The sequence below is a fragment of the Plecotus auritus genome, assembly GCF_963455305.1.
Source record: "Plecotus auritus genome assembly, chromosome: 15".
In the NCBI taxonomy this organism is placed as follows: domain Eukaryota; kingdom Metazoa; phylum Chordata; class Mammalia; order Chiroptera; family Vespertilionidae; genus Plecotus; species Plecotus auritus.
Genome location: NC_137781.1, coordinates 1,720,457 through 1,773,328, shown reverse-complemented (window position 1 = coordinate 1,773,328; position 52,872 = coordinate 1,720,457). Strand labels below are relative to the sequence as shown.

Here is a 52,872-nt window from a genome sequence, read left to right as displayed (position 1 = left end):
TGGGGGCAGCATAAAGGACTTGTGTGCATGCAAATGAGCATAATCCATGGATACAGACACGGGGGGGGGGGGGCAGGGGAGAGGTCAACGAGGGAAAAAGGAGATATATGTAATACTTTCAATAATAAAGAATTTAAATTAAAAAAAAAAAACAACAAACAAACACAGCCCTAACCGGTTTGGCTCAGTGGACAGAGCGTCGGCCTGCAGACTGAAGGGTCCCGGGTTCGATTCCGGTCAAGGGCATGTACCTGGGTTGCAGGCACATCCTCAGTAGGGGGCGTGCAGGAGGCAGCTGATCAATGTTTCTCTCTCATCGATGTTTCTGACTTTCTATCCCTCTCTCTTCCTCTCTGTAAAAAATCAATAAAATATATTTAAAAAACAAACAAACAAAGAAACATCCATGATGAGAGAGAACCATGCATCGGCTGCCTCTTGCACACCCCCCACTGGGGATGGAGCCCGCCACCCGGCATGTGCCCTGACCGGGAATCAAACCTGGACCTCCTGGTTCGTAGGTTGATGCTCAACCACGGAGCCACGCCGGCCAGGAAGGGGTGAGGATTTTATGACTCACCTTCTCACGGCTGAGGGGAGAAGAGACCCTGGGGTGGGGCGCCCCCAAGTCTCCCGTGAATTAATGAAGACCGACAGAGGGCTTTCCGACCCTTTCACAGGTGAGGAAGCCGGGACCAGAGAGGGCAAGTCATTTGCCCGATATCACACAGCACGTCGGTGGGCCGTGTGGACGAGAGGGGCCACGTGCTGACCTGACCGCTCCGGGGAGGCCTGCGTGGCGGCCTTGCAAACTCAGAGACCTAAGGTCACCCCACAGGACGGTCTGAAATTAAACTTGAACGAGAAGCAGGGATGGTGGGGGGTCACCTCCTAGGCCGGCATCTTCCCTGACAAGGTCAGCCTTTACCTTCACGGAGCCTGGCTGTCTTTTGGCATCTAGGATAACACACCCTAGAAATGTCTGGGTACCTTGTAACTCCCCTTTTTCCGGACCCCTCGGGGCACAGCCTGATGTGCTGGGGGCCAGGACAGAGACCACAGATCCCCTCCTTGTCCTGTGAATTGTCCCTGCACCCACCTGAGTGTGTGTCCATCATTTTACCTTTTATCCAATCCCAGGGGTTTCCCGCTTTGCTTGCTCCCGCCTCTCTAGTCCATCCCCAATGGATTTCTTTTCTTTTTTCTTTTTAAAAATATATATTTATTGCCAAAACCGGTTTGGCTCAGTGGATAGAGCGTCGGCCTGCGGACTGAAGGGTCCCGGGTTCGATTCCGGTCGAGGGCATGTACCTTGGTTGCGGGCACGTCCCCAGTGGGGGGTGTGCAGAAGGCAGCTGATCGATGTTTCTCTCTCATCGATGTTTCTAGCTCTCTATCCCTCTCCCTTCCTCTCTGTAAGAAATCAATAAAATATATTTAAAAAAAAAATATATATATATATATATATTTATTGATCTCAGAGAGGAAGAAAGAGGGAAGAGGGAAAGAGAAATAGAAACATCAACGATGAGAGAGAATCATTGATTGGCTGCCTCCTGCACGCTCCCCACGGGGGATCGAGCTCGCAACCAGGGCATGTGCCCTTGACCGGAATCGAACCTGGGACCCTTCCGTCTGCAGGCCGACGCTCTATCCACTGAGCCACACTGGCCAGGGCCATCCCCAATGGATTTCCTGTCACCCACCGCCGTCCCTCCTTCGATGGCAATGTGTAAACACAGATGGAACCCCCATTCTCCGGAGCACCATCCCCATCCGTTGAGGTTCTGCTTCCCGGCGATTGTGGGCAGTTTGGCTCCAATAAACTCACAGAAACTCTTTACGGGTTTCAATGGTTTTTTTTTTACGTTCACAGCCAGGACACCCAGACCGCCTGACGGATGCTCGGTAACTCCCATCAGACGAGAAGAATAGCCCTAGGCCCCAGGGCCCGATGGAGGGACGGGCTGATTTCGTACAGTTTCTTATCAGATCAGCAGCTCAAGTTCCTCTTCTCTGACAACGGGCCGGCCGGAGAACCCCACCGTTGCCGATTCTGTCTTGGGAGTGGGTCTGGCTGTGCTGACAGATGGAGGGCAGCAGGGGTGGAAGCTCTGGGGTGCCCGGGTTCTGGGAGGAGAGAGGAAAGAGCCCCCTGGCCGGTGTGGCTCAGTGGATAGAGCGTCGGCCTGCGGACTGAAGGGTCCCAGGTTGGATTCCGGTCGGGGCACATGCCTGGGATGGGGGCTCGATCCCCAGTAGGGGGTGTGCAGGAGGCGGCCGATCCATGATTCTCTCTCGTCATGGATGTCACTATCTCTCTCTCTCCATCTTCCTTCCTCTCTGAAATCTATTTAAAAAAAAAGAATCAAACTTATTAAAAAAAAAAAGAGGGGGGCCTGTAAGAGATCAACCGAAGGACTTGTACGCATGCATTTAAGCATAACCAATGGCTACAAGACACTGCGGGGGGGGCAGGTAAAGGCATGTACTGGGGGGTAGGGGAGGCCGGGGGGAGGTCAATGGGGAAAAAAAAAAGGAGAAAAAAGGAGACATATGTACTACTATTTGTAATACTTCAAACCATTTTAAAAATTTTTTAAAAATCTGCAAAAAGAGAGAGAGAGAGAGAGGAAAGAGACCGGCCAGTGTGGCCCAGTGGTTGAGCGTTGACCTATGAGCCAGGAGGTCACTGGGGATCAAGCCCACCACCTGGGCATGTAGCCCTGACCGGGAATCAAACCTGTGACCTGTGACCTCTTGGTTCCTGGGCTGATCCCTTAACCACTGAGCTACACGCAGCTGAGCTGGGTACGTGCTGGATCCCCGCCCCCGCCCCCACCCCCACCCCCCGCCGCCCCACCGCCCCGCCAGGGAAGTAGATCAACTCAAGGTGAAGCACGGGGGACCTGCAGCAGGAAGGGAGTCACCCCAGGCACTGGTTCTGTGCAGGGAGACGCAGAGGAGTGATCACCAGGGTCAAAGGTGAGGGTTTCCCACAGAGGAATCCTCAGATGGGCCCCCACTGGCCACTAAAGGAGGGTGGCCTGGGGGTGAGGACAGTCACAGTCACAGAGGTGAAGGGGAGGCCGCCCGCCCCGGGGCACAAGGTACTGAGGCTCTCCAGCCGCAGCCGTGACCCTGAAGGCATGTGGGGGCAGGGAGGTCCCCATGAGGCTGGGGAAGCCGAACCACTGGGGAGAAATGGCCCCCAGGGCTCAAAAACACGTGTCCCTGACGAGGGACCCACGTCCCTGGGGACATGCAGTGGGTGCTGTTGGAATTCCCGCTGTAGCCCTTGGACCGGCTCCACAAGATAGAAACTCAAGGTGAGTTATACAGAGGCAGCCTCGGGCCTGGCCAGGGTGTCTCAGAGGTGGAGCGGTGACCGATGAACCAGGAGGTCACGGTTCGATTCCCGGTCAAGGGCACAGGCCCGGGTCGTGGGCTCGATCCCCAGGGTGGGGCGTGCAGGAGGCAGCCGATCCATGATTCTACACCAGGGGTGGGCCTACTTTTTGACTTGAGGGCCACCATGGGTTCTTACACTGGACCGGAGGGCCGGAACAAAAGCATGGATGGAGTGTTTGTGTGAACTGATATAAATTCAAAGTAAACATCATTACATAAAGGGTACGGTCTTTTTTTATTATTATTTCAATAGTTTTATTCATTTCAAACATTTTAACACCAGCGGTGATGCCCATGTGCAGTGGTGCATGTTAACACAAATGCCCTGTAGCACGCGTTTTTACAGGCGCGAGGGGGAGAAGCAAACGCAGCACAAAATGCATTTGTTTTGCCGCTAACACATGCGGTTAGTGGCCACGGGAGCGTTACTGATACCGCATCCGTATCAGCAAAAAAATGCAGCCGCAGCACGGCTCGTGTGACATGTCCTCTGTGTGTCTTTTTCCCTGCTGCGCGCGTCCGCAGTGGGGAAAAAAACTGCAGTGGATACAAGCCCTAAAAGCTGAAAGTCTTTGTTGTTTTATGAACAAGCCATTGTGATGTACAGAACGTGGGAACAGGGAAAAATTGTGTTTGAGTAGAGCTCTTCATCTTACCTCAGAAAGGCTCTGGTACTGTGCTCTCCAGGGCCGTGTCTCCCTACATCACCACGATAACGTGTCTCCGCATTCCCAGGGTGATGTCGGGGGACGCGTCCGCGGGCATTACAAGGAGCCTCTGGAAGATGGAGAGGTTGTTCCTTCTACTGAATGGGGATATAAATCCGCCCGCTCAGAAGAAGGAGCTGCGGCCGTGTTTCCCCACGTTGCCATGTTAACGCTGCTGCTGGTGAAGGAGCGGAGGGGAGAGCAAGAGAACCCTCCGCTCTTTCGGCTCCGCGGGCCGGATAGAACAGCCGAATGGGCTGGATCCGGCCCGCGGGCCGTAGTTTGCCCACGGCTGTTCTACACTAATAAAAAAGAGAAAGATGCAAATTGACCGTACCTTCATGACGCCCGCCAGCCAATCAGGAGTGAGTATGCAAATTAACCTCATCCCCTCCGTGGAGACTGACAGCAGGGTGCAAAGAGGCCTGCTTGGCCATCGCCATGGTGACCTGGGAGCAGAGAAGCCTGGCCTGCAGACAGCTCCCAGCACGACCTGCTTGGCGGTCGCCGCCGTGTGGAGCCGGCAGGCCCCGCGGAGAGCACAGAACCTCGGGGAGCGGGCCTAAGCCGTCAGCAGGACATCCCCTGAGGGCTCCCAGGTTGGAGAGGGTGCAGGTCAGGCTGAGGGACACCCCTCCACCATGCACAAATTTCGTGCACCGGGTCTCTAGTATCCTTAATAAGTGAGGATTATCCACTGGTTGACCCGTTCCATCAATAGCTGGGGAGGAACTGGATATTCACACAGGGGTGAACTGACACAGGTTACTTCCCAGATATAAGAAGAGCAAGCTGGCCGAAACTGGTTTGGCTCAGTGGATAGAGCGTCGGCCTGCAGACTGAAGGGTCCCGGGTTCGATTCCGGTCAAGGGCATGTACCTTGGTTGCGGGCATATCCCCAGTGGGAGGTGTGCCGGAGGCAGCTGATCGATGTTTCTAGCTCTCTATCCCTCTCCCTTCCTCTCTGTGAAAAATCAATAAAATATGTTTAAAAAAAAAAAAAAAGAAGAGCAAGCTGCCCTAGCCAGTTTAGCTCAGTGGATAGAGCGTTGGCCAGCAGACCCAAGGGTCCCGGGTTCTATTCCAGTTGGGGGCACATGCCTGGGTTGTGGGCTCGGTCCAATGTGCAGGAGGCAGCCAATCAATAATTCTCTCTCATCATTGATGATCTCTCACCAGCAGGCAGGTGAGCGGTTAGGAGCCAGAGGTCCCGGATTGCGAGAGGGATGTCTGACTGCCCGTTTAGGCCCCATCCCGCAGGGCCTAAACCGGCAGTCAGACATCCCCCGAGGGGTCCCGGATTAGAGAGGGTGCAGGCCGGGCTGAGGGACAGCCCCCACCCCCCATGCACTAATTTCATGCACTGGGCCTCTAGTAATAAGAAGAAGGAGGAGGAGGAGAGGCAGGAAAGCTCCATAGCAGGTGGCGCTGGGAGCTGTCCCTCATCACGTGGGTGAATCACCAAGGACCCTTTTATCTCAGGTTATCATGATCTTCCTGGACAGATGGGCAAGGTGACTGGATGAGACCCAAGACACACAGCTGGTACGTGATAGAAAGGTGACTATCCTCTCCTTCTCCCCTGGAAACCTGCCCACCCTTCAACCCACCCCCCCCTCCTCTGGCCTCTGGGCCTGTCACTCACTCTGTGTCATTGTAAGCCTAATTTTATTTTTTTAAAAATATTTTTATTGATATCAGAGAGGAAGGGAGAGGGAGACATAGAAACATCTATAAGGGGAGCGAATCATGGGTCGGTTGCCTCCTGTACGCCCCCTACTGGGGATCGAGCCTGCAACCCCGGGCATGTGCCCTGACCCGGAATCGAACCGTGACCTCCTGGTTCACAGGCCGATGCTCAACCACTGAGCCACACTGGCCAGGCCCCAAAGTCTGTTTTTATAACTGAGTTACTCAGAACAGTATCCAGTCCAGGATTGCCTACTGAGTCTGGTTCGTATGGCCCGCTGCCTCTTTTAATCTAGCAAAAGTCATTTCTAAAAAAATAATACTGCCCTAACCGGTGTGGCTCAGTGGATAGAGCATCGGCCTGCGGACTGAAGGGTCCCGGGTTCGATTCCGGTCAAGGGCATGGACCTTGGTTGCGGGCACATCCCCAGTGGGAGGTGTGCAGGAGGCAGCTGATGGATGTTTCTCTCTCATTGATGTTTCTAGCTCTCTATCCCTCTCCCTTCTTCTCTGTAAAAAATCAATAATAATAAAAAAATGTTTCACTTCCTGATTTTGTGCGATTGCTTCCAGGTGGCAGCCTTTCTCTGTTCCCTCATCCCTCTTTTATTTCCGGCGAAACTTGTTTTTGGAAAGAATAAATAATTACCACGGGCCTCCTGTCCCTCAGAGAACACCACCGAAGACGTACTGTCTTGCTGATGATGAGTAGACCACTAGCAAAACTCAGATAAAAATCTTTAAATATATTTTTATTGGTTTCAGAGAGGAAGGGAGAGGGAGAGAGAGAGAGAAACATCCATGAGGAGGGAGAATCATGGATCGGCTGCCTCCCGCACGCCCCCCACTGGGGATCGAGCCCGCAACCCTGGCATGTGCCCTTGACCGGAAATCGAACCCGGGACCCTTCAGTCTGCAGGCCGACTCTCTATCCACTGAACCACACCGGCCAGGGCATCAGATAAAAATCTTTAAAAACATATTTTCATTGATTTCAGAGAGGAAAGAAGAGGGACAGAGAAATAGAAATATCCAAGTCCACACCCCAGGCATGTGCCCTGACGGGCGATCGAACGGTGACCTCCTGGTTCATAGGTCCTCACTCAACCACTGAGCCACGCTGGCCAGGTTCTGATTAACTTTTCTTTTAGGGTGATGGCAGCCGGGTCCCCCCATTATACACGTCGATTGCTCCCCACCCCCTTTTTAAAAAATATTTTTATTGATTTTTTACAGAGAGGAAGGGAGTGGGAGAGAGAGTTAGAAACATCCATCAGCTGCCTCCTGCACACCTCCCACTGGGGATGTGCCTTGACCGGAATCGAACCCGGGACCCTTCAGTTTGCTCTATCCATTGAGCCACACCAGTTAGGACAACAGCAAATCTTAAAAAAAAAAAAAAGTCTTTTTTCCTAATCATCCCTGTTTTTTTGTTTTCTTTGCCCCCCCAACCCCCCCTCATGCATAGTAGAGCCCTCCCCCATTCACTGGGACTCTTTGTGGGGGGATTGGGCACCAAAGATGGTATTGGAGGAAATGAGAATAAAGCTGGAATTTTTCGGGGTCCTGGGGAGAGACTGTCCCCCCCACCCCGCCCCGCCCCAGGTGCTAGCTAGCCGTCTGCAGGATCCACGTCTTTCCTTTCCGTTTTGTGGGTGACCCTGGATGTCCCAGCCTGCTTTTCGCTTTTTAATCAATCACCTTCGATTGTGGGGAGAACCCGGGGTGGCTGAGTGGAACCCCCGTGGGGCCCTCGGGCAACCCCAGGAACCTCAAAACCACACGGGCAGGGGCGCCAGCGGTGCAGCAGGCTCCGGACTCGGGGGGTTCTGTGGACCGAGGACGGACTTTCCTGCTCGTGCAGCGGGCTCGGTGGGTCGGGGACCCGGGATCCCCTTCCCCTACATCCCCCGCCCCGCTCCCTCCGCCCCCCGATTGCGTCCTGGGGTCCGGGACCACCTGCACCCACAGCTCGCTTTCGGAGCGCTGGGGGGCCGCTGGGGGGGTTGACGAAAGAGTGTTTGTGCGCGCAAAATGGGGCATAAGGGGGGGTGGGGGAGGGTAGTGGGGGAATAAGGACACACAGGTAACACCTCAATCCATCAATAAATGAAAAAATAAATTAAATTAAATATGAAAAATAAATAAATAAACGGGACATAAGGGGGATGTAGAGGGTAATGGGGGAATAAGGACACACAGGTAACACCTCAATCCATCAATAAATTAAATAAAATATGAAAAATAAATAAATAAACGGGGCATAAGGGGGGTGGGGGAGGGTAATGGGGGAATAAGGACACACAGGTAACACCTCAATCCATCAATAAATTAAATAAAATATGAAAAATAAATAAATAAACGGGGCATAAGGGGGGGTGGGGGAGGGTAATGGGGGAATAAGGACACACAGGTAACACCTCAATCCATCAATAAATGAAAAAAATAAATTAAATTAAATATGAAAAATAAATAAATAAACGGGACATAAGGGGGATGGGGAGGGTAATGGGGGAATAAGGACACATATGTAACACCTCAATCCATCAATAAATTAAATAAAATATGAAAAATAGATAAATAAACGGGGCATAAGGGGGGATGGGGAGGGTAATGGGGGAATAAGGACACATAGGTAACACCTCAATCCATCAATAAATTAAATAAAATATGAAAAAAAAAATAAACAAACGGGGCATAAGACGGAGAAGTCAAAAAAGTAAAAAAAACAAACAACTTGATCCCCCAAAATGATGAAAACAACAACCAGAAAACAACAGAACATCTACAACAAAGAAAAACGAAGACCGAAGAGAGTGAGGCTCAGAGGAAGCGAGCCGCGATCCTTTGAAGAGACCCGGAGGGAGGCGCGCTGCCACCTGCCCGGCTAGCTCAGTCGGTAGAGCATGGGACTCTTAATCCCAGGGTCGTGGGTTCGAGCCCCACGTTGGGCGGTTGGAATTTTTTTTTTTTCTTTCTCTTTTTGTGTGTTTTTTTTTTTCCTTCCCCAGTTCGATCTCAGACCTCATCCGGGGCTTCTTCTTTTCCAACCATTGAAGACATAAAAAAAAACTAGGAAGACGGAAGCGACTGGTGGACAGGGAACCCAGGAAACGAGAGAGCAGCTCACGTTAGAAATACGCAAAGGGTAAAACAAATAAATAAGTAAAAACATAAAAAATAAATACATAGAAATACGCAAAGGTTACAACAAACAAACTAATTAATTAATTAAATAGAAAGGAATACGCTGTTTAAATAAATAAATACGTAAAAAATAAATACATAGAAATACGCAAAGATTTAAATAAATAAATATATAAAAAATAAATACATAGAAATACGCAAAGGGTAAAACAAATAAATAAGTAAATACATAAAAAATAAATACATAGAAATACGCAAAGGTTACAACAAACAAACTAATTAATTAAATAGAAAGGAATACGCAAAGGTTTAAATAAATAAATACGTGAAAAATAAATACATAGAAATACGCAAAGGTTTAAACAAACAAATAAATAAATAAATAAATAGAAATACCCAAAGGTTAAAACGAACAAACAAATTAATTAACTAGAAAGAAATATGCAAAGGTTTAAATAAATAAATACAAAAAAATAAATAAATAGAAATACGTAAAGGTTAAAACAAACTAATTAATTACATAGAAAGGAATACACAGAGGTTTAAATAAATACATAAATACATACATAAAAAATAAATAAATAGAAATGCGCAAAGGTTAAAACAAACAAACTAATTAACTAATTAAATAGAAAGAAATACTCAAAGGTTTAAATAAATACATAAATACATAAAAAAATAAATAGAAATACGCAAAGGTTAAAACAAACAAACTAATTAATTAATCACATAGAGAGAAATACGCAAAGGTTATCTGGTGTAGAAAAATATTGGTTACCAAAAAAAATTAAAAACGAACAAGGGAAATATTGGTTAGAGAGTGGCCTATTGAAGCCAGAGGTCAGAAGGCAGGCCCATTTCTGAAATTGTGGGGTTTGCAAATACTGCTGAGGTCATTTTCTGTCCCAACGTGTGAAATGTGATGTTTTTGAAGCTGAAGGCCATGCGATGTTCAAGGTTCCTTTGGAGACAGATCAGCTATGCCTCACGGGTGTACTATGCAGATTAAGTTCCTATCTGTAAATTCCTTTATTTTTTTAACTTTGTGTATAAATTCCTTTCCATGCCTGTGGGAAGGGCTAGTGAGTATTCCGGGCTGTTTTTAAACGTCTGGACGATTGGTTTTAGTCATTCGCTAATGAGGTCGCTCCTGTGAACAGACCCTTGGGAGTTTTTTTATTTATTTTGTTTTCCCTGAATGAGTTATCCAATCGGAAAAGTTCTCCTTCGGCCATTTTAGTCTCCAAACAGACCTCCAAGCAAATAATGAGATTTTCCTAACTTAACTCAATTTCTTAGGGCAACCCTTTGCTTTTATCTGCAAATTCTCTGTCTTAAATATTTCCTTTTTTAAAAATATACACTGAGTGGCCAGATGATGATGATCTCTGAACGCGTAATAATCTGGCCACTCAGTGTATATCCTATATCAGTGGTCAGCAAACTGCGGCTCGCGAGCCACATGAGGCTCATGAGCCGCGGTTTGCTGCTCTGTTGACTAATGAGTTTGCCGACCACTGTCCTATATCATAAAAGGCTAATATGCAAATGGTCCCCTCGACCAGGAGTTCGACCAGCAGGCAGGCCGGCCAACCACCCATGTCCCCTCCCCCTGGCCAGGCTGGCCGGACCCCACCCATGCACAAATTCATACACCGGGCCTCATATATATATATATATATATATATATATATATATATATATATATATGTGTGTGTGTATATATATATATACATATATATATACATGTTTATTTATTTATTTATTAGTTCAGAGATGATAATAATCTGGCCACTCAGTGTATATTTTATTGATTTTTTACAGAGAGGAAGGGAAAGGGATAGAGAGTTAGAAACATCGATGAGAGAGGAATGTCATGGATCGGCTGCCTCCTGCACGCCCCACAGTGGGGATCAAGCCTGCAACCCAGGCCTGTGCCCTGACCGGGAATGGAACCCGTGGCAATCAAACCGGTTGGTTCCTGGGGTGACAACCTCTAAGCCACACTGGCTGGGATTACATGTTTTCCATCATTCCCAGCAATTCTCGGACATCCCCCACCATGACCACATATGATTATTATCACTTCCTGACACCATTTCAGGCTTTGGAAGTAACACACGGAAATTTTCAGCATCAGAAATGAAGCTCTCACCCTAACCGGTGTGGCTCAGTGGATAGAGCGTTGGCCTGTGGACTGAAGGGTCCTGGGTTCGATTCCGGTCAAGGGCATGTACCTGGGTTGTGGGCACATCCCCGGTAGGAGGGTGCAGGAGGCAGCTGATGGATGTTTCTCTCCCATCGATGTTCCTAACTCTTTCTCCCTCTCCCTTCCTCTCTGTAAAAAAATCAATAAACTGCCGAAACCGGTTTGGCTCAGTGGATAGAGCGTCGGCCTGTGGACTGAAGGGTCCCGGGTTCGATTCCGGTCAAGGGCATGTGCCTTGGTTGTGGGCACATCCCCAGTGGGAGGTGTGCAGGAGGCAGCTGATCAATGTTTCTCTCCCATCGATGTTTCTAGCTCTCTATCCCTCTCCCTTCCTCTCTGTAAAGTATCAATAAAATATATTAAAAAAAATCAATAAACTATATTTAAAAAATATATATATATATATGTATATACTTTTATTGATTTCGGAGAGGAAGGGAGAGGGAGAGAGAGATCGAAACATCCATGAGGAGAGAGAATCACGGATTGGCTGCCCCCTGCACGCCCCCCACCGGGGACGGAGCCCGCCACCCGGGCCTGTGGCCTGACCGGGAATGGAACGTGACCTCCTGGTTCCTAGGTCGAGGCTCAGCCCCTGAGTCACCCAGGCTGGGCTGTGACCTTATTTGGAAGTAAGGTTGTTGGAGACGGAATCCGTTAGGATGTCTGGTCGTGCCAGCGTAGAATGGGCTCTTCATCCAGCGTGACTGGTGTCTCCACGGAAAGGGGAAAATCGGGGACACACACACACATGCGCAGGAGAACTCCCCGTGAAGACAAAGGCAGGGATGGGGTAGTTTACAAGCCAGGAAACTTCTAGAAGCTGTGGGGTGGACGGGGGAGGGGGCGGGGACGGCGGGGGGATGGGAGACGGGGGAGGCATGGAACAGATTCTTCCCCAAGGCCCTCCGGACAACAAATGTGCTGTGTAAGCCAGTTTACGGTATTCTGTCATGTAACCCCAGGACACAGATAGCATCAGCGTTCTCCTGGGAGGCGATTTTCCATTTTTATGTTTTTATTTTTATTTTTTAAATATATTTTATGGATTTTTAAAATATATATATATTTTATTGATATTTTACAGAGAAGAAGGGAGAGGGATAGAGAGCTAGAAACATCGATGAGAGAGAAACATCGATCAGCTGCCTCCTGCACACCTCCCACTGGGGATGTGCCCGCAACCAAGGTCCATGCCCTTGACCGGAACCGAACCCGGGACCCTTCAGTCCGCAGGCCGACGCTCTATCCACTGAGCCAAACCGGTTTCGGCTTTATGTTTTTATTTTTATTTTAAAAATATATTTTATTGGTTTTTAAAAAATATATATATTTTATTGATATTTTACAGAGAGGAAGAGAGAGGGAGAGAGAGTTAGAAACATCGAGCAGCCGAAACCGGTTTGGCTCAGTGGATAGAGTGTCGGCCTGCGGACTCAAGGGTCCTGGGTTCGATTCCGGTCAAGGCATGTACCTTGGTTGCGGGCACATCCCCAGTGGGGGTTTGCAGGAGGCAGCTGATAGATGTTTCTCTCTCATCGATGTTTCTAGCTCTCTATCCCTCTCCCTTCCTCTCTGTAAAATATCAATAAAAATGTATTAAAAAAAAAAAAAAAAAAAGAAACATTCATCAGCTGCCTCCTGCACACCCCCGACTGGGGATGTGCCCCCAACCAAGGTCCATGCCCTTGACCAGAATCGAACCCGGGACCCCTCAGCCCGCAGGCCGACGCTCTATCCACGGAGCCACACCGGTTAGGGCTCATTGGAATGTTTTCATACCTCACACTTGGCAATTGTTCTCTTCATTTCGTCTCAAAAGCCTTAGGGAATGCCATGGTTTGTTTTGATATTTGGGGGAGTGGGCAGATAAGGGACGAAGGTGGGAAAGGGATTTTTTTTCAGCCCTGGCTGGTTTGACTCAGTGGATAGAGCATCGTCGGCCTGGGGACTGAAGGGTCCCGGGTTCGATGCCTGTCAGGGGCACAGGCCCAGGTTGCGGGCTCAGATCCCCAGCATGGAGCGTGCAGGAGGCAGCCGCTCCATGATTTTTTCTCATCATTGGTGTTTATTTCTCTCTCTCCCTCGTCCTTCCTCTTTGAAATCAATAAAAACATTAAAAAAAAAAAAAGAAAGAAAGAAAAGCAGGGAGCCCTGGCCCGTTTGGCTCAGTGGATAGAGCATCAGCCTGCGGACGGAAGGGTCCCGGGTTCGATTCTGGTCAAGGGCACGTACCTTGGTTGCGGGCACATCCCCAGTGGGGGGAGTGAAGGAGGCAGCTGATGGATGTTTCTCTCTCATCGATGTTTCTAGCTCTCTATCCCTCTCCCTTCCTCTCTGTAAAAAACCAATAAAATATATATTTTTTAAAAAGGCAGGGAGACAAGCATAAGGCCTGGAAAATGTTGGGAGCCCTTTGTGGAAATACTTTGGGGCTTGTCAAAGCAAGAAGTGTTCAACCCTGTAGCGAATTTTTTATGGGTTTATCTGAGTCAACCTGAGGACCATTGCCGGGAAGCAAAATCTCAATTTCGGGCTGAGAAAAGGCTCCGGAGCATGGCAGTCTTCCACCTTATTTTGTTTTATCGTTATTGCTAGAGGCCCAGCGCACGACATTCATGCACTGGGGGGTGGAGGGCGGTCCCTCAGCCTGGCCTGCACCCTCTCGCGGGCCCCAGGGAGCGGGCCTAAACTGGCAGGCGGACATCCCCCAGGGGACCTTAGCGCTGCTGCCTGGAGGCAGGCCAGCCGTGAGCCCGGCTTCTGGCTGAGCGGCGCTCCCCCTGGGGGAGCACACTGACCACCAGGGGTCAGCTCCTGCGGTGAGCGTCTGCCCCCTGGTGGTCCGCGAGTGTCATAGCGACTGGTCGTTTTGGGGTTCAGTTGATTTGCATATAAGGGTTTTATTATATAGGGGAGGATTTTAAATATATATATATATGTGTGTGTGTGTATATTTTTTAAATATATCTATTGATTTCAGAGAGGAAGGGAGAGGGAAAGAGAGATAGAAACATCAATGATGAGAGAGAACCACTGATCGGCTGCCTCCTGCACATCCCTAATGGGGATCAAGCATGTGCCTTTGACCGGAATCGAACCCGGGACCTTTCAGTCTGCAGGCTGATGCTCTATCCACTGAGCCACACCAGCCAGGGCAAAATATATATATATTTTTTATTGATTTCAGAGAGGAAGGGAGAGGGAGAGAAACATCCATGATGAGAGAGAATCATTGATGTCTCCTGCACGCCCCCCACTGGGGATCGAGCCCACAACCCAGGCGTGTGCCCTTGACCGGAATCGAACCCTGGACCCTTCAATCTGCAGGCCGATGTTCTATCCACTGAGCCACAGCAGCCATGGCAAAATATATATATATTTTTTTATTGATTTCAGAGAGGAAGGGAGAGGGAGAGAAACATCCATGATGAGAGAGAATCATTGATGTCTCCTGCACGCCCCCCACTGGGGATCGAGCCCACAACCCAGGCGTGTGCCCTTGACCGGAATCGAGCCCTGGACCTTTCAGTCCGCAGGCCGATGCTCTATCCACTGAGCCACACTAGCCAGAGCTGCACCTTATTTTATACATCACTAGAGGCCCGGTACGTGAATTTTCGTGCACTGCGGGCGGTGGGGGGGGATCCCTCAGCCTGGCCTGCCCCCTCTCACAGTCCAGAAGCCCTCAGGGGATGTTCTACTGTGGGCAGTGGGCCTAAGCTGCAGTCTGTCCTCCCTCTGCGGGAGGCGATGGGCCGCTTAGGGGAAGGCGCTGCCCCCATCACCCCACTGCTGCTGCCACTGCTTGGCCACCACAGCGGCCGGCCCTCCTCGGCCCTCGCAGCCACTGCGGCTTTGTCTGGAAGGATATCCGGAAGACGTCCGGTCTATCTGATCCAATTAGCATATTACCCTTTTATTAGTATAGACCAGTGGTCGGCAAACTCATTAGTCAACAGAGCCAAATATCAACAGGACAATGATTGAAATTTCTTTGGCGAGCCACATTTTTTTTTTTAAATATATTTTATTGATTTTTTACAGAGAGGAAGGGAGAGGGAGAGAGAGTTAGAAACATCGATGAGAGAGAAACATCGATCAGCTGCCTCCTGCACACCCCCCACTGGGGATGTGCCCGCAACCAAGGTACATGCCCTTGACCGGAATCGAACCTGGGACCCTTCAGTCCACAGGCCGACGCTCTATCCACTGAGCCACACCGGCTAGGGCACGAGCCACATTTTTTAAACTTAATCTTCTTCTAATACCATTTCTTCAAAATAGACTCACCAGGCTGTGGTGTTTTGTGGAAGAGCCACACTCAAGGGGCCAAAGAGCCGCATGTGGCTCGCGAGCCGCAGTTTGCAGACCACTGGTATAGATAGAGGCCCGTGGCAGGATATTCGGGCAAGAATAGGCCTTCCTTCCCCTGGCTGCCGGTACCGCCTTCGCTCTGGCCGGAGCCGCCTTTCCGCTCCCGCCCGGAGCTGTTTATCTGCCTTCCTATGCTGCTCAGAGGCTTGGAGCCCCGAAGCAGCCAGGTATGCTAACTAACCTGCCATATTTGTTGGGCTAATTTGCATACTCACTCCTGATTGGCTGGTGGGTGTTGTGAAGGTACGGTCCATTTGCATGTTTCTCTTTTCTTAGTGTAGATAATCAAGGGAGGAGGTGTAATGGAAACCACTGATTAGGAATGCCAGGCGGGAGAAAGCAAAACAGGGAAATCTCTGCGATTAGATAACAGGTCAGACCAAATAGGACCCATACTCCTTAGTGTTAACACCTGACAATCCACATGATGACCACATGGAGGGGTTTACGGTCTCTGCTCTGGGGCAGTGATTGGGCCCTGAGTGGGTCCGGGAAAAGGAAATGACCCTCACCTTTCAAACTGTAAAGAGGAAGATCGCTAGGCTCCCTGCAGGTAAAGATTGGCCTTTGGCAGGGGAGATACCAGCCGGGAAGGACTAGCCACCGTGACTGGTTTTGGTTAGAAAGTTTTTTTGTTTTTTTAAAATATATTTTATTGATTTTTTACAGAGAGGAAGGAAGAGGGATAGATAGTCAGAAACATTGATGGGAGAGAAACATCGATCAGCTGCCTCTTGCACACCTCCTACTGGGGATGTGCCTGCAACCAAGGTCCATGCCCTTGACCGGAATCGAACCCGGGACCCTTCAGTCTGCAGGCTGACGCTCTATCCACTGAGCCAAACCGGTTTTGGCTTTTTTGTGTTTTTTGTAAATTTATTTATTAAGGTGTTACATATGTGTTCTTATTCCCCCATTAACCCTCCCCCCCCACCCCCGCTCATGCCCTCACCTCCCTGGTGTCTGTGTCCATTGATTAGGCTCATAGGCATGCATACAAGTCCTTTGGTTGATCTCTCCCCCTGACCCCCACCCTCCCCTCCCTTCCCTCTGAGGTTGGATGGTCTGATCGATGTTTCCCTGTCTCTGATCTGTTTCTGTTCATCAGTTTATGTTGTTCATTATATTCCATAAATGAGTGAGACCATGTGATATTTATCTTTCTCCGCCTGGCTTATTTCACTTAGCATAATGCTCTCCAGGTCCATCCATGCTGTTGCAAATGGTGAGAACTCCTTCTTTTTTACCGCAGCGTAGTATTCCGTTGTGTAGATGGACCACAGTTTTCTTTTTTTTTTTTTTTAATATATTTTATTGATTTTTTTTACAGAGAGGAAGGGAGAAGGATCGAGCGTTAGAAACATTGATGAGAGAGAAACATCGACCAGCTGCCTCTTGCACACCTCCTACTGGGGATGTGCCGGCAACCAAGGTACATGCCCTTGACTGGAATCGAACCCGGGACCCTTGAGTCCACAGGCTGAGGCTCTATCCACTGAGCCACACCGCTTAGGGCTGGACCACAGTTTTCTAATCCACTCATCTGCTGATGGGCACTCAGGCTGTTTCCAAATCTTAGCTATGGTGAACTGTGCTGCTATGAACATAGGGGTGCATATATCCTTTCTGACTATCTGTCTTTCTGCATCTAGGATAACACACCCTTGAAATGTCTGGGTAACCTGTAACTCCCCTTTTTCCGGACCCCTCGGGGCACAGCCACATGTGCTGGGCGCCAGGACCGAGACCACAGATCCCCTCATTGTCATGTGAATTGTCCCTGCACCCACCCAAGTGTGTGTCCATCATTTTACTTTTTATCCAATCCCAGAGGGTCCTTCCCCCACTCCCCCCTGCCCCCCCCTTTGCTTTTTATCCCACCTCCTTAATCTATCACCAGTGGATTTCATGGAACCCACCTACGTCCCTCCTTTGATGGCAATATATAAATACAGATGGAAATGACCATTCTCCGGAGCATCATCTCAATCCTTTGAGGTTCTGCTTCCTGGCATATGTCGACAGTTTGGCTCCAATAAACGCACAAAAAATTCTTTGCAGGTTTCCCTGTTTTTTTCTTTTCTTTTTTTTTTTTTTTTTACGTTCACATGCCTTCCTGTGCAATCCTCACGGTGCACCGATTTTGCAGCTGAGCCAACTGGGGACTTTTGACATGCATGTGGCATGTTCTGTGCACATCCCTAGAAATTGGTGACGAAGGCTGCCGGAGCAGGGTGGGCTCCAAGGCCAAGCTCGCGCCTGCAGTCCCGCGGGACCCGCTCGAACCCCTGGGATCCGCAGGCCACGTGGACCAGCAGGGAGCCTGGATCGATGATGGTGGATCCCGTCCAGGCCTCGGGGGGCCCTCGCGCTGCGCACGCCCTTTCCTCGCAAGCACTACGTCCTGGGGGCCCGCGGCCTGCACACACGGGGCCTTTCCCGCTCTTTATCGCCCCACGAACCTCCTCCCTCCCGCACCCCCAACACCGCCCAGAATCAGGGGATGGGGTGGGGGAGATTGGGGGCATGGAAGGCGGATGAGGAGTGGCCTCGGAACTACAGTTCCCGGCATGCCTCGCGCGGCGCGGCGCAGAGCGCGTGCGCGCGCCGGGGGCGGGGCGGTTGGCAACGCGGCTGCGCACTCGCGGCTTCTGTGAGGTGTTTGGGCGCCGGCAAATCGCGCCCGGGATGTAGAGCGGGCGCTGCCCTCGGCGTCTGACGCGCAGCTGGGTGGGGTGGCGAGTGGGGGGCGGTAGTCGGGGTGGTGGGAGCAGGAGGAGGAGGAGGCGGCGGCGGCGAATCCCTATAAATGGCGCCGAAGCAGGACCCGAAGCCTAAATTCCAGGAGGGTGAGTGTGGGCCCCGGGCGAGGCGGCTAACGGCGCGGGGCCGGCGGCGCTTTGTGCGGAGGCGCATTGCGACGCGGGGCCGGGCGCGGCCCGGGGAGGGCGCTTTGTGGGGAGCGGGGGCGGCCGAGGGCCCGGGGGGCGCGGGCGCGGCGGGCCTCTCCCGGCGGCTGTTGTGGGTGAGGCGGCGGCGGCGGCGCGGCCGAGGGAGCGGGCGGTGGGAGGGCCGGGCGCCATGGCGGCGCTGAGGCGGGAGGCGGCGGGGAGGGGCGCGGGCGGGCGGCCGGGCGAGCGGACAACGGCCGGGGGCTCGGGGCGGCGACGTGGGTGGGTGAGGGGCGGGGGAGGGAGGAAGATGCGGGGCCCTGCGGGGCGGGCGGGGCGCGCGGGCGGGAGAGCGGCGCCGCGAAATGGCCGCCGCAAGATGGCGGCCGGCGCCTCCCGCGCCCCCTCCCCGCCGGGCGGGCGGGCAGGCGGGCGCCGCTTTGTGCTGCCCGCGGGGCCCCGCTCCCCGCCCGGGGCGGCCGCTCGGGAGGAGGAGGGAGGAAGCCTTCCTGCCGCCCTTTTCAGATAACGGGGCGGGCGGGCTCCTGGGCGGTGACGTCTGAGGAGCAGTGACTGGGAAGCCCAGTGCGTTCATTGTATTTTTAAAAAATAGGTTTTTAATGAATTCCTTAGAGAAAGCGGAAGGGGGTGGGGAGAGAATCCTGGGTGGGCCGCCTCCTGCACGCCCCCTACTGGGGGCCGAGCCCGCTACCCGGGCTTGTGCCCTGAGCGGGACTCGAACCGGCGACCCGCGGGTTCCCGGATGAACGCCGAGCCACGGAGCCACACCGGCCGGGCCCAGGGGGTGTGTGCTTATTCATTGGCTTTTTTTATTTTATTTATTTTTATTTTTATTATTAAGGTATTATATGTGTACATATCTTACCATCGCCCCCCCCCATACTCTCACCCCCCAATGTTTTGCATCCGTTGGTTATTCTTATATGCATGCATATAAGTCCTTCGGTTGATCTCTCATTGGCTTTTTTTTAAACTTTTAAAAGATATATATATTTATTTGTTGATTTCTGAGAGGAAGGGAGAGGGAGAGGGAGAGAGAAACATCCATGATGAGAGAGAATCCTGGATCGGCTGCCTCCTGCACGCCCCCTGCTGGGGGCCGAGCTTGCTTCCCTGGGCATGTGCCCTGAGCTGGACTCGAACCCGGGACCCGTTGGTTCCTAGATTAACGCTCAACCACACCGTCCGGGCCCAGGGAGTGTGTTTATTCATTGGCTTTTTTTTTTTTTTTTTTTTTTGGTAACTTTAAAATAAACCTTTTTTTTTTTACTGATTTCAGAGAGGGAGGGAGAGGGAGAGAGAAACATCCATGATGAGAGAGAATCCTGGATGGGCTGCCTCCTGCACGCCCCCCACTGGGGACCGAGCCCGCTACCCAGGCCTGTGCCCGGGCCGGAATCGAGCCCGGACCTTTCAGTCTGCAGGCCGATGCTCTAGCCACTGAGCCACACCGGCCAGGGCTATTCATTGGCTTTGGATGGACAGGGCTTTGGGCGGAGGGTGCAACCTGGCCGCCCCCCGTCCCCCCTCGCAGGGCAAGACAGCGCCTTGATTTCACAGTGAAGGACGGAGTGTTAGAGGGGAGGCCTGGTCGTGGGCTAAAATGGCAGGAAAACGCTTTAAAATTCTCTTGGTTGCTGGGTATGTGGGTGCTTGCTTCCTGTCGAGGTCCAGAGGGGGGCGGAATGTGTTCCTAGTGGGGATTTTCAGACTTGAATGTGCTTTAGGATTGCTTATAGGGTCGTATATCCCAAACCCAAGTATGCTGTAAAACTAACATTTAACAAGTTTTTAAGGGAAATTGAAAAATGCATGTTTTTGCCCTAGCTGGTTTGGCTCAGTGGATAGAGCGTCGGCCTGTGGACTGAAGGGTCCCGGGTTCGATTCCGGCCGGGGGCAGGTGCCCGGGTTGCAGGCTCGATTCCCAGTGGGGGGCGTGCAGGAGGCAGCCTATCAATGATTCTCATCATTGATGTTTCTATCTCTCCCTCTCCCTCCCTCTCCCTCCCTCTCTGAAATCAATAAATATATATTTTAAAAAGTACATGTTTTTATTTTTTAGAGAGAGGGGAAGGGAAAGGGATAGATAGAAGCACAAATGAGGAGAAACATCTTGGAGCGGCTGCCTCCTGCGCGCCCCCTACTGGCGATCGGCCCGCGACCCGGGCCTGTGCCCCGACCGGGAATCCAACCGGTGGCCTCCTGGGTGGATGCTCCACCGCTGAGCTGCACCTGCCGGGTTAAGGGCCATTTAAAAAGGAAAAAACCTCTATTGACAGGAAGGGAGAGGGATAGTTAGAAACATTGATGCGAGAGAAACAGCGATCGTCTGGCTGCCTCCTGCACGCCCCCTCCTGGGGATCGAGCCCACAACCCGGCATGTGCCCTGACCGGAATCGAACCCGGGACCCTTCAGTCCCTTGGCCGACGCTCTACCCACTGAGCCAGACTGGCCAGTTGTTTGTTTTTTCTTTTGTGTTTGTTTTTATGGTTGGCTCCCTCCTGTGGATTTATTTGTCTTACTGGGTGTTTTAGAGCAGGGCTTTAATAACCTGAGTCAGGGGATATAATTCAGAAGATTCGAAAACGGGCTGGAAAAATATTACCTAACTGAAATTCATTTTAATATTTCAACTAGGAATGTGGCACCTCCCACTCCCCAGAAGATAACAACAACCCAGTAGTATTAAGTAGTATTAGCGGTATGTTTTCACATTCTTAGTATTACTTTTTTATATATATATATTATTGATTTTTTACAGAGAAGAAGGGAGAGGGATAGAGAGTGAGAAACATTGATCAGCTGCCTCCTGCACGCCCCCTACTGGGGATGTGCTGGCAACCAAGGTGCATGCCCTTGACTGGAATCGAACCTGGGACGTTTCAGTCCGCAGGCCGATGCTCTATCCACTGAACCACACCGGTCAGGGCTCACATTCTTAGTATTAAAGCTGTTGAAGATATGTCTCCTCATGACTTCAGAATGTTCTATATCAACTGAGTTAATGTCATAAATAACACGCTGTTTTGCTAACTATGTCAATGTAGGTGGTTTCCTTGGTAATACTGTGCGCTTATGTGTTTATGAAACATTCTAGGAAAAGGCTCGTGGGCTTCATCAGACTGTCAAGGGCGGGGGACAAAAGTCCCTCCTGTGGGAGGGAAGGCGCCGGAGGCATGGTCTCCCCGAGAAAGTGCTTAAATTCTAAACTAGAGGGAAGGGGGGGTGAGGGCGTGGATAACGACAAAGGAGAATCCCTGTGCGGCTGGAGTGTTTTATTTTTTAAATCCTCACCCAAAGAGGGAGGATATTTTGTCCATTGGTTTTTTTGGGGTGGGGGGGGGAGGGAGGGGGGAGAGTCACACACACATCAATGTGAGAGAAACACTGGTTGCCTTCCGAGGCACCCCACCAGGGGCTGGGATGAATCTGCAACCCAGGTATTGCCCTTGACCTGGACTTGAACCCCAGACCCTCCCCTGTGCAGGCCTGTGCGTTAACCACTGAGCCACCACAGGGAGGCCACAGTGGTGAGTTAGAGGAAAGTGGGGACCAAGGTGCCTTTAAGCAAGGCTTTGAAAGCTCCCGAGTCCGTCCTTACCATCACTTCCAGGTGTTTTCGACTCGTGTCAAAGCTGAGTTGCCTAAGTATCTTTAAGAAATTACAATTGTTTATGTGGCAAGTTCAGAGAATACCTTGTGAGGAAAAGGAGTATTCTAACAGTTGTAATAAAACGCTGCCGAAGAGGACACATATGTAATACCTTAATCAGTAAAGAAATTAAAAAAAAAAAGAAAGAAAAAGTAGTGCATATATACACAACAGAACTGTATTCGGTCATAAAAAAAAGAGAAAATCCTGCCATTTGCAACAACATATGGACCTTGAGGGCATTATACTAAATGAAATAAGTCAGTCAAAGAAAGACAAATACCATATATCTCATTTCTATTTAATGGAATCTTGTGAAATTAAAAAAACAAATGAAACTCATATGTACAGAAGATAGATTGTAAATAAGTCTTGGGGATGAAATATATGTCATGGTGACTATAGGTAATAATTCTGTATATTTGAAAATTGCTGAAAGAGTAGATCTTAAAAGTTCTCATTACAATAAAAACATTTCTAACAAAAAAAAAATAAAACACTGCCGAAGATTGACGTTATGTAATGCTGCAAATACGAATGGTCAGAAATAGTGTTTTTGTAATTCCCTACAATTGGAAGTGTTTTCCTCATTTCCTCGTGGCACCGCGCATGTTACATGAGCAGTGTTTAAGCACGTATTTAGCACGGACCTGGTCTTGGTGTAAAGGAAACTGGGCCCATCTTCGGGGGGCGGGCTGCTTGCCCGGCCAGGACTTGGGACATGGCTGGCGCTGGCCTGGGAGTGCCGTTCCCAGACGGAGCAGGGGCTGGCAGTCTGTTAACGTGCGTTGGCGAGCATTGGGCCGGATGGCCGCTGTAGTTAGATGCTAGAAAGGATTTCGAGTGGAGAACGGTTTTTGAAATCATACCTGATACAGGGTTGGCTCTTTCTCCAGTTAACAGGCTTTCCCTCCACTTCCACGAAAGGGCGGCATTTGTTACCCTGGGTCTCAGCCAGCTTCCGTTTATTTTCAACAAATTATTAGGGCCCTGCAGCTGGAATGGGGGTCAGAGGGCGTTAGCTTCAGTGGAGCTGTCTTGGGCAGCAGTAGCCGAAAGGATGGGGGGGTGAGGCCATTTTAGGGTGCCTTTAAAGTTTCCCTGGAGAGAGATTGAGAGGTCAGATCTTTGGTGCTGCTGCTGCTGCTGCTGATGATGATCAGCCCTGTGCCCTGGGCTCCGGGCCCACAGTGCTCGGCGACGGCTCTCGCCCGGGTCTCCCGGTGCCTGCTCCATGGCTCCATAACATCTTCCAAGATGGATCTGACCGGGGAGGGGGGCGGCGTTCTGGTTCATGCTCAGCAGCCCGGAAGGCCGCCTACTCTGTGCTCTGCTTCGCTGTCCTGACTTCTCACGGGGTTTGGTTTGGGCGCATTCAGCGTCCGGCTGCTGGAGGCTCCTGTGACCTCTGCCCATCCAGTCTCCACGGGAAGCTCCGAGGGCCCCCAGCCCCAGGCAGTGTCCTCAGAGGGCCCCTCGCAGGAGTCACGTAGCGAAAGTTAATCGGTAAAGCTACTGAGTCTCCTTGGAGAGGTTCTAGTACGTTCTCTGGTGAGCCTTCAGGTCACTCATTTCACACGTTGCTCCGGGAGATCTGGTCAGAGTTGGGAATCCTGTGCAGAATCAGGTCCACGTTTCATCACGGGACATGTAGGCATTCCGTGGTCTGTAACTTGCACGTCTACCTTTACATGCTTACCCTATGCTTTAGTGACGGCGCATTGCACTGAAAGAGGAATGTCCCTTGTACATGGGTCCCTCCACTTGGACCTTTGCCTTGACCTTGACAGCAGCTCCTCCGTCCCTCTCACTGTTTATGCAGAGAGTTAACATGAAACCCGGGGATTGTGTAAACCATCCACTTACCTACCCCTGCTCCCCATCAGCTGGACAGGCTTACACAGGCGGGTGCATGGGAGACGCCGGGTGACATGTCCCGGTTCCCCATCAGCCGGACAGGCTTACACAGGCGGGTGCATGGGAGACGCCGGGTGACATGTCCCGGTTCCCCATCAGCCGGACAGGCTTACACAGGCGGGTGCATGGGAGACGCTGGGTGACATGTCCCGGTTCCCCATCAGCTGGACAGGCTTACACAGGCGGGTGCATGGGAGACGCCGGGTGACATGTCCCGGCTCCCCATCAGCCGGACAGGCTTAACACAGGCAGGTGCATGGAGGACGCCGGGTGACATATCCCGGCTCCCCGTCAGCCTGACAGGTTTACACAGGCAGGTGCATGGGAGACGCCGGGTGACATATCCCGGCTCCCCATCAGCCGGACAGGCTTAACACAGGTGGGTGCATGGGAGACGCCGGGTGACATGTCCCGGCTCCCCATCAGCCGGACAGGCTTACACAGGCAGGTGCATGGAGGACACGGGGTGACATGTCCCGGTTCCCCATCAGCTGGACAGGCTTACACAGGCAGGTGCATGGGAGACGCCGGGTGACATGTCCCGGCTCCCCGTCAGCCGGACAGGCTTACACAGGCAGGTGCATGGGAGACGCCGGGTGACATGTCCCGGCTCCCCGTCAGCCGGACAGGCTTACACAGGCAGGTGCATGGGAGACGCCGGGTGACATGTCCCGGCTCCCCGTCAGCCGGACAGGCTTACACAGGCAGGTGCATGGGAGACGCCGGGTGACATGTCCCGGCTCCCCGTCAGCCGGACAGGCTTACACAGGCAGGTGCATGGAGGACACGGGGTGACATATCCCGGTTCCCCATCAGCCGGACAGGCTTACACAGCAGGTGCATGGAGGACGCCAGGTGAATGTGTTGAAAATGAATAGTCTAGTTTGCTGTGATATTTCAGGTTGAAGGTTTTTAAGTTGTAAGCTTTAAAAACTTTTAAAAGCAGCAGTAATATGTTTAAATGGGAAACGGCTATAGCCTCTTCAGAATTGAGCGGGTGGGCTATTTTAATTCAATTTTAGGCCTATAAGAGCTGAGTGTGTGGGACGACTTTTGTCTCCGGTGGGTCTGTTGAAACCACGTGGAGAAAACGTTTCTACTACAATAACGTGATGTGGCGCTGCCGGAGCCGCCTGCCTGAGCGACCCGCCTGGCGACAGCCCCTTCTGCCTCCTCCAGTCCCTACCGTGTTCCTCAGTCTTACGGCAGGTGCACACAGCGCGTGAGCTCCCGAAGTTGGAATTCTCCTGTGTTTGGGTTCATGGAAGCAGCCCAGTGTCCAGAACACACTGAAGTCGTGAACATGAGCCCCTTTAGAAACAACCCCCAGCCGTTTCTGATGCACATGACATTTTAATGTGTAGATTGTTTTACTGATTCTAATTAATAAAAGGTCCGGAGGCGGCGCTATGGGTAGGGCACGTGGTTCCACACTTGGGATCCGCCTTCGACGTTGAAAACAGAGCCAGCCTCCGGCAGGTAGATGCAGGTTTTACTGGCCTGCAGGTGACAGGCGGGTGGGCATTCTGATACGTGTGCTCGCTGTGACAGCAGAGCTGAGGAGTGTTGATGTAGGACTGACGGTTTGTGCAGGCAGCTACAGTACGAAATACTGAGGTTTGGTCTGAAGTGGAGATCCATGCGCAGCCGCTCCCACTTCCCTGGGTTGTGAGGAGATCCCCAAGTTGGAATGTGAGGGCTCGGGTGTGACTCTGCGCGTGAGAGGAATGGCCGCTAACCCCTGCTCTTGCGCTTTGCAGGTGAGCGAGTGCTGTGCTTCCACGGGCCCCTTCTCTATGAAGCAAAGGTAGGAAGCCTGTTGCTGGGGCGGGCCGGGACCTGCTGGGAGGCTGTGGCGTGCTCCCTCTGTGCCCGGGTGCCCTGCTTGCTTAGTGGGCCAGGTGAGCAGAGCTGGCCGGCCCCCTCACCCCGGGGGTGGAAGGAGCGTTTGCGGAGGGAAGACTGGTCAGTGATGGGGAGACCAGGAGCATTTGTGATTCATGGCTGGTGAGGAAGCGCAAGATCAGTTTTATTTTATTTTTTTATTATTATTTATTTTATTTTTTTTTTATTAAGGTATTATATGTGTACATATCTTACCATTGCCCCCCCCACCCAGTTTTATTTTTTTTAATATATTTTTTTGATTTTTGATTTTTTATGGAGAGGAAGAGAGAGGGATAGAGTTAGAAACATCGATGAGAGAGGAACATCGATCAGCTGCCTCCTGCACACCTCCTACTGGGGATGTGCCCGCAACCAAGGTCCATGCCCTTGACGGGAATCGAACCTGGGACCCTTCCGTCCGCAGGCCGATGCTCTATCCACTGAGCCACACCAGTTAAGGCTCAATTTTCTTTTTAAATCCTCATCTGAGGACATTTTTCCATTGATTTTTTTTTTTTAGAAAGAGTGGGAAGGAGGGGGAGAGAGGAAAACGTCGATGTGAGAGAGACACATCAATTGGTTGCCTCCCACATGAACCCGACCAGGGCCAGGGATCAAGCCTGCAACCTAGGTACGTGCCCTTGACCAGAACTGAACCTGGGACCCTTCAGTCTGCGAGCAGGTGGTCTACCCACTGAGCCAAATGGTCTAGGGTCCAAGGTCAAATTTATTTTTATTTTATTATTATATTTTTCCCCCAAGGTCAATTTTATATGCAATATGCTAAGTATACACTGAGCTAATTAAATTATGTTAAAGCTAACATTAGAAATGAGTATATTTAGCTTTTATTTCTTGTTTTGTATGGGAAAGTTTGAATCCTGAGGGGCTCCCTTTCCTCCACCTGTGTGTGCTGAGATGGTAAAAAACTGATTTTACATTTAGCCAAAGGTGAATGGGAAAATGCATTCCAAAGTCAAATATTTCTAGTGCTTTCTGTTAACTTCTTTAGGACAAATATTAGGATGTGACTATTTCTAACAGTTGTGTTTTTGTGTTTTTTTTTTTAAGAAAATGAATCACGGTATACAAAACAGCAAGCTATATATGTTTAATACTTTTATTGATTATTTTTGAGAGAGAGGAAAGGAGAAGGGATAGAGAGAAGCATCGATCAGGTGCTGCCTCCTGCACGCCCCCTGCTGGGGATGGAGCCCACAACCCCAGCTTGTGCTCCAACCACCTGAGCCACATCGGTCATGGCATGGAACAGTTCCATGTTTTAGTTTCTCTTTGTGAAGAGTTTTACCTTAAAACCAGGCCCAGTGGTGGAGTGTCAGTCTATGAACCAGGGGGTCATGGTTTGATGCCTGGTCATGGCACATGCCTGCGTTGTGGGCTCAACCCCTGGGGAAGGGCAAGCAGGAGGTAGCCGATCCATGGGTCTCTCTCATCACTGATGTTTCTCTCTCTCCTCTCCCTTCTCTCTGAAATCAATTAAAAAATGTAAACAATAAACCTAGATACTTATCACTTGTCGTAGTTAACAACCCCCGTGTCCATTCTAATTTGTTTGTCTGCTTTTAAGAACAGAGAACATTTTTAATCCATCACTTTGCTAATTGCTGATGTTCTGCACCCAAACATTTTATAGCCTTTTCATAAGCTAGGGAAAGATACGTTGTAAATGTTTTTCTGTAGCTCAATTTGTTTTTGAAATTATAGTTTCTGACTACTTAGACTTTGAGAAAGGAGAGACTAACACTCACGAGCTGTTCGTGGGGAGCTTGTCCAGCCCTTATGTTCAGGGTTAGGGGCCCCCTCATGCTTGTGGCTCTTTGCTTTGTTAGACTGACTAGAGCAACTGGTGACATTTCGGCAATTTTAGAATTCTTACTGCTTACAAAAGCTTTCATAATGCTCTTTTAGAGAGTCACATTTTGGGGGTTCATTTTGGACACCTAAGAGTTTAAGTGTAGAAAGAACCTTGGAAAGATTGGATACTTTAAAATCATTTCTTCTTTCTTCTTTAATATCTCTAAGTGACATTTTTTCTTTTTTATTTCAGTGTGTAAAGGTTGCCATAAAGGACAAACAAGTGAAATACTTTATACATTACAGCGGTTGGAATAAAAAGTGAGTATTAGGTCTTTAAAAACAATCTTCTATAATTTTTAAAGTAATGTGTATCATAGACTGGCACAAACATGCTTCTTAATTGTACGTGACACATTTGGCAGCAAGGTGAGCCATTGAGTGTGATGGAACTGGAGTAGAGATTAGGGTGAGCCATTGGGTGTGATGGAACTGGAGTAGAGATTAGGGTGAGCCATGGAGTGTGATGGAACTGGAGTAGGGATCAGGGTGAGCCATTGGGTGTGATGGAACTGGAGTAGAGATTAGGGTGAGCCATTGGGTGTGATGGAAATGCAGTAGAGATTAGGGTGAGCCATTGAGTGTGATGGAAATGCAGTAGAGATTAGGGTGAGCCATTGGGTGTGATGGAACTGGAGTAGGGATCAGGGTGAGCCATTGGGTGTGATGGAACTGGAGTAGAGATTAGGGTGAGCCATTGGGTGTGATGGAACTGGAGTAGAGATTAGGGTGAGCCATGGAGTGTGATGGAACTGGAGTAGGGATCAGGGTGAGCCATTGGGTGTGATGGAACTGGAGTAGAGATTAGGGTGAGCCATTGAGTGTGATGGAACTGGAGTAGAGATTAGGGTGAGCCATTGGGTGTGATGGAAATGCAGTAGAGATTAGGGTGAGCCATTGGGTGTGATGGAAATGCAGTAGAGATTAGGGTGAGCCATTGGGTGTGATGGAAATGCAGTAGAGATTAGGGTGAGCCATTGAGTGTGATGGAAATGCAGTAGAGATTAGGGTGAGCCATTGGGTGTGATGGAAATGCAGTAGAGATTAGGGTGAGCCATTGGGTGTGATGGAAATGCAGTAGAGATTAGGGTGAGCCTTTGGGTGTGATGGAACTGGAGTAGAGATTAGGGTGAGCCATTGGGTGTGATGGAACTGGAGTAGGGATCAGGGTGAGCCATTGGGTGTGATGGAACTGGAGTAGGGATCAGGGTGAGCCATTGGGTGTGATGGAACTGGAGTACAGATCAGGGTGCAGCCATTTCATTTTAAATTTTTGGAGTAATTCTTGTGTTCTAGTGTAATGTCTGATCGTCATTGGTCAGCCAGCTAACCGCTCTGGGCTTTGGTACACTTTATTTTACGTTTATTTAATTTCTCCCCGTCACCGTTTACCCACTCTGCCCGCTTCCTCCTAACCGCCTGCCATCACCACACTGTTGTCCATGAGTCTCTTTTCTTAATCCCCCCACCCTACAATCCTCCCCTTCCCTACAACCCTCCCCTCCCCCACAACCCGCCTCTCGTTTTGGAATATATTAGGGTAGTTTTTTATATATATATATATATATATATATATAAAATTTTTTTTTGCCCTTAGCACAAAGTCTGTCTGTCATGTCCAGCAGTTACAGTCAAAGTGAGGTGGGTTTTTCTACCTAGAAAAGGGAAAGGGATAGGGATTGTCTGATCTGACAGAATGTGATTTCATGTATTTCAGTTTTACCACATGGTTTACTGCAGACACAGGCATTCCATTACAGAACATAACTCTCCACCTTGAAAAGTTAGTGTGTTGTTTTTTTAAAAGATTTTTTTTTAATTGATTTCAGAGGAAGGAAGACGGGGGGAGAGAAACATCAGTGATGAGAGAGAATCATGGATCAGCTGCCTCCTGCACGCCCCCTGCTGGGGATCGAGCCATCAGCCTGGGAATGTGCCCTTGACTGGAATCGAACCCGGGACCATTTGGTCCGCAGGCCGAGGCTCTATCCACTGAGCCACACCGGCCAGGGCAGGAGCGTTGGTCTGTGCTGGGAGTGGACAGTGCGTAGATTGGACACCTAGAACGCCAGCTGGTGTCCCTCTCAGTGACAGCCCTTGCACCCTGGGGCCCACAGACACCACGTGTGATGATTTCCTCCTTGGGGTGCTTGTGGTTCTACCGGGAGAGGCTTTCAGTGACTCGTTAGTGACGGCGTTTTATCTGCAAACGGGGCGCTGCCAGGAGGGCGCTTCTCTAGCAGCTGCTCATGCTCCACGTGCCTGAGCTGTGCTGGTCCCCGTTCTCCCCGTGGCCTTGCCCCCCGATTGGTCGGCGCTCTGGCTGGGGAGGGAGCCTCGCTCTGTGAGGATGCCCGACTGTGGTCTTGTCCCCACAGCGCCCTCTCAGCGGACCAGCCCAGGGAGTTAGAGCATGAGAAACGCTTTCCACAAATGCTTTTCGCTGAAAAGAGGAAACTCAACAAAACTCACACAGACCCCGAACCTTCCTCCCGCTAGTGCACTGGTAGAAAGGTGGCACTGGGGCGGCACGCTCCGACCCCCTAGGAGGGCCCCCCCCCACAACGGTACTCGGAGTACTTCTAGCAGCGACAGCAACTCAGTGCACTCATTCGCTGGCAGCATAGCTTCTGAGCTTAACTCCTTCAAGTGCGGTAGATGTTTTACATAAAACTGTGTGGATGTGTACAGCTTAGAGAATGGGTTTTAAGTGGTGTTTGTAGTTTAAGAAATTGTGAAAATACCAAATTCTTAGTTTCTCATTTCACAGCTTCAAAATATATTAAGAACACTTTTTCCTTTGTCATGTTATAGTCTAGTTTTCAGCTAATTTTATATCAAATATTAAGTGGTTCTTTGAAATAGGAGAAAAAATGGCAATAAGTATTAGAGATCTTTATTAATACCTTTGTAGATATACTGAGGAATCTTAATGTATCAAGGTGTGCTTTGTGGTTGATTGGGTATGCAGGTAAATTAGGTGTAATTTTGAAAAGGCTCATCCTTAGTATTTAGGCAAGCCCATCGGAGGGGGTGGTTACTCAGTGCCCGCGTGTGGGGACTCGGTGCTGTGTGCGCAGGGCCAGCCTCACGGGCTCTGTGGGCTCCTTCCGAGCGGCCTTCAGAAAACCCCTTAATTCTCGTGCACGTAATCTACACAGAGTTTCTGAGTATTTGCCCCTTAGCTACCACCTCAATAATTAGCCATCTATGTTCCTCAGAGCAAAACATGTCTTCCCATTTCCCTGTGGTTCAGCGAGGGTGTTCAGCTCCTGGCAGACAAAGAAACTCAGAGTTGATTGCGTTCTTTAGATCAAGGTGCCTTTTTTTTTTTTTTTTTTTTAATTAAAAAAACTGGTTAACGTTAGGTAGGGGAGAGAGAGAGAAACTCTGTTGTGTGGTTCCCCTTACTGATGATGCCCTGGTTGACTCTTGCATGTGCCCTGACCAGGGATCGAGCCCGTCCCGTGGGGAATCGGGGCGGCTCTCAGGCCCAAGGTGCTCATGGCGATGCATTTTTATGTCAGGGGGAGGGGTTTGCAAGGTTGTGAACGAACTTGGTGGTAAGTAAAAGTCGGCCAGGTCCCTTGAATTGAGAGAATTAGAACAGCTGTAAGGAGATGTAAATAAGATCCTCATTTCCCAGGTGGTTTGTGGGTATCTTACTGTTAAGCTCAGCTCCAAATTGGAATTTCCTTAAACCTCAGTCCGTTCATACCGGTTCCTAAGAGCACGGTGGGTGAGATCCCCCTGAGTGTCCAAAGCCTCGCGGGGCTGTTGGCACCGACCGTTAACTGTGCCTGAAGCTTAGGCGTCAGCTCGTTGTGCGCTGGTTACTGAGACTCTGTGCTGTGCTTCTGCATCAGAGGTGCTGGGCGGCCCAGGCGCTCTGAACACGCGTGGAAGACACGTGAGGATATTGTAGCCCCTTTTCCTGTTCCTGAAGGAGCTCCCTCAGTACACCACCCCCTCCTGACCGCTAGGTAAATGCATGCTTTAACGTTTTTTCTAGGAATCGTGGAGGGTGGTTGTAGTCATTCTCCTTTGGCTGTCTTCCCTCAGAGGTCAGAGGGGGCAGCCATTGGCTGAGAGGCTCAAGGACACGCCTACCGGTGTCCCGAAGGAGCTCCCTCGGAGGAGGAAAGAGGCCCCGGCAGGGCTGGCGGCCCCTGGGGAGGCGCTGCTCCCTTTTCCGCGGACAGAACTCCGGGCCCGCGCGGCCCGTGGTTGAGTGTCAGCTGTGAGCCGGGAGGTCACCGCGCTGTTCCCAACGGGCCAGACATCATGTCTTGTTTTTTAAACCATTATTACCTGAGGATATGTTTTTCATAGATTCTAGAGAGAGAGGAAGGGGGTGGGGAGGGGAAGAGAGAGAGACAGACAGACAGACTGACATCTGTTTGTTGCCTCACGCACACACCCAGACCAGGGATCAACCCGTGACCCTTTGGTGCATGGAGTGATGCTCTAACCGCTGAGCACACCCGCCAGGGCAGAAACCCTATTTTAAAGGAGCTTTTTTATTTTTTTAAATATTGATTTTTTACAGAGAGGAAGGGAGAGGGATAGAGAGTTAGAAACATCGATGAGGGAGAAACATCAATCAGCTGCCTCCTGCACACCCCCCACTGGGGATGTGCCTGCAACTAAGGTCCATGCCCTTGACCGGAATCGAACCCGGGACCCTTCAGTCCGCAGGCCGACGCTCTATCCACTGAGCCACACCAGTCAGGGCAGGGAGCTTTTTTCCAGCGGCCAGCGCGCCTTCGCAGCAGCTGTTTCAGCGGAGTGGGCGGGCTGCCTTTAGAAAGCCCTCTTTTCAGTCCCACGTGGAAGCCAGTACATTCCTTTGTGAGCGAAGGTTCGAGGGTGCGGTCCGACAAGCCCTGTGTGTGTGGGATGCTTTCGGTCACCCCTTGGCCGGCCGATCCAGTGGCCATGAGCGTGTCTGTCTCCCGGCGGGCATGTTGCTCACACTCCTCGGGGGAGCGTTCCTTGTGTGTGAAGCTCTCAGTGTCGCACCTGCTGTGGCGCGGGCACGGTTGTCCTCGCTGGGAGGCGGCGGGGCGAAGGCACAGGGCCCTGACTGCGCTGGGACAGCCAGGAGCCGCTTTAGAGGCGGCGGGTGGTCTCCTGGCGGCGTTTTAAATTACAGTTGGTGAGGCACCTCATTCGGTGAGGCACCTGCTAGGGACACGCCGCCTGCTTCCTGAGGTTGCTCTGGGCGGGGCTTCCTAATTGGGCTGTGGGGCCCAGGCGCGCTCAACACACTGTTACATGCTAGGCTCCGGGACATGCCAGGCTCCGGTACATGCCAGGCTCTTGTTACATGCCAGACTCTGGTACATGCCAGGCTCCAGTACATGCCAGACCCCGTTACATGCCAGGCTCCGTTACATGCCAGGCTCTGGCACAAGCCAGACTCCATTACATGCCAGGCTCTTGTTACGTGCCAGGCTCCGTTACGTGCCAGGCTCTGGTACATGCCAGGCTCCGGTACATGCCAGGCTCCGGTACATGCCAGGCTCGTATGCTGATTTGAAAAGGGACTGAATGATTTGCTTTGCACTCTGGCAGTTAGAGTTGGAATGTTGCTTTGAGAATAGGAAGCTTACTTCCTGCACAGAAGGGAGACTTCCGCTTGAGTCCTGTTCCTCCCGAGTCTTGCCTCGGGGATTTCTAAAGGGGAGCTGGACAGAGTCTGTGTGGAGGTGAAGATGCTTGAGTGACGTGACTTTTCTCTTTGCAGTTGGGATGAGTGGGTCCCGGAGAGCAGAGTGCTCAAATACGTGGACACCAACCTGCAGAAGCAGCGCGAACTGCAAAAGGCCAATCAGTAAGTTGGGGGCAGCACGAGAACAGGGCGACACGGCTGTAGGTTAGCGTTGGGAATGCAGTGAACAGAACAGGGGACACGGCTGTAGGTTAGCGTTGGGAATGCAGTGAACAGAACAGGGGACACGGCTGTAGGTTAGCGTTGGGAATGCAGTGAACAGAACAGGGGACACGGCTGTAGGTTAGCGTTGGGAATGCAGTGAACAGAACAGGGGACACGGCTGTAGGTTAGCGTTGGGAATGCAGTGAACAGAACAGGGGACACGGCTGTAGGTTAGCGTTGGGAATGGAGTGAACAGAACGGGACACAGCTGTAGGTTAGCGTTGGGAATGGAGTGAACAGAATGGGACACAGCTGTAGGTTAGCGTTGGGAATGCAGTGAACGGAGACACGGCTGTAGGTTAGCGTTGGGAATGCAGTGAATGGAACGGGGACACGGCTGTAGGTTAGCGTTGGGAATGCAGTGAACAGAATGGGACACGGCTGTAGGTTAGCGTTGGGAATGGAGTGAACAGAATGGGACACGGCTGTAGGTTAGCGTTGGGAATGGAGTGAACAGAATGGGACACGGCTGTAGGTTAGCGTTGGGAATGGAGTGAACAGAACAGGGGACACAGCTGTAGGTTAGCGTTGGGAATGCAGTGAACAGAACGGGACACGGCTGTAGGTTAGCGTTGGGAATGCAGTGAACAGAACGGGACACGGCTGTAGGTTAGCGTTGGGAATGGAGTGAACAGAACAGGGGACACAGCTGTAGGTTAGCGTTGGGAATGCAGTGAACAGAACGGGACACGGCTGTAGGTTAGCGTTGGGAAATGCAGTGAACAGAATGGGACACAGCTGTAGGTTAGCGTTGGGAATGCAGTGAATGGAACGGGGACACGGCTGTAGGTTAGCGTTGGGAATGGAGTGAACAGAATAGGGAGACACGGCTGTAGGTTAGCGTTGGGAATGCAGTGAACGGAGACACCGCGCTGGCGGCCTGGCCTAGGGAATACGGTGGCTCCTGGAGCTTGTCCGTCGCTGTGGGACGGCTGTGGCCTCCCGCGGTCAGAGACCTCTCCTGGGCAGGCAGGCAGCTCGGCTGTGGGCTCCTGAGTCCGTCCCTGGAGGCAGCTGGGAACACGGGTCACTGGGAATTCCTGTAGTTGGCAAACGCTGTCATCTGTGCTGGGCGGCTCGGGCAGGCGCAGCTGGGTGGGGTAACTAAGGAGAGGGCGCCCATTATTATCCTGCAGCTGGAGAAGCACCCTGAGAAAAGGAGCCCGGGAGACGGGCGGTCTGTTTTCATTCCATTTCAAAGCTGAACGTAGGTCAAAACTGAAGTAAAAGAGATCAAATAAAACATCGGGATCAGTGAATTCCAAAACAAATGCAATTGTCAATTATGTGAGACAATCCTATCTAATAAAAGAGTAATATGCAAATTAACCCTCACTCCGCTACACCCACCAGCCAATCAGAGTGAATATGCAAATAAACCCAACCAAGATGGCTAGGCCACAGAGAGCAGGAGGGAGGCTTGGGTTTCCCCGGCGATGGAGGAAGTCAAGCTTTCCGCCTGCCCTTGCCGACCCAGGCCTCCACTCAAGGCTACAAAGTTTCAATGATAGAAGATACATAAACCCAAACAGAAATGGCGGCAGCCGGAGCTGGAAAGAGCAGGGGGTTAGGGTTGCCCCCGGTGATGGAGGAAGCCAAGCTCTCCGCACACCCTGGCCGGCCCAGGCCTCCGCTTAAGGCTTCAAAGTTTCAATTATAGAAGATACATAAATCCCCCCAAAAATGGCTGCCGCCACAGAGCAAGCAGAAGGCTTGGCTCCGCTCCAGGCTACAAAGTTTCAATTGTAGAAGATAAATAAACCCCAGATACAAGGGCCTCTGCTTGGGTCTCCAGGGGGTGTGGCCAGCCTGCAAACCACCACAGTCCCCTCGCCCAGGCCGCCCCACGCCCCAAGGGAACCCCCACCCTGATCCGGGACACCCTTCAGGGCAAACCAGCTGGCCCCCACCTGTGCACCAGGCCTCTATCCTATCTAATAAAAGAGTAATATGCAGATTGACCATCACTCCAACACACAAGATGACTGCCCCCATGTGGACACAAGATGGCCAGCAGGGGAGTGCAGTTGGGATGGACCAGGCCTTAAAGGGAGGGCAGTTGTGGGTGATCAGGCCAGCAGGGAAAGGCAGTTAGGAGGGACCCAGGTGCAGGGGAGAGCAGTTAGGGGTGACCAGGCTGGCAGGGGAGGGCAGTTAGGGGTGACCAGGCTGGCAGGGAGCAGTTAGGCATCAATCAGGCTGGCAGGGGAGTGGTTAGGGGGTGACCAGGCTGGCAGGCAGAAGCGGTTAGGAGCAATCAGGAAGGTATGCAGGCGAGCAGTTGGGAACCAGCAGTCCTGGATTGTGAGGCCCAGTGGGATCGGGCCTAAACAGGCAGTTGGACATCCCTCGAGGGGTCCCAGATTGGAGAGGGTGCAGGCTGGGCTGAGGGACACACACACCCCCGTGCACAAATTTCGTGCACCGGGCCCCTAGTCTATTATAATCACCTACATTTACTTTAATTTTGTTAGATACAGAGAGCAGATTCTTAGGCCTTTTAGTCTGGAATGGTTTCATTTCTGTAAATATATCATCCGTTTGTTCACCTTGTGGAAACTGTATCAGAATGTGTATGTGTGGGCTCGGGGCCGCCACTTGAATATAAATTTCAAAATGGAATCGAGCTCACGCTTTATTTTCCCATCTGAGGGCTCGTTTTCCGACGACTTGGTGGCCTTGTTTTGCAGGGAGCAGTATGCGGAGGGCAAGATGAGGGGGGCGGCCCCGGGGAAGAAGACGGCGGGACTGCAGCAGAAGAGCGTGGACGTGTAAGCGAGGCTCCTGAGCTAGGGCTTGTGGGTAATAGAAGCTGGAATCGGGTACCTTTCTTTCTTTTTTTTAATTCTCACCTGAGAATATTCCTTTCCACGGCTTTTAGAGCAGAGGGGAGGGGGGAGAGAGACGTCGGTGTGGACGGGGCGGGGGCTTAACCAGCTCCCAGTGAGAACCTGTGTCTGAGCAGTAAACGCCTCCTGGCCAAGGCCGTGTCCCCAGGACTCCTCCCGATGAAAAGGAGCTGGAGCGGAGGCAGTTTTACCAGCAGTAACTAGTGTCTTTCTCCCTTCTCTTTTCAGGAAAACAAAAAAGAACAAACAGAAAAGTAAGCATGTTTTGTTAAAATCACTTTACTTTTATAATACTGAATTTTAAATTGATTTAAACTTAAGTTTGGCAGGTTTTTATAAAGTTATTTACTTATTATTTTAATGTTTTATTGATTTCAGCAAAGGAGGAGGGTGAGAGGGAAACATCGGTGATGAGAGAGAGTCATTGAATGGCTGCCTCCTATAGGCCTGCTGCTGGGGAATCGAGCCCCAACCCTGTGGGCCGTGGGCCCTGACCCACGCCTGGGGTCACAATTGTGATCTCCCGGGTCAGAGGTCGATGCTCAGCCACCGAGCACCCAGGCCGGGCTTGAGCTTTCCTTAGAGTGAGCTCCTGTTCATCGGGGTCTCAGGTGACTCTCAGCTGGTGGGTGCAGAGCAGCCCGTGTACCTGACTCTCATTTCCAGGGAGAAGCCCGAGCAGTTATTTCCACCATCTTCATTCTCCGGGACTCGCCCTGCGGGTAACTTGTAGAGGGCAGTCCTCCTCTCTGATAAAAGGCTAATAGGCAAAACGACTGGTTGCTGTGATGTGCACTGACCACCAGGGGGCAGACGCTCCATGCCGGAGCTGTCCCATTGGTCAGTGCGCTCCGGGAGCGCAGCTCAGCCAGAAGCCAGGCTCATGGCTGGCAAGCACAGTGGTGGCGGCAGCCTTTCCCGCCTCCTTGGCAGCAGCGCTAAGGAAGTCCGACTGCTGGCTTAGGCCCGCCCCCACCCAGCAGGCCCGCTCCCCAGCCTAAGCCAGCAGTCGGACATCCCCCAAGAGCTCCTGGACAGGACAGGCTGAGGAGACCCCCCCACCTGAGTGCACGAATTTCGTGCATCGGGCCTCTAGTATTACAGGTGTTCATAAAAGTCACATTTGTGGTAGCAACGTGACTCTTTAACACAGAGTCAGTAACACCTGTGTCATGGGAAAATGCAAGGAAGGCTGTGTTATGAGAGGCTTTTTCTTAGGAATTTGTCATTTAATCGTTAAAAATCTCTCACCCTCCCATGTTTCCAGCACCTGGGAATGGAGACGGCGGCAGCACCAGCGAGACCCCTCAGCCTCCTCGCAAGAAGAGGGCGCGAGTGGATCCGACTGTGGAAAACGTGAGTGTCATTCATCTTGGCAACCGCAGCCTCAGCTCCTGTGGCAGCTCAGGGGAGTGTCAGCACTCGTCTCAGCCCTGCCTGCGGGGGCACACTGCAATGGACACACCCGTCCTTCCTGTGGGACACGGGTGTGTGTATGTGTGCGCATGTGTGTGTGTACACTGCAATGAAAACACCCCTCCTGTGGGACACGGGTGTGTGTGTGTGTGTAATTCTACATGGGTGTGTGTGTGTGTGTGTGTACACTGCAATGGACACACCCGTCCTGTGGGACACGGGTGTGTGTGTGTGTGTGTGTGTGTGTGTGTGTGTGTGTGTGTGTACGGGTGTTTGTGTGTGTGTACACACTGCAATGAAAACAAACACCCGTCCTGTGGGACACGGGTGCGTGCGTGCGTGCGTGCGTATATGTGCACACTGCAATGAAAACACCCGTCCTGTGGGACACGGGTGTGTGTGTGTGTGTGTGTGTGTGTGTGTGTGTAATTCTAGGTGTGTCTTTGTTAGATACCCCTCTCCCCCTGTTGGGACACGGGTGTGTGTGTGTGTGTGTGTGTGTGTGTGTGTGTGTACACTGTAATGAAAACACTCCTCCTGTGGGACACGGGTGTGTGTGTGTGTGTGTGTGTGCGCACGTGCGCACTGTAGGAACAGAACTCCTGTTTATATCCATTTGCCTGTGGTGCAGCTGGTTTTATTTTATGTCGTTTTGTTCAAAGTCAGAGAACTTATTAGTGACATTGAGAACTTGCAGTGTGGATTGATTAGGTCACACTAAATGGCTCAGTGTGGGGCAGGATGGCTTCATAAACCCAGAGAACTATTAATTGTGTGTGTGTATAATAGCTTTGAATTTTTACATTTTTAAAAATACATTTTTATTGATTTCAGAGACGAGAGAGAGGGAGAGAGAGAAAGGTCAATGATGAGAGAGAATCATCGATTGGCTGCCTCCTGCACGCCCCACACTGGGGATTGAGCCCACAACCCAGGCATGTGCCCTTGACCGGAATCGAACCCGGGACCCTTCAGTCCACAGGCCGACACTATCCACTGAGCCAAACCGGCTAAGGCTAGCTTTGAATTGTTAAGTGATAAAAAGTCTTATTTCCAATTTATTATATTTATACCTTCCAAAATGATGAATAGTAACCCTGAAAGCAAGGTTAGTATTTTTTTTTAAAATGTTTTTCAGAGAGGAAGGGAGAGAGAGAGAGAGAGAGAGGGAGAGAGAGAGAGAGAGAGAGAGAGAGAGAGGGAGAGAGGGAGAGAGGGAGAGAGAAAGAGAGAGAGAGAGAGGGAGAGAGGGAGAGGGAGAGAGAGATGAATGATGAGAGGGTCTCATTGCTCGGCTGCCTCCTGCACGCCCCCCGTGGGGATGAGCCCACAGCTGGGTATGTGCCCTGACAGGATCAAACCGTGACCTGGTTCCACTGTCGAGTCACATGGGACGGGCAGCAGGGATGTTACTCTTAACGGACACAGTTTACATTCCTGACGCTGCGGTCCCGTGGCAGTGGTGTTCTTACGCGTGGTGTGTTCCAGGGTGAGGAGCCATCGAAGGCTTCACTGGTGGCCAGTGCACTCAGTTGTATGTTGTAACTTGGAGTGAGTTGTGTTTGGGATGGACATTGAATACCAACAAATGTGGGAACTTACTAAGAGCACAGCGGTGAACAGCAAGCGTGATCACTTACAGGGTAAGGGCACTCGCTAAGGAAAGCTGCCTTCACGTGAAATGGCACCGGGTTAACGCACTTTCTGTCCGGAGGAGATTCCTGTTTCTGACTCTGGAAGGACGGTGAGGCGGCCTCTGCGTCCTGAAAGGCTTACCCCAGTGCCTCTGCGGCCGAGGAAGCTCCTGTCGTTCGAGGAGCTGACTGCAGCGAGAGGGGACATTTCACGGTGCCTTTCTTCCCTTTCAGGAGGAGACATTCATGAACAGAGTTGAAGTGAAAGTAAAGATTCCCGAGGAGCTGAAACCATGGCTGGTTGATGACTGGGACTTAATTACCCGCCAGAAACAGGTAAGGGCAAACGCCTCTGGTTATGATACGCACGGGTTCTTCCAACGTGGAAAACAAAACAGCTTCTGGGGGAGAACGGCGTGTGGACCGGAGTGTGAAGGCATCCCTCACGAACGCTGTGATTCGGGGCGTGTTTGGAGAATAAAACAAAGGACGTACATAAAAGTTAGCGTTATAATGACGTAGAAACGGGGGGAGGGTCATTTTCGGAAGTTGCTAGAGCGGGAATTACTTTGAACGCGGTGAGGACAAAGGAGCGTGTTTCCTGTACTCTTATTGAACATGGGGCGTCCCCACGGTGTCCCCGCTGGTGAAATGGAGCGGGAAGCGCACAGTGCCAGCTGCCAGGCATGCATGGACTCCCACGAACGAGGACGTGGGGGCCTGGTGAGGAGGTGCCTGTGACCCCACAGCTGCCCAGAATGGGAGACTAGCACAGGGGAGCCCACGGCCTGTGGCGAACAGCATGGGGGGAGAGTACGGGGCTCGTGAGTGCTGTGCGGCCTGAGGCCTGGGTCGTGGGCAGCACGTGGGCTCCGTGTAATGCGTGGCGTGGGTCTGGCCACGCCGCCAGGATGGAAACCGTGGCTCCACCATTTACCCTCCGGGAGGCACAGGTTGCTCAGGTGTCTTAGTTTCCACACTTAGGGGAGTAATGGCACCGGCCTCCGAGCTGATGAATGAGGAGGGGAGAGAATTGGCGCGTAAGATGCATACAGGGAGTGATGGCCAACATGGACGTGCGTCTGTGTGCGGGTCCCACATGCAGGGGTAGCTACGTGTCCGATGGCAGCCACTGGCCACGTTTGCCTGCTCAATTGAAGTAAAACTACGTTTCCTTGGCCACGTGAGCCGTGCGAGTGGTGGGCACTGCTTTTTCCTATTTTGTAATGAATACTGTTGAGTGATTTTCTTAAAAACACATTTTTATTGATCTCAGAGAGGAAGGGGGAGGGAGAGAGAGAAAATCAATGATGCGTCATTGATTGGCCGCCTCCTGCACGCCCCCCACTGGGGATGGAGCCTGCAACCCGGGCATGTGCCCTTGACTGGAATCGAACCCGGGACCCTTCAGTCCACAGGCTGATGCTCTATCCACTGAGCCAACCCGGCCAGCGCTTGAGTGATTTTTTTTTTTTTTTTTTTTATCATTAAAGCTTTGCCAGTGTAATTCTTCTGTAAAACAGATAATGCTAGTACAGTAGGATCTCGGGTTACGTCGGAGGTCTGTTCCTACAGCACGCCATAACGCGATTTTTGCTGTGAGTCGGAACCACCTACCTAAGCACCTACGGCACTCACGTGGAGCACAGACACAGCAGTGATGAAGTGAAACAGTAAAAGAAGTTTAAAAGAAAGATAACAATTCCTGACCTTTACTGGTGGTGAATAAACATAAAGCACATATGTACCGACGTCGAAGTGACGGAACTCTTTTTATAAATAAATGGGAGGTGGCGACGTGACCACGAAACGACGTACGTGGAGCCCGGAGTAACCCGAGGACCTGTGGTTAAGGGCGTCTCTTTCCACAGCTCTTCTACCTTCCCGCCAAGAAGAACGTGGATTCCGTCCTGGAGGATTACGCGAATTACAAGAAGTCTCGCGGGAACACGGATAACAAGTAGGCCTCCCTCTGCCGGCGTGAACTGCGTCCCAGATACTCCCTCCACCCTTTTTTCCAGTAGTCTCATTTCCAGATGGGTTACGTGCAATGGGTACCTACTCTTAAAAAATGCTGTCAAACACTGGCAGAATAGGATTTCACTGGCTTCACACAAGGGTTTGGCTGGCAAGCTTTTTGTTACAGAACAGATAGTGAAATTTTAGGTAAAAAATATAAGAAACCACTTTTAGCCTGAGGGCTTTATTTGTGGAGTTGTTTTTTTGGGCTCTTGCTAGATCCCTTTTTAAAAATGTTTAGTAAACATTTCATCTCATTTTATATATATAATTTTACCCTAACCCTCATCTTATTTAACCCAGTGGTCGGCGAACTCATTAGTCAACAGAGCCAACTATCAACAGTACAACAATTGACATTTCTTTTGAGAGCCAAATTTTTTATTTTATTTATTTTTTATTATTATTTTTAAAAGAATATATTTTATTGATATTTTACAGAGAGGAAGGGAGAGGGAGAGAGAGAAACATCGATCAGCTGCCTCCTGCACACCTCCCACCGGGGATGTGCCCACAACCAAGGTACATGCCCTTGATCGGAATCGAACCCGGGACCCTTCAGTCCACAGGCCGACGCTCTATCCACTGAGCCACACCGGTTTTGGCGAGAGCCAAATTTTTTTAAACTTCTTCTAACACCACTTCTTCAAAATAGACTTGCCCAGGCCGTGGTATTTTGTGGAAGAGCCACACTCAAGGGGCCAAAGAGCCGCATGTGGCTTCGAGCCGCAGTTTGCCGACCACTGATTTAACCTTTTACTTAATCCCTGGTGTGCATGTTGATTGGATTCATCCCCATCTCAGATCTTTGCGGTGGCTGTTTTGGATGTAAATTACTGTGCTCGGTTGCCAGGGAGTATGCTGTGAATGAAGTGGTGGCCGGGATCAAGGAGTACTTCAACGTCATGTTGGGCACGCAGCTGCTCTACAAGTTTGAGAGGCCGCAGTATGCTGAAATCCTCGCGGACCACCCTGACGCGCCCATGTCCCAGGTGTACGGAGCGCCGCATCTACTGAGACTATTTGGTAATGTGCCATTTAGGAAACAAAATGCAACTTTCCCCCGCTTGAGCCTTTAATTAAAAAAAAAAAAAAATGCTTTTATTGAATTTTATTTATTCTTTTAGAGAGAGGGGGGAGGAGGAAGGGAGAGGGATAGAGAGAAACGTCCATCAGAAACATCACTAATCAGCTGCCTACTACACACCCCCTACTGGGGATCGAGCCCGCAGCCCGGGCATGTGGCCTGTCGGAATGGAACCGTGACCTGGTTCCTGGTTAATGCTCCACCGCTGAGCCTCACCCGCTGGCCTTTAATCTTCTTTTCTTTCCTCATTGATATCAAGGAGTAACACAAAATAACGTTCTAAAACATTGCATTCCCATTTTAACTTCAGTCTAATGTTGTTATCGAAATTTAAAAGTCGAATCTCTAAAGTTGTGTGTTAAAGGAGTTGGTGATAGTTGCGTGTGCTGCCGTGATTAAAGTGCACGTGTCGCGCCCCTGGGTGTGACTTTGACAGTTGTTTTGTCTGAACAGTACGCATCGGCGCCATGCTGGCCTACACGCCTCTGGACGAGAAGAGCCTGGCCTTGTTACTGAATTACCTGCACGATTTCCTCAAGTAAGTGCAGGCGGGTGCGTGACATGTGAACCAGCGTGCGTGCCGTCCCCTGAGCGTGGCTGGGGGGGACAGGCTCTCGGTGTTACCCCGTAAAGCGGAAGTGAGGACAGTGCAATAGGTGCAGGGGTAGATATGGTGGGCCTCTCACAGGGCGGAGGTGGCCGTGATGGGGAGCGGCGGCAGCAGCTGGTGGTCTGGAGGAGACGGAGCTCAGATCCACGCTGTCGGGCGTGAAAACCCTGGTGAATCAAACACTTCCGACGGTTAGGGTAGCGAAGGGGAAAGGGTAGCGCTGTATTTTTATGGTTTTTGTGGTGAGAATGGCCTTTGTAAAAAACAATACAGGAAATGGTTGATAAATTTGACTACAAATACTTAGAATTCTGCGTGGTAAGACTCTGCTCTTAAGGATGATGGATGGTGGGATGCTATGTAGGAGAAAGGGCTTGGTACCTGAATGTACAAAGAAGAGTTTTGCAACACGGAGAAGATGGGCGAAGCAGTGACGAGTAGCACGTGGGAAATTCACAGACAGATGTGCACGAGGGTGTTTGACGTGACGACAGTTAAAACATCGCTCGTCAGATTGGCTGAGAGTAAGAAGATTGAAGACTGGGGGAGACTGTTCCACTTGTTCAGGTTTTGGGGGCGTGGCAGTGCATAGTCGATGTTTACACGGCGTCCTCTTTGACTGGGAAGCCATGCTTTGGGAGCTTATCCTATAGAAGTACTTGAGTGCACCACGATTTCCAAGCAGGTTGTAATGGACTGGGCGCTGTGACCCCTCATTTGTAGAGAAACAGCTTCAATCTTTTTTTTTTTTTTTACTGTATTTTTATTGGTTTCAGAAAGGAGGGTAGAGGGAGAGAGAGATAGAAACATCCATGATGAGAATCATGGATCGGCTGCCTCCCACACGCCCCCCACTGTGGACTGAGCCTGCAACCCAGGCATGTGCCCTTGATGGGAATCGAACCGGGACCTTTCACTCCACAGGCTGACGCTCTATCCACTGGGCCGAACCGGGTAGAGCAACATTTTCAATCTTTACAAACATCTGGGGAAATCCGGTTCAACTTGACAGTGGATTATTTCATGGCGTGGTACTGGGAAGAAAGGGTGACATTTTCTATTGCTACTTCATACATTCCTGTATTTGAATTTCCTTAACCCCCGTATCCTATATAATAAAAGCCTAATATGCAAATAGACCATCATTCCAACTCACAAGATGGCCAGCAGGGGAGGGCAGTTAGGGGCGACCAGGCCTGCAGGGGAGGGCAGTTGGGGGCGACCAGGCTGGCAGCGGAGGGCAGTTAGGGTTGATCAGGTCGGCAGGGGAGGGCAGTTGGGGGCAATCGGGCCGGCAGGGGAGCAGTTAGGTGTCTTACCAGGCTGGCAGGCAGGCGAGTGGTTGGGAGCCAGCAGTCCTGGATTGTGAGAGGGATATCTCACGGGTCCCAGATTGGAGAGGGTGCAGGCTGGGCTGAGGGACACACACACACACACACACACGCACGAATTTCGTGCCCCGGCCTCTAGTTTCTATAATAAGGGATTTGTAATGAGTAACTTGTATTCGTAGGTACCTGGCAAAGAACTCGGCGACCTTGTTCAGCGCCAGCGACTACGAAGTGGCCCCTCCGGAGTACCACCGGAAAGCCGTGTGAGGCACGCTGCCCTCGCGTTGGGATCTCGGCCACGCTTTCTGTCCCTAGTCCTCCTGTACAAACGCTGTACTTCGGAAACGTTAGTGTATAACAGATCGATGTTTGTTTTCTGTTGGATTTTAAACAGAGAAAATAAAAGGGGTTCCAGCTCCTTTTTTCTTTTCCTTTTCTCTCTTTCATTTTGAAGTTGCTGCCAGTGTATCGATGGACAACAGAGAGACGTGCTCTAGAGTCTTCTATGCCTAGTTGACAAAGCTGCTTTTAATGCTGGTGGTCCTCCTCCTTTGACACTGCGCACTTTGATAATATGTGTTGATGCTCTATGACAAACGCTGACTCCTAGTGCCAAAGGTTCCCTCCGTGTACATAACCGACCCGTCCATCCGTCTGGACTCTTTTTTTACTGGTGCTGACAGTAACGAGCTCGTGGCAAGTCGTCCCCGTGGCTCCGGGGGCGGTGTCTTTCTCCGATTGCTGAGGATGGTGGCTTGTTCACGGTTTTTGTATTTGTGTCTCATGCACGTTTTCCCACGATAGACGCAACGCCTTGTGTAGCTGCGGTTTTCTGGAAAAGCCAATCTTTTAGGAATTGTTTTTCAGATCTTCAATAAATTTTTTCTTTACATTTCAAAGAGCGGCGTGCTTGTGTGGATGCGTTACACACCCTCCGAGTTCCCCTCGTGTTGAGACTGGCCTCAGGTGGTGGTCTTACTTCCTGCTGGGCCTCGGGGGCGAGAAGCGTGGCTTCGGCACCTGCCTCTGACCCGCAGCAGCTCTGGCGGCTCGCTCTCACGTTCTGTTGCCGTCCGGCTAAGAAGTTAGAGGTTCGCGGGGCTGGGGCTGTATTTTTCCTAAACTGTCATTAACGTGGAGCATTGAGGGGGTTTTCACCTGTGTGACAGCTTGCCGTCAGTCCTGGTTTGTTTAGGGCGTTAACCACATTCACGACGCCCAATATCCTGGATTTATTTTCCTTGTCCACTAAGACCCCCACAGCCACGTAAATGTAGTGTAAGACCAGGACCCTGACAAGTGTGCCCCGTTGATGCTGAAGAAGGGAATGTCTTCCTTGGACATAAAATCTGTGAAGTGTGTTTTTAGTGTTTTTAAATTTAGTAATCCTTTTTTTTTTTTTTTTTAAGAGGGAGGAGGGAGGCAGGGAGAGATTGATCGATGTGAGAACATCCACCAGCTGCCTCCTGCACGCCCCCTGGCAGGCCGAAGACTCCCTGCCAAGAATGGAGTCTACAGCCGGGCATGTGCCCTGATCAGGGGCGAACTGGCAACTTTTGGTGCACGGGACACGCTTAGCCAGCCGAGGTGCACCATCCAGGGCCGACTAGTAATTCTTTTTTTTTTTTTAATTTGTTTCTATTGATTTCAGAGAGGAAGGGAGAGGGAGAGAGAGAGGGGAATATTGATTGGCTGCCTCCGGCACGCCCCCTACTGGGGACTGAGCCTCCAACTCCGGCATGTGCCCTTGACCAGAATCGGACCCAGGGCCCTGCAGTCCACAGGCGGACGCTCTGTCCACTGTGCCACACCATCCAGGGCTGAGTAGTAATTCTTCACGTGACTCCAGAATAACTTGTGAAATAATAAGAACAACTGGAGTTAAATGTAGGTCGATGGTCCTCCTGCGTTACTTACCAAAAGCTGAAATGAGATTCACACTAAAACCATTCTGTGAGGTGCTGACGTACCAGTTTCAGGGGACCAACGTGATTTCATACTGAATACAGATGGTGAAACGTTTATCAACATACACAGTTACAATTTTCTGAGCCATTTTGTTCTAATATATTTTTAAAAAAACACCTAGGTCTTTATTTCTAAATATTTGCACTTCCTAGTGTTTGTAAAACTAACCAGCACAGGTTGGAAGTGTTTGCGTTAGCTGCCGCACATCCTGCGATGTAGAACTTGTAGGGTTCAGCTTACTCCTTGAGCCGGTGATTCAATCAAACGAAAGGAACAGACTTGAAGGACAGGGAGGTGCCTTGCCGATGACAAGGCTGCATTTAAGACTAACCATCTCTCGTCACTACTGCTCAGGGCTGGTCACAAGTGATGTTTTCTTATTGTTTTCCTTGCTATACAGGGTGGGGCGGAAGGAGGTGTACAGGTGTTTGTATGGGAAATAATACAATCTATAATAATAAAAGCATAATAATGCTAATTAGACCGGGCATCCTTCCAGATGACCTTCCAGAAAAAGCCAGGGCTGCGAGGGAAGTCCGGGTCCCGGGTGCCTGCCAGCGGCCAGAGGGAGGCGGGTGCCAGCAGCCTGGGGAAGGAAGGCCTACTCTTCTTCTTTTTTTTTAAATATATTTTATTGATTTTTTACAGAGAGGAAGGGAGAGGGATAGAGAGCTAGAAACATCGATGAGAGAGAAACATCGATCAGCTGCCTCCTGCACACCTCCCACTGGGGATGTGCCCGCAACCAAGGCACATGCCCTTGACCGGAATCGAACCCGGGACCCTTCAGTCCGCAGGCCAACGCTCCATCCACTGAGCCAAACCGGTTTCGGCATAACGGGCGGTGTTTTTAAATGTTAACTTTTCAAACCATTGTCGGCTGAAATGGCGCCCTGGGTCACGCTTCAGCGCAGTCTCAGTAGCACTCGCTGTACACGCGTGTGGAGAAGCAGGTTTGTAAAGTCGTAGGCTCTACGTTTGTCATCAGGGGTGAGATACGCGTGTGGAACAGTTGGGGAGCGTTGACACGCCCGTCGCATTTGTGTGTATTTCTGGACTGGTCCCGATTTCACATCGTAGGCTCTTTTCAGACGTTTTGTCTTCCTTAACCAGCTGGGATCCTTCCACAGATTGGAAATTATTTCCTTAAAATGGAGACATTTTGTTGCTGCTTTTTCAGCCCCTCGCCCCCTCCTCTTGGCCTTTGCCGAGCGTGATTTTGTGCGGCCCCGTCCCTGCCGTCGGCCCTACGGGCCCTTGTTAACAGCGGCCACTGCTCTGCAGCGCGTGCCACAGCCAGGAAGACGCGGTTCCGTGGGTTAAGGCACGTGGTCCTCTAACTCGGCACCCCCAGCCGCACACCTCCCACTCCAGCCACACAGACCTCTGTCCGTTGTCAATCCCCAGTCTCCCCAGGTCTTCCGTATTCCGTCTTTTCTACCCTCCTCTTGTGTGTGTCGTGTATTTCAGTAGTGCTCTAGTCTTAGCCTCACACCCTACCTGCCCTCTTCGTTCTCCTGCGGCCACCGGTGTTGGTTTAAAGCCATCCTGCCGCCTCCCTCCGGGATAAAACTGTTGGCCTTCCCTGTGGTGGTTCTTGGATTATGGGAGTGAAGCTGGCTTAGGGTAAAGGTCAAACTTACGTGATCCCACTTGCTTCACTGTACTGTGTGTGTGTGGGGGGGGTGGTGGGAGTGGGGGTGATTTGATGGTTGGTTTTGTTTGCCTCGAGGCTTGCTTTCCCATGTTCAGTGTGAAAGCAAGTGGATAACGGCATTACAGTCTATGAGAAATACCGTATCTCAGAGATCCTGTACTTTTTAAAAAAAAATATCTTTTATTGATTGTTTACAGAGAGGAAGGGAGAGGGATATAGAGAGTTAGAAACATCGATGAGAGAGAAACATCCATCAGCTGCCTCCTGCACACCTCCCACTGGGGATGTACCCGCAACCCAGGTACATGCCCCTGACCGGAATCGAACCCGGGACCCTTCAGTCCGCAGGCCGACGCTCTATCCACTGAGCCAAACCGGTTTCGGCTACTATTTTTTTTTTTAAAGGTCGGGAGACTTGTTTCAGAGTGGTATAGTAGTTGAAAATATATCATTTGGAACTGCTCCCAGTACAGAATGCCTAGAAATGCAAGAAAAAATATATTACCTTAAAAAAAACCTTTTTATTGATTTCAGAGAGGAAAGGAGAGGGAGAGAGAGAAACATCCATGATGAGAGAGAATCATAGATCGGCTGCCTCCTGCACGCCCCCCACTGGGGATCGAGCCCACAACCTCGGCATGTGCCCTTGACCGGAATCGAACCCGGGGCCCTTCAGTCCGCAGGCTGAATCTTTATCCACTGAGCCGTACCAGCCAGGGCTATTTTTACTCTCTTGTAAATATGTAGATGAGCACAAAAAGAAGAGACTAAATGAAAAATTAAATCCCCGCCCCCGAGTTTGTCTGTCCCTAGAAAACACAGGACTATTGTGTATAAAGTCTCTAAAATGTTTAGAGAGAAAAGAGTTGTGAGGAAGGGCGCGAGGTCGGCTTCCCAGAGGCACCGTGGGAGTGGCGGCCCCTGGGCGGTTCCATCCCGCCCCCGACTGCGAGTCCCATGAGGTGCCTGAGGCGGTGGAGACCCGAGAGGCGGGTGGGGGAGGACCCGGTGGGCCCGGATCTGCGGGAAGGCCGTCCAGGGACCTGGGCCCGCGTTCAGTGCCGCCTTTACCTTCCAGGTGTTTGCCACGGTCACTGGGCGCCCGGCAGGCAGGCGGGCGCTTTTGGCCGTCTCACTGGGGCTAAAGGGCGTGAAGTCGAGGGCCCGCCCAGGGATTAGCACCCCTCGTGGTTCCCCCTTAGGCCTACGGGTGAGTCCTTTCCTCAAAGGGTTCGCACATAGAATGTTCCGTGCATAAGAACAGGAGGCACGTGAGACAAAGTGTGATGAACGAATTGGAAGCGTCCCTTTGAGAAACGGGCCGACCATGACAAATTGGTGCTTGAACACCCTAAGTCATCCTATCTAATAAAAAAGCAATATGCAAATTGACCGTCACGCCCACGCAAAAGATGGCCGCCCTCATGTGGACACAACATGGCCACCACAAGATGGCTGGCAGGGGAGAGCAATTGGGGGCCATCAGGCCTGCAAGGGAGGGCAGTTAGGGGTGACCAGGCCTGCAGGGGAGGGCAGATAGGGGCAATCGGGCTGGCAAGGGAGCAGTTAGGCATCAATCAGGCTGGCAGGGGAGTGGTTAGGGGGTGAACAGGCTGGCAGGCAGAAGCGGTTTGGGGCAATCAGGCAGGCAGGCAGGTGTGGAGTTGGGAGCCAGCAGTCCTGGACTGTGAGAGGGATGTTCCAGATTGGAGAGGGTGCAAGCTGGGCTGAGGGACACACACCCCCAACCCCGTGCACGAATTTTATGCACCGGGCCTCTAGTCCTATATAATAAAAGTCTAATATGCTAAGTGTCTGGTTGTCCAGTTGGCCGTTCAACCAATCAAAGCATAATATACTAATGATATGCTAAGGCTGCTCAACCGCTCACTATGACGTGCACTGACCACCAGGGGGCAGACGCTTGTTGCTGGGGTCCGGCCCATCGGGACAGTGAGACAGGCCAGACATGCCCTGGAGCCCTCCCGCAGTCCTTCCCCAGCCCCGAATGTGCACTGGTGTGGTCCCTCGGCCTGGTCTGTGCCGGGACCCCTCGGGGGATGTCAGCCGATTTCAGCCCAACGGCGGAATGACTGGTCGCTGTGACACATACCGACCACCAGGGGACAGACGCTCAATGCAGGAGCTGCCCCCTGGTGGTCACTGTGCTCCCACAGTGAGAGCAAGAGCACCGCTCAGCCAGAAGCCGGGCTCACGGCTGGCGAGCACAGCGGTGGGGGCGGGAGCCTCTCCCGTCTCCACGGCAGCACTAAGGACGTCCGACTGCGGGGAGTGGGCCTGAGCCTTCAGTCGGACATCCTCTGAGGTCTCCCGGGCTGCACGAGGGCTCAGGCCGGGCTGAAGGACCCCCCCTCCGCCCCCTACCCCCTGCCCCCTGCCCCAGTGCACGAATTTCATGCACCGGCCTCTAGTCCTTTAATAAAAGTCATTCAGATAGTGGAGCTGTAAGACACTTTAAAGGTAACGATGCATACTGTACTTGCAGACAGGTGTCACAACTGAGAATTTAAGCAGATAGATCAGGAAGCAATGTGGGTGTAGGGGGCAGAGACAAAAAGGGAGAATGAAAGAGAAAGGACACAGAACAGGCCGTGACAGACCGAGTTGGTGACATCTAAGATGATGACAGAGCTGCGGAGGAAGGGGAGCAGGAGAGAAGGCGGCAGAGGCAGAGAGGGAGCGTGCTGAGCAAACCGGGAAAATACGCCACAGCTTCCAGGCACCCCGAACGGGAAAGCCCACGGTAGACGAGAATGGGAAGCTTGGGAGTTCCATGAAGACGGAAAGCTCAAAGGAAGTGACAGGTATGTGCGAAGTGAGTGTTCCTGTGTACAAGTATAAAAACCCCCGCTGAGTTTAACTATAAATGGTAACCATGACAACACTTCTTTGCTTGTCCAGTAACATGGTAATCTATACTAATAAAAGGGTAATATGCTAATTAGATCAGACGTCCTTCCAGACAAAGCCATGGTGGCGGGGCCAAGGCAGAGGCAGTTAGGGGTGATCAGGCCAGCAGAGGAGAGCAGTTAGGGGGATCAGGCCTGCAGGGGAGAGCAGTTAGGGGCGATCTGGCCTGCAAGGGAGAGCAGTTAGGGGTGATCAGGCCTGCAGGAGAGAGCAGTTAGGGTGATCAGGCCTGCAGGAGAGAGCAGTTAGGGGGATCAGGCCTGCAAGTAGAGTAGTTAGGGGGATCAGGCCTGCAGGGGAGAGCAGTTAGGGGGATCAGGCCTGCAAGGGAGAGCAGTTAGGGGGATCATGCCAGCAGGAGAGAGCAGTTAGGGGGATCAGGCCTGCAGGAGAGAGCAGTTAGGGGGATCAGGCCTGCAGGCAGGTGAGCGGTTAGGAGCCAGCGGTTGGGATTGCGAGAGGGATGTCTGACTGCTGGTTTCGGATGACATCCCCTGAGGGGCCCCAGATTGGAGAGGGTGCAGGCCAGTTTGAGGGACACCCTGCCCCCCCATGCACAAATTTGGTGCACCGGGCCTCTAGTTGTTAATAAAGCATGTTGTGTAATATAGGGGTAACCATTAAAAGAACAGTACAAGTTTTACTGCCAACCTAAGAAAAATGTATTGATTTTTTTTTTTTTTTAAAGGAACAGAACAGAGAGAACAAATAGTAAGAGTCAAACCTAAATACGTAAATACAGGCAGTCCTCGGGTCACGTCAGACTCCACGTACGTCGTTTCGTGGTTACGTCGCCATCTCCCATTTATTTATAAAAAAAAAAAAGTTCCGTCACTTCGACGTATGTACATAGGTGCTTTATGTTTCTTATTATTTACTGTATTCCCCACAAGTAAAGGTCAGGAATTGTTATCTTTTAAATTTTTTTTACTGTTTCACTTCGTTACTGCTGTGTCTGTGCTCCGTGTGAGTGACGTAGGAGCTTATGTAGGTGGGGTCCGGCTTATGGCGAAAATCGCGTTAGGTCGCACCGTAGGAACGAATCTCTGACAGATCTCTGACGTCACCGAGGACCTACTGTAATTAAAAGTAAATGGCTTAAGTGCTTCCATCAAAAGATGGTCAAACTGGTTAGCAAACCACACCGGCTGTTTGCCAGGCACACGTCTAAGATCCAAGGGTGACGACGGGAGGAAAAGAGATGGGGTGTAGGTGATGCCTCCGTTACCTGTTGTGTGTGTCCTTCACCCCAAAACGCAGTAGGCTTAGAACGACGCTTTGTTTCTCAAGCTTCCGGGGTTTTGCGGGGCGTAGGTGGGCAGGTCTGCCCCGCTTGTGTGGGTCACTTTGAGCCAGAGGGTCCGGTAAACCTCTGAGAATCCAGGGGCTGGCTGCCACGTGGTGACGTTCTCGGGGGGTCAGTGCAACTGGCAGAGCTGCTGGCACTGACTTTCCAGCGGCTGAGAGGGGCCTGCGTGCTGGGCCTCTGCATGGGGGGGCCCCCTCAGGCCACGCTGATGTTCGCCGAGGAGCCCAGGAGGCCACCTCAAGCAGGGCTCTCACCGAGGACTTCTGTGGATTATACACATGGAGTGGCCAGATGTTGATGATCTCTGAACGCATAATCGTCTGGCCACTCAGTGTCCAT

The 52,872-nt window shown here is 51.2% G+C and overlaps 1 protein-coding gene across 6 annotated transcripts; it reads left to right on the top strand.

Annotated features, from left to right (window-relative positions):
- The first annotated feature begins 18,178 nt into the window (after positions 1-18,178).
- On the top strand, positions 18,179-45,567 carry MORF4L1 (mortality factor 4 like 1). Of its 6 annotated transcripts, XR_013959700.1 has the most exons (14): positions 18,179-18,389; positions 25,783-25,829; positions 27,978-28,045; positions 31,651-31,767; positions 33,534-33,620; positions 36,413-36,493; positions 36,800-36,825; positions 37,839-37,927; positions 39,856-39,957; positions 41,493-41,581; positions 42,494-42,666; positions 43,181-43,265; positions 44,851-45,014; positions 45,123-45,567. XR_013959700.1 is itself a non-coding variant. In XM_080651749.1 (13 exons), the coding sequence occupies exons 1-13, from the start codon at positions 18,350-18,352 to the stop codon at positions 44,933-44,935; spliced, it is 1,089 nt and encodes a 362-aa protein (XP_080507875.1). In that variant the 5' UTR covers positions 18,179-18,349; the 3' UTR covers positions 44,936-45,567. The 6 variants fall into 6 exon arrangements, 4 of the variants coding, with proteins under 4 accessions (XP_080507875.1, XP_080507877.1, XP_080507876.1 ...); XM_080651749.1 differs by having other exon boundaries at positions 44,851-45,567; XR_013959701.1 differs by lacking the exon at positions 31,651-31,767 and having other exon boundaries at positions 18,181-18,389.
- Positions 45,568-52,872: the final 7,305 nt, after the last annotated feature.

Bases quoted from the DNA above. Each gene is read 5' to 3' on its own strand.
- MORF4L1 (XM_080651749.1), top strand. From the start codon at position 18,350: ATGGCGCCGAAGCAGGACCCGAAGCCTAAATTCCAGGAGG. The intron at 28,046-31,650 runs GTGAGTATTAGG...CTTCTGCATCAG, and splicing joins TACAGCGGTTGGAATAAAAA to AGGTGCTGGGCGGCCCAGGC. The intron at 36,826-37,838 runs GTAAGCATGTTT...CCATGTTTCCAG, and splicing joins AAAAAAGAACAAACAGAAAA to CACCTGGGAATGGAGACGGC.